This window comes from Vulpes lagopus, chromosome 21 (genome assembly GCF_018345385.1).
Source record: "Vulpes lagopus strain Blue_001 chromosome 21, ASM1834538v1, whole genome shotgun sequence".
Taxonomy (NCBI): Eukaryota; Metazoa; Chordata; class Mammalia; order Carnivora; family Canidae; genus Vulpes; species Vulpes lagopus.
This window is the reverse complement of record NC_054844.1, coordinates 18,607,477-18,679,565: the sequence shown is the minus strand read 5'-3', so window position 1 is coordinate 18,679,565 and position 72,089 is coordinate 18,607,477. Positions and strand designations below refer to the sequence as shown.

At 36.3% G+C, this 72,089-nt stretch overlaps 1 long non-coding RNA gene and 2 pseudogenes across 2 annotated transcripts; 1 reads left to right on the top strand and 2 right to left on the bottom strand.

The window, feature by feature from the left end:
- Positions 1 to 26,355: 26,355 nt before the first annotated feature.
- LOC121480192 lies at positions 26,356 to 41,912 on the bottom strand. 2 transcript variants are annotated; one of them, XR_005984905.1, is made up of 3 exons: positions 41,848 to 41,912; positions 27,878 to 28,001; positions 26,356 to 26,736 (listed from the first exon to the last, which is right to left on the bottom strand). It is a non-coding gene; the product is annotated as an uncharacterized LOC121480192 (long non-coding RNA). The 2 variants fall into 2 exon arrangements; XR_005984904.1 differs by lacking the exon at positions 41,848 to 41,912 and adding an exon at positions 37,146 to 37,266.
- Positions 41,913 to 43,714: 1,802 nt separating this feature from the next.
- LOC121480136 lies at positions 43,715 to 63,235 on the bottom strand (annotated as a pseudogene).
- A 4,292-nt stretch (positions 63,236 to 67,527) lies between these two features.
- Positions 67,528 to 68,485, top strand: LOC121480191 (annotated as a pseudogene).
- Positions 68,486 to 72,089: the final 3,604 nt, after the last annotated feature.

The window sequence follows — 72,089 nt, the reverse complement described above, 5'->3', positions numbered from 1 at the left end:
AAATCAAACCCACAATGAAATATCTCAACTATTAAAATGGGTATTATCAAAAGGACATAAATAAGTGTTGATGAGAATGTGGGGAAAAAGAAACCCTTATGCACTGTTGGTGGGAATGTAAATTGGTGCAGCCCACTATAAAAAACAGTGTGGAGTTTCTTCTGAAAATTAAAAATAGAACTACCATATGACCTAGCAATTCCACTTCTGGATATTTATCCAAAGCAAATGAAAATACTAACTCAAAAGATATATATGCACCCCCACATTCATTGCAACATTATTTACAATAGCCAAGCACAAGTGTCCATTGATGAATGAATGGGATAAAGGAATTACACACACACACACACACACACACACACACAATGGGATACTATTCAACCATTAAAAAAAGTAATCTTGCCAATTGCAAAATATGGATGGACCTTGAGGGCATTATGTTAAGTGAAATAAGTCAGAGAAAGACAAATACCACATGATCTCAATTATATGTGGAACCTAAAAGCAAAAATAAAACAAACTTCTAGATACAGAGAAAAAATTAGTGGTTACCAGAGGAAGTAGTGGGGGCCTGAAATGAGTGAAGGTGGTTAAAAGTTACAAGCTTCTAGCCATAAAATAAATAAATCCTGGGATGTAATGTACAGCACAGTGACTAGAGTTAATAGTACTGTGTTATATATTTGAAAGTCACTAGCAGAGATTTTAAATTCTCATGGCAAGAAAGAAAACATTTGTAACTATATGTGGTAATGTATGTTAACTAGACTTATTGTGGTGATCATTTTGCAATATATGCAAATATCAAATCATTATGTTGTACAATTGAAACTAATGTTTTAAAAAAGAAACTAACATAACATTATATGCCAATTATATCTCAGTAAAGACAAGAACAATAGAAGCCAGAGGGAAATGTATAATGTATCTCAATTATTGAAGATAATAATTGCCAACCTAGAAATCTACACTCAGCCAAACTATCTCTAAAATTGATCTTTTAAATCCTTAAAATTTGCAGACAAAGAAAAATTGACTGAATTTGTCCAGAGCAAAATGGCTCTAAGGAAAATACTAAACAGAGTACTTATGGGAGGCATATATAGGTATAGATCAATAGAACAGTTAATATACAGTGTATCTGAATAAATACTGTATAAAACATGAATGCCTTGTAGAATGCAAAATGCAGGTAGAATTACAAGAATAGTTTAAACATTTTTGAATGGGTAAGTACTTAAAGTCCTTGCATTTTCTGAAATTGCTTGAATATCGATAAAGGGAAGAATTCATGCTAGTAAGTCAAGAATTCATGCTTTGACAAGTTAACCAATAAAAGTAGAGTTCTTAAAAAATGCAAAACTAATAAACTAATAGGACAAAAGGAATAGAATTAGGAAAAAACTAAGTAATCTAAAACAGGCAAAAAAGGGGAAAAAAGGAACATAGGGAAGGTAGAATTAATAGAAAACAAATATAAAAGCTTAGATTTATGAGCATGAACTAAAGCTTCAATAAAGGGACACCTGGGTGGCTTAGTGGTTGAGCATCTGCCTTTGGCTCAGGCTGTGATACCAAGGTCCTGGGACTGAGTCCCTCCTCGGGCTCCCTGTGAAGAGCCTGCTTCTCTCTCTGCCTATGTCTCTGCCTCTCTCTCTCTGTGTCTCTCAGGAATAAATAAAATCTTTAGGGGGGAAAAAAAGCTTCAATTAAAAGACACAATTTTCAAATCTGAAAAAACCAAAACCTAATTACATGCTGCCTTCACAAGACACACTTTAATTATAACGACACACTGAACTTAAAAGAAACAAATTTTTAAAAAGATAAGCTAAGCAAACACTGCAAAGAGGCTGCCATAGCTACATTAACATCAGGTGAGGTAGAAAGAAGTAAGGCAAATGCATGCTTCGAGATAAAAAGAACCATTTCAATGATAAAATTTGTCAGTCAACAGGATACAACAATTCTTAATTATTATGCATTGAATAATACAGCCTAAAAATAAGCAAAATTTAACAGAATTAAAATCTGAAAGACAACCACAACCATAGTGGGAGATTTTAACATCATAACCTCATAAAAATATAAAACTAGCAAGCAGTAAGCTTGCTAAGATTTGAACGTGCTTAACAAATGACCTAGTTAACATACATAGAACACTGTAAAAAAAAAAGGAGAATATACATTCTTTTCTGGTTTATGTGAAACCTTAACCAAAAACAGATGTACACCTGGCCATAGTTAACACAAATTTCAAAAGAGTAATGTCATATAAAACACATCTTCTGATCACAGTGAAATGAAGTTGGAAACCCAGACAAAACAAAATCCACATATTTAAAAATTAAGCAAAACTCACCTAAATAGCCCGGTTAAAGGAGAAATTCCTATGAAAAACTAAAATTAAAAGGAGAAAATTAGAATAAACTGGTAACAGAAAATGACATCCCCAAGTTGTGGGATGTCGCTAAAGCTCAACTTAGAGTAGCAGCTCTCATATATCAGCATGCACCTGAATCACCTGGCAGTCTTCTTAAAACACAGGCTGCTGGACTCTGCTCTAAAACTTCTGATTCACTAACTTTGGTATCAGGTGAGAATTTGCGGTTCTAACAACGTTCCAGGTGATACTGATGCTGCTGGTCCAGGAAACACAACTTATCCTAAGATACTATGAACAACTTCAGGATGATAAATTTGATAAATAAATACATTTTTAGAAAAACAATTCACTGAAATTAGCACAAGAACAGATACAAAATCTGAATGGTTTCATATCTATTTCAAATTTTCAATCTCTAATTAAGAAAATTTACACAAAGCCAAACTTCACACACCAGGGAAAGTTCTCAACCACATAAGGAAAAGAAAATATACTAATCTTACGCAAAAGCTTTCAGAGAATAGGAAGAAACCCCCCTCTCAAAAAAAACCCCCAAACCAAGAAACCTCAATTTCTTTTATGAGGTCAACATATCATTAAATATTAAATCAAAATTTAGAATGGTATTAAAAGAAATGAGGAAAGTGCTGTTCAACCACCCTCATGCACATAGACCCCAAAATCTTAAAAATAAATATGAAAATAAACTGCATCCATCACTATATGAAAGAGAAGGTGAGTCCTGGATGACAGCGGTAACTACACCAGCTTTGGTTTGTCTGCCTGATACTTCTTGATAAGTAACAAAATTAAACACTTAGGTATGTAGCCAGTGTTAGGTTTGTTATTAATGCTATTAAATGATTTTTTATTGATATTACTCAATCGCCTACAAAGTCTCAATCTAAGCATATAACCACTAACTCCTCTATTTCCCATATCCCAATTCAACAATCATTCCTCCCAAGCCTGAATACAACCATTAACTTGGAAATTTCTTCACTGCCTACTCAGACCTCACTTCTCATTGCCTGTCACTATCATCATGTCCTTGTGTACAATGTCAACTCTTTGACATCCATCCTCCACTGCATTACCAGACAAACCTCCAAATCTAGTGAGGTTAATTAAATCATCTCTGCATACCTCACGATTGCACCTGAGTGGCTCATACAGTGACTACAAACCAGCTGGGTTGCTTACCCATCTCACTTTAAACCACTAACCATGCCCCTTCACAAAAGCCCAGAAAACTCACATTTTCTCATCAGTTGATTCTCCCCTTCTCCATGGTAATGGTTTCAAAGCTATTGCTCTATTTTCAAATATCCAGTACTTCTCCCTGCCCTCCATACTCTCAGAGGATGACCCCCTATTTTACTATGATCATAGAAGCCATAGAAGCTAACAGCCTCAGCTTCTCCCACCAACTTATCAACATTCTGTAGCTGCAAGTGCACTGGTTAAAACTGCATTATTGGGCACCTGAGTGGTTCAGTTGGTTGAGCCTCCCACTCTTGATCTTGGCTTAGGCCATGATCTCAGGTCCCAAGTAGGGCTCTATGCTCAGTGGAGAGCCTGCTCAAGATTCTCTCCGTCTCCCCCTACCTCTCTCCCACCCTCTCTCTCCAAAGCAAATAAATCTTTGGGAAAAAAAAAAAAAGCCTGCATCACCATATGAGAACACAGAGTCCTAGGTCAAAATCAATATCAGGAAGATACTTAGAAAACTTGCATTATGGCGGCATTCCTCAAAGTTTCATAAACAGACCCATAGCAGCAGCATCACCCGGGAACTTGCTACAAATGCCAATTCCCAGACTTGTTGAATTAGAATCTCCTGAAATTGGGACCCAGCACCCAAGGTTTATCAAGCCCTCCAGTAGCTGATTCTCATCTGCCCTGAGGTTTGAGAACCACTACTCTAGAACATGCTGATATAATTATGTTGTTTTACCTCCTACTCAAAACAGAGTCATGTACAATAGTTATTAAGGATGGAAAGAAGGAGTACATACATCTAAGCACGTACATTTTTCTGACTTTAAGAAGTCTCAGGAAACTTTAAATTGCCTCCAGTTTCTAACATTATTTTTCTAGGTAAAATCGAAGCCCAGTAATGTGCCCAAGTTCATATAGTAGCCTTGATTCTGCCTTTTAATAATGATGTCTAATGGGCAAATCAATGAACTTTCTCCCAAAATAGAGAGCTAATCTCTGCTGTTCTGCACTAATTTCCTAGGGCTGCCATAAAAAATTACCACAGACTAAGTGGCCTAAAACAACAGAACTTCATTCTCTCACAGTTATCAAGGCTAGAATCTAAAATCTAGGTTGTCAACAGGGTTGGTTACTGTGGGATATTCGGAAAGAGAACATTATCAGCCCTCTCTCCCAGCTTCTGGGGAGTACTGGCAAGTCTTGACTTTCCTTGGCTCATAGATGTATCATTCCAATCTCTGTCTCCATCTTCTGTGGCTTTCTCCCTCACTTGTCTATCTTTGCTTCCAAATTGTCCTCTTGAAATCTTGCCATTTGAGACAACATGGATGGACTTTAAGGACATTATACTAAGTGAAATAAGCCAGATAGAAAAACCAAATACTGTCTGATCTCACTTATATGTGGAATAATAATTAAAAAAAAAACTGAACTCATAAAAAGAGAGAGTAGAGTGGTAGTTACCAGGAGCTGAGGGGTATGTGAAATGGGGAGATGTTGGTTATAGGATACAGACTTCCAGGTATAAGATGAATAAATTATAAGGATCCCAATGTGAGATGCTTTACCTCATCCCATATCTCTCAGGCCTCCCTGTAAGGATACAGCCTAATTCTAAACCTAAAAAGGAAATAAAATGACATAAATTCATATTACGTCATTTTTTATGTACCAAAACTTCAGTAAGAGCAAAAAAATGTGGTATAAGTACATTAGTGTGACTAATGATCCTTATTTTACTTTATAATGTGACTAAGGATAGAAATGGTAGCAGCTCTTCCATTGTTTTCTCTGCTTGTTCTTGCATTATAGATTTTTTCAATCTATGGTGCGTTTTGTTTTATTTTTTACAGAAATCTGTTAGAACCATCTGTCAACTCAGAAGGTTAGTGCCATTAAGACTAGACACTATAATCCATAAAGCCACTTCCCCAGGTGCAGGTAAACTGTGAGACATTGTTAATGCCTTCTGTGTTGTGAAATTTCTCCTTTTTTTTTTTTTGTCAAGATGTATTGGGAAATGTACATTACATAGGATTGTCTTATGCATATTCAAGCGAAGAAGCTGGAATCAATCCATATATTTAATATTAGGAAAATAATATATTTTTGATAAATAAACTAGTGTTAGATTATCATTCTAACATTTTCTTCATATCTTTAATGGCTCATCCTACATACCTATTTTGAGAACACCATTTTAGGAGAAGCCAAATTCCTTGGAAAGAAGCACCAAATATCAGGCTCTTTCTATTCTTCAATGTTTTCCTCTTATCTCAGTGATCCTCCATTTGGTTTGTCATCATTAATGTTTCACATCTGACCTCAAGCTTTGGGCTTCTAGACTGCCTATTCAACTACTCTTTTTAACCTAATCTCCTGAGGCACCTGGGTGGCTCAGTTGGTTAAATGTCAACTCAAATCATGATCCCAGAGTCCTGGGATGAAGCCCCACATTGGGCCCCCTGCTCAGCAGGGAGCTTGCTTCTCCCTCTCCCTCTGCCCCTCCCTGTCGCTCATGCTCTCTCTCTCAAATAAAGTCTTTAAAAAAAATAATAAAGCCTAATCTTCTATTTCACAGAGACATCTAGTCTGACTCCTATATATCATCTCATTCACCTCCTTCTCAATATAATATAAGGGAGACAGCAAAGTTCATTGGTTAAACCTAGGACTAGAGTCAGACCAACTGGGTATGTGATGTCGTGAGCTGCTTTACCTCTCTGGACCTGTCTCTTCAACATGGAAAGTGGAGATAATACAGAAGCTGGCAGAGTCTTCCTGGAAACAGTAAATAAAATAAGGTATGCGAGGTGTCATCCAGAAGGTTTATGGTTCAAACAGGTCAGTCAACTCTATAAAATATGACTGAGTGGTCAAGATGGATGGAGTCTGAGAGTCTCCGGTGAATTAGCAGCATCAAGTAAATATGCCACAGTATTATCATCGTCATGATCATGCCTGTTAATTTCCTAGTTGTCTATTCATCCCTCTCTGGACTCTGTATCACCCTATTGTATCTGAATGTGGAAATATTCGCCAAATGCCTACAGTTTGCTACTGTTGCACTCTCCTTAACATCTTGTCATTCTATTATTGACCCTTAGAACTTCTCTAAATCTTGACTGTGTCTCTTCTCCTTTTCCCCACTGCTAACTCTCCCAGCTGTACAACCAAGACCTCAATTTGGACACTATCAACAGTGTTAAAGACACTGAGGCACAGAAGAGAAAAAAAGAAATGCAGAGAGGTAGAATGGCATTCTATGCATCCTAAAGTCTACCTCCAGGGCTGCCGCCATAACATATCAAAATTTGAATTTAGCATCCTTAAAGAATTTGGTCCAGAAAATAATGTTTGATGAAAAACTAAGGTGTGGGCTTAGAAATGTCTCTCTCCATTTTTACCTAAATCAGGTACTTACCACCTTGTTGCAACATGCTTTCTAGGTATCCCTCTTGGCATGTCTGTGATCTTGGGTCCGTGTCACCTATCTGTAGACAGCCACGCACTTTTTAAAGACAATGCTACATTTTCGAATTTTCGGTGCATTTCTTCACTTGAGGATTGACTTTGAGTGCACGGTCTTGCTGAAATAACTTAAGCACATGTGGCTTAAACTGTCACTTTGAGTGACACTTTCTCATATTTATGTCCCTGACATCTCCACAACTATAAACTGCAAAAGTGGAACGAATGGAGCAGAAATGGCCAAAAAATACAGGAAACTTTCTCCCTCGGCTACTCTCATTTCTCTAGTTTCCAGGCAGTCTTCCCCCCATTCATCCTGCCTAAGGCTGTTTCCCCTCATGAGTCAAACCTTCTAAGTCAAGAAGCATTTCCGTGAAACCAGTCATTCTTTCCAAAATTCCAGAGATGAGCTAAAACGAATGAAAACCAAACCTGTGCATAAAAGGCAATGAGTCTTATACCTCCCATACACAAAATGTCAATCTCTGAAGTTTATGAAACTTTATATTTTATACTACTAGAACCTAAAATAGAATCCTGAGGATTTAAATTGGGCTTCTAGGATTCTTTTAGAGGTTAATTATACTGGAAGTATCTAGGACATTTAATTTTATAAACTCTGAAGCTAGGAAAATATTCTTAGTATTTATAGTTTGGAGGAAAAATAAGGGGAAAAGTGGTAATAAAAAGGAAATACTCTGTTTATGCTTTCTTTTGGATTATGTATAGAATTACATTTTGATAGTCTGCCCAGAATTTCAAAACCTTGGACATATATATCAAAGGTACTCCATACATGCCTTCCTCTCTGCTTCTATTATTTCAGACATCCAAGTTCCCTGAAGCAGAGACTGAGCGCCAGAATTTCCTGTCTGCAGCATGCATACCAAGTCAGCATGGCCAGACCTGAATCAGGAATCGTCATGCTTTCTCAGCTCTTCAGATTTTCTCAAATGCCCAACAGACACAGCTCATTTGTGAGTCAGCTCCACTTTAGAAGACAATGGCTAAATGGAACCCATGTTGTTCTTGAAAAATGTAGAGATGAGGTGTAGAAGAACACTGAAATGGACACTTTCTGTCAGCCCACCCAGTATAGGCACCGTTTTTATTCAGCTCCTTACAAATTCTTACAAGCTCTCACCTTCTTCTTATATTTTAGACTCTAGGATTGTGTAGCACATCGTTTTAAAAGCCGCTTAGCTACTGCTGAACAAAGCAGGAATACTGTGCTTTGTGGACTGTTTATATACCAAGCATGTTTATGCATTCCAGCATTATGTTGGCTTTTAAAACATGCAACATATTTGATACATTCTAAATTTGTTCTCTTAAGTGAGTCAGAATGCCTTACATCCTGCAGTGGTATAAATCACAGCAAGAAGTACCTAAAAAAGAGGCAGAATGAACATGAATTTCACTAAGCAGCCCTTGTTTTCACAAACAAAAAAGGCCAACATGTTATTTTTTAGGTATTGCCAGTGATAAAAGAAATCTTTAAAAAAATGTTTTGATAGTAAATGTGAAATGCAAAGCTATAAAACTCCTAGAAGGTAGCATAGGAGAAAACCTAGATGACCCTGAGTATGACAATGACTTCTTAGATATAATACCAAAAGCATAATACATGAAGAAAAAAATTGGCAAGTTGTACTTCATTAAAGTTAAAAGCTTTGCTCTGTTAAAGGCAATGTAAAGAGAATTAGAAAACAAAGCACACACTGGAAGAAAATATTTACTAAAGACACAGTCGATAAAGGACTATTGTGCAAAATATTCAAAGAACTCAAAGTCAATGCTAAGAAAGGAAACAATCTGATTAAAATATGGGCCAAAGATTGTGACAGACATCTCACCAAAGAAAATATAGAGAGAGTAAATAATCACATAAAAAATATTCCACATCATAGGTCATCAGAAAAATGAAAATTAAAACAACAAGATGCCACTATATACCTATTAGAATGGCCAGGATCTGGAACACTGACAATGTGGTTATGTGAAGCAAGAGAACCTCTCATTCATTGCTGGTGGGAATGCAAAATAGTACAGCCACTTTGGAAGACAGTTTGGTGGTTTTTTTTTTTTTTTTTTTACCAAAATGAACATATTCTTACTACACAATCCAATGGTCATGCTCCTTAGTATTTATCCAAAGGAGCTGAAAATTCATATCTACACAAATACTTGCACATGGATGTTTGTATCAGCTTTATTCATAATTACCAAAACTTGGAAATAACCAACTTATCCATCAGTAGGTAAATAGATCAGCGAACTGTGCTACATATAGACAATGGAATATTATTCAGCACTAAAAAGTAGTGATCAACCTATGAAAAGACATAGAGGAATCTTAGTATTACTAAGTGAAAGAAGTCAATATGAAAAAGCTACAAGTGCATGACTCCAACTACATGTCATTCTGAAAATGGCAAAACCTTGGAAATATTAAAAAGATCAGTGGTTGCCAGGGGTGGGGAAAATGGGTGGGATGAATAGGCCAGAGCACAGAGGATTTTTAGGGCAGTGGAAATACTGAGTAATCCAACAATGATGGGTACATGTTATTATATATTTGTCCAGACCCATGGAATGTACAACACCAAGAGTGAATCCTAACATAAGCTGTGGACTTTGGTGATTATAACATGCCAATGTGGGTTCATAAGTCAGAGCAAATGTACCATTCTGATGGGGGATGTTGATAAAAGAGAAAGCTGTGCGTGTGTGGAGGCAGAAGGTAATGAAGAAAGCTCTGTACCATCCTCTCATTTTTACTGTGAATCTAAAACTGCTCTTAAAAAAAAAAACTAGTCTTTGAAAGTAGTAATGAAATAATTTTTTCAAAAAAGTAAAAAGAATCAGGGAGAAAATGTCCCAACGTAATTCCTAAAAAGTTCAAAGCAAGGAGTTTTTCTCCGATATCTTCAGTCTCCCTTCCTCTCATCAATAAAAGAAATACATATGAATTCTGATGCTAGTGGAGGGAGCAGACCTGGGATTATGCATTTCTCACAAACTCCTGATAATGCTGCTGCTACTGGTCTATGGACCATGTTTTGTATAGCAAGCCATACACCACCTCAAGGGTCGAGATGCGCTGGGTTTCTAAGGAATCACATTACAATCATGATGAATGGAGCACAGGAACTTGTTTGGGAATTCCTTCTTGGCAACTTGCTGCGGGGTGAGCTGAAGAAAAAAAATTACTAGAAGAAGGACCTGAGTTTAACTTGTGGATCTTCCCATTTGTGCTAGGATTAAAAAGAAAACCATAGGTAGAAACACAACGGGAATGAATGTAAACAGACCAGGATTATGTCTGCTGATTACCCAAATGATTTTGGTAAGCTACACAACTTTTGTAGAACTTCATTTATTTAGCTTTCAAATTAAGAGGTTGGACTTACGCAAGTCTTGGTCACAGAGCAAAAGAAAGCAAAATGGGGTGGGGGGTACAGGGTGTGGGGCAGTGAAGAGCTGAGGATGTGTCAGAATATGAAGGTACTAAGGAAGACTGGGTAAATGTGGAGAGCAGAGTATGGTCACAGTCAAAGCTTTAATATAAATGCTAAGTTTATTCAAAGTATAAGACAAAGGTAGAAGTAGGGTAGTAAAAAATGAAGTTTAAGAGCAGGATGCAGAGTAAGACAAGGTATCAGATATAAAAAATGAATCAAGGGAGACTATTAAAGATGTATCCTAATAAATCATGAATAGAGGCAGAGAGGCTATTCTATGCGAAGCCTATGGCAGTAGCACATCAGCTTGAAGGAGAGGGAGGTGTGACATTGAATGTGACTCATCTTTCTTTTTTTGTTTTATTTATTTATTTATTTATTTATTTATTTATTTATTTTTAATTTTTATTTATTTATGATAGTCACACAGGGAGAGAGAGAGAGAGGCAGAGACACAGGCAGAGGGAGAAGCAGGCTCCATGCACCGGAAGCCCGATGTGGGATTCGATCCCGGGTCTCCAGGATCGCGCCCTGGGCCAAAGGCAGGCGCCAAACCGCTGCGCCACCCAGGGATCCCTCTTTTTTTGTTTTAGATTTAATTTTTTTGTTGTTTGTTTATTTATTTATTTATTGGGAGGGGAGAAGCTGAGGGGGAGGGAGAGAGAGACAAGCAGACCCTGCACTGAACACCGAGCCCCAGGAGGGGCTGATCTCTTGACCCTGAGATCAGAACCTGAGCCAAAATCAATCTCAAGACCTTGAGATCATGAGCTGAGCTGAAATTAGGAGTCTGAAGTCTAACTGACTGAACTGTCCCCAGGCACCCTGTGACTAATCTATCGAATCCCTTCCAGATATAACATTTCACGATCATTGCTTCCCTTTTTCTTCATCCAGGCCTCTCCTTAGAATCATCTTGGACCATTTGCTCCGTGGCTTCCCACATTCCTAACCTCTCTGAAGAAACTTAGAAGGTTATCTCAAAAGTCTTTTTTTGTCTTTTACTAGAATAATTTCTTATATTTATTTTGTCTGTATTTCAACACACATTCCATGTTTCCCTGCAGCATATTGCATTAGGCCATATTCCATTTTCTTCTTTAACATTTATTTCACTATCACACCATGCTATTCCTTTGAATTTCCATTGGAAGCAATTTTAGTGGTATCCATAATATTCTTCAACACTCCTGTCTTGTTTTCTTTTCCATAATGAAAAAGGCACATCATAAGAGTTTTCTATGGATTTTTTTGTGTGTTGATTTTTTTTTTCTTACTTGAGCAATGTCATAATTTAGTAAATTGGAGTCCACAGCCTATTATTAGCTTGAGAACTCTTCTTTAATGATTAGTGTCCAGAAAGCTATGTGGTAACTTTATTTTTTTTAATATTTTTAAAGATTTTTATTTATTTATTCATGAGAGACACACAGAGAAAGGCAGAAACGTAGGCAGAGGGAGAAGCAGGCTCTGATGTAGGAATCGATCCCTGGACTCCGGGATCACGCCCTGAGCCAAAGGCAGACACTCAACCGCTGAGCCACCTAGTTGTCCCTATGCAGTAACTTTATATTTAGTTACTGTTTTCAACTTTCTAAGAAGCAGCATTTTTGTTTTATGAACAATAAGCAAGTAGTTAAAAAAATACTAAATATTTTCCTCAGGGAATCTTTAGTGACAATAGATATACCTTGTGAATACAGATAGATATAGAAGTGTCTCCATATTTATATATTAAAATGACATCTCCAAATGCTACCTCTGTGGGTAGATGTTTACATTACTTAGAATTTTATCTATTTCTGTATATTCTAACACTTGTCATTGACAAAACACCTCTAAAATCCCCCAACTAATCATTACTCCTAATGATAAGATCAAGGGAGACATTTCAAAATATAAACAATACTTTAAAAACAATCTGTTAGGATGAAAGAACATAAGCTTTACTTTCTTGTTATATATATTTTTTCTTTCAAAGAAATGTCCTCTTCCTATCAGCTCTCACAATATGAACAAACATTTTTATTCAGCTGCTTGCAATCCCTTTCTAGTTCCCTACTCCAATCCTCTGTCTCAAATTTTAGATTCTGAAGCTGTGTCACACAGGTTAAGAGCCAGATGAATAAAACAGGAATATTGTACTTTGTGGCTCTGGTTTCATCACATTCTCTCAAGGCCATGTGCTTCAGAATCTATTTGAAGCTTGTTAAGAATTAAAATACCTGTGCTCTCTTAGACCCACCAAACTAGAATTTCTGCTGATGGAACATAGAAATCCATTTCTTTTTACACCACTTCTGGTGATCCTTATAAGCACTAAAGGTCAGGATGTACTGTACTATAGTAACAAGTCCCAAAATAGCCATTTCCAAATATCTTCTCTGCTTTAAAAGACCTCTATTGTATCTTTGCTTTGCTAAACTATGAATGAGATTTGCTTAATGAGAAAAAAAAAATTACCTTCCAGTAAGTACCAAAGGCCATTTCCACTTTCTCTTACTTTTTTTTTTTTTTTTTATTAAGCTTAGGTAGGCTGATGTGTCTACCCAAAAATATGTTCCACATCAGAGCTCCAAGTTATAAGTGTATTACCTACATGGAGGATGTGTTTACTATCTAATATCTAACATCATCAGGTTATCTTAGAGTCATTTCTCCCAGACATTTTTCGTAAGTCTATATATTGGGCAGCAGGACTCCCATTAAGATAGATAGAAAAAGGACTTCTAGTTCAAACTTCCTTCTACTTTGTTTCTTCTGGGCTGCCTTACCTTACCTCTTTCTTTCCTCTGATCCTGAAGAACAGAAAAATAGCTATATTTGTCCATGCCTGCTTTTATTTCTCTTTATGCGTTTCTCCACAGCCATATCCACTGGAATATGCATGTTACAGACACCACACTCAAGAAACGCAATGAGTTCTGTTATTTCTTATTTCACACTGAGTTTTATCATGAAATTTTTTTACTTTTCAAGAGATGTTGAATGTTCCTAGGTCTTTGACCATCTATTAAGCATGCCAGTGCATACATGCACAAAAACTTAAGTTTGGAAAGCATTCACTCTCCTGTATATTGGAGTCCTTGGTGATTCTGAACTCTTTAAATTCTAAAGTATTACTGGATGTGCTACATTTGCTGGTAGCTGTGTCTGCTTCTATTTAATTTTTGCTCTTTCTTGAATCACTAAGTTTGTTTTTCAATCTTGGTATATTTCTATAATACAAGTTAAATTACTACAAAGTTCAAGTCTATGTTTATCTCTATTATGGACTCTTTTCCAGGCCCTGAAGAGCACATGATAAAAGTAAGAAAACTCTGGACTAAGCACCATAAAACCTAAATTTTAGTGACAAATCCAGGGCCACCACATTTAGCCAGGATGGCCAAGCACACTCAACATTATAGAGAGGCCCTGAGTTGTCAGTTCAGAGGATGGAGGAGTCTCCCTAACTCCACAACTTATGAACCATAATATATGACCACGCACCTACACTGTCCTAGGAGCAGCCAATGCTTCTCAATGCGGTTGCATTGTGAAAGCATTTCATAAATTAGATGCTCTGTACAAATGAATTAAGACTTTGCCTTTGATAAATCTAAAATACAAAGAGCTTACATTGGATATATATTATTTTTTCATTATATTTTTTTCCCTAAAACTGCCACTGTATTTCCTGACATTTAAATTCAATATCTAGGCTCAATCAATAGATATGAATGTGTTTTAAATCCCCGAGTCACCTAATACCTGAGTGCTCTGAACAGGTGTCTTCTAAGAAACATATAATCCATTTAGTGGAGACCTATAATACTCATTTTGTTTTCACAGATGGTGTTGGATTATTAAAGTGGAAATACACCAAGAAGTTTTTAGAGTACCTTTCCATTTAAGCTGGACTTTGCATTATTTAAAGCTATGATAATTTAACTTGGCTCTAATCCTCTCATAGTTCAGTCTGATCAAATCATTATTTTCTATATCTCCCATATTTCAGTTTTCCTGTTACTGACCACTCCCCTGTCCCCACTGCATCATATAAAAAGCCTAGGGGAGGAAAACATATGATTCAGCTTCAAAGTGTTTCATCTGCAGCCATATCCTTTTCTTTTCAGAGGGCAGGTAATGAAACAGAATCACGAAAAACAAATAATGGCAAATCTACTATTGATTATTTGCATGGGGAAGTCATTTAGCCTTTCTTTATCTCAGGTTGGTCCTCTGTTACATAAAGTAATAAATTATTCGAACTACTAAATTTTTTAAGGGCAATCAAGTGTCAAAGTGGTTCAGGATTGGTTTGTTTGTTGAGAAATACTATGAATCTAGAATCTTATCAGTTTATCTAATCATACACAATATCTACCATGGGTCTTAAAGCAGAAAGATTTGGAGTTAGTGAATTCAGCTCTTTTACTTATCTCTGTGACTTTGGGTAAATGACTCTTATGTTTCCTTGGCTGCTTAGAATCTGAAATACCCTTGTATATCTGGAGAATTCCCCATCATATGCATTTGTTGAACCATCTCCCACTATAGAACCTGAAAAGACCAAAAACCCACTTCTCTGTATATCTTCCATTCCCAGCACCTAGCATATTGGCTCAAAACCTAGGCTTCTCCAAATAGATGCTTCCATATGAAACTCTGAGCTTGGATTGAGTAACATAAACAGTGAGAGTTTATTCACTTTGTCAGTGGGAATTGAGGTGGTGCTACTATTTTGGTGGGGATGGAACTCCAGGAGTTTCTACCTGGCTATTCCTACTAAATGGTGCTTACTATATTGATCAAGACGTTGCTATGAGGATCCAGTTGGTTGTTAATGATATATGTCTCAAGTTTATATGGAGAAAATCCAGAGAATGGATTTAGGATATGATGTTTCATATCAGAATTCCATGTAAGACCTGATCTCTCAAAATCTCTCACTTAACAAGTAGACCTAGCAATGTTGGTTGCCAGCAATTAGTTTTAGCTCAGAGTTGGTGCTCATTAAGTACAAAAAGGTCTGTGTATTTTTTTAAGCTACCCTAGAATATGGGGCAGACTAGAGAACATGTTTACCCTATGGACTCGTAGCCATACTCTGCTGTCCACCATCAAGTCTATTAGCCTCCTCTTGGGTGACACCTGATCTGTGAAAAATGCAGTCAGTGAGTTAGAGTGATTTTCCTCTCAGTATTCTCCAGACAAACCATCCAACTAGCAGAAACAACTTGGAATGTACCCCTAAGTTAAAGATTCTAATGTGCTGAAACTTAACTGTCTAGAACAGATTAAAATCTCAAGTACATGCAAATACCAAGTATCACTTAATTAGAAAATGTTAAATCTGTCATTTTTATCACCAAAAAATTCACTTTCAGGTATAAGCTGCAACCAGGCCCATTTTATACCTGGAGAAACAAGTAGCAGCCAGTATCTTTAGTGAATGCTAACCTTGAATTTGAAATTTGTAGTTATTTAGTTTAAAATTTGCTAACTCTACAGATAAAATTTCAAATGTACCAATACTAAGAAGACATTTTTATTTCTTCCATATTAGAATATTTAATAGATGTCTGCTTTCAGAATTAATTCTGCTCCTTTCAAACATACATATTTTAAAAGTAAAATATTTAAAATGGATACCGTAGAGTTCAGAAGCCCCCAAACAGAACTACCTTAGTGTTGATATCTGGTATATTCAGAGGTGGGGGAAAAAGGAGCTGTTTAAAAAATACAGCTGGGAAAAAAGTTATACATTTGGGAAAAAGATCAAATTTGATCCCTACCTCATGTCATAAGTATCATTAATAAAACAATTCTAAATTAAATAAGGATTTAAAATGCAAAAACAAAAATATAAAACTTATAGAAGAAAATATAGATGAACATTTTAAGATGTTACCGTGAGGAAAGACTTCTTAATTTACAAAAACCAAAACAAAGAAAAGTAAACTTTACTGTATCAAAAGTAAGAAATTCTGTTCATCCAAAACACCTTAAGGAAGGGGGTGGGGTATCGATGGGGATGGTCTATAATGAAGGAGAAAACATTTGCACATTTGCAACAACAAAAGATTGCTACAAAGAATATTTTTTTTTGAAAACTCCTAAAAAATCAATAAGAAAAGCAGAAACTGTAGACATTTAACTGAAGATAAAATGCAACTGGACAATAAATATATGATAATCAGTATTATTAATGATCAGTGAAGGCAAATTAAGACCATAATGAGATATAATTTTACAGCTGTTAAATTTGCACAGCTTTAAAAATCCAACAATGTCCAGTGTCAGGAAAGATGTAGAGTCCCAAAATCTCTTATACATTACCATTATAAAGATATATCAGTGAAACCATTCTGGGGCACAGTTCGACATCGCTTCCAAAATTTGAACATTCACATGTGCCACAACCAGCATTTTTATTCCTAGGAGTATATGTGAGAAAAGCTTATGTGCCTGTACAACAGGGAACTTGTACAAAAATCTCTTTACAGCACTACTTATAATAGCAGAGGGCTGAAAACAACCAAGATGTCATCAATTTAAATGAACTGGTATATGTACACAGTGAAATATTATGCAGAAATCATAATATTACAATAATACAACAGTACAATTTGTGGCAGGCTGAAAAATGGTCCCCCAAAATATACTCACTTCCTTATCCCCAGAACTTGTGACAATTCCTTTATATGGCAATATGTGTGATTAAGTTAAGGTTCTTGAGAGGAGCTTACTTACCTTTATTAACCTGGTGGGTCCTAAATGGAATCACATGTCTGCTTATAAAAGTGAGGCAGGAGGAATTATTAGACAGACATACACAGAAGGGAAAACCGTGTGAAGACACAGCAGAGAGAGAGATTTGAAGATGCTGGTGATGTGGCCACAAATGAAGGAATGCTGGCAGCCACAGAAACTGAATGAGGCAAGGAACAGATTATTTTCCCCTAGAGGTCTCTTGAGGGAGGGCACTACCAACACCTTGACTAATGCCTAGTGAAACTAGTTTTGGACTTCTGACCTCTAGAATTGTGAGAAAATATGCCACCAAGTTTGTGGTAATTTGTTACAGCAGCCACAGGAAACAAATGTACAATTCAATGATATATCCATATATACGGCAAATGCATTTTTTAAAAAAATATTATTAGCTGAAATAGATAACTAAAATAAAAAGCCTAATTGTACAATGTGTTGATTTGTAAACCAAATTATGTTAATATAAAAGGATGTTAGGCAAAAATAATAAATCTAAACAAATGGGGGGAATCTTCCTTAAGACATCACTGTAGGGGGGCACCTAGGTGGCTCAGTTGGTTGTGTCCAACTCTTGGTTTCAACTCAGGTCATAATCTCATGGGTCCTGGGATCAAGTCCCACATTGGAGTCCACATTCAGTGGGGAGTCTGCTTAAGATTTTTCCCTCTGCCTCTCCTCCCCTCCCCTCTACTCATTTGCGTGGGCACACATGTGCACTCTCTCAAATAAATATTTAAAAAAAAAATCACTGTAGCAAGTACAAGGCTATTTCCTGGACTTTCATCATAGTGTCTGATGATCCATAGAGTATGAGGCACCATAATTATGGTAACTCAATACAAAATAAAGCGGAATGGTTATAGAGTGGCGAGAATGATATTAGTTCTTTAGAATGTAAATAAATGAGACCCAGGAATAAGATTGTTGAAACACAGACAGGAAGAATCAGCAATTTGAGAAACAGGAATGACTGGAGTTTCAGACAGCTTCCAGAAAGGATTCTGATTTAATTTGCATTTAGCAAGCAGCTCATGACCTAGCCTCATCCACTGTTCCACTGTCATATACCCAAGACAGTCGTTCTCAAACTTAGGTGGAATCAGAATCACCTGGGAAGTTGGTATAAACCCAGAGGCTCAGGCGTAGTCTCTTCAGTGAGCCTGTTCTTCTGTGTTCTGAGTTCAACAGGTATCCTGATATGCATCAACACTGAGAACCACTGATTGAGGAAAACAGATGGAGAGAAAAATTATAATGTCCCTGAAAACAGTCCCCAAAGAATGAGACAGAAAATTTTATTCTCTTCCCTCATTGCTCATTCAAATCTGTTCTCTGATAGTAATTCTCTGTGTCCCTGTGAAATCTAAGCAGATTCCATGACTTTTCTGATTGCTCTCAGAAAATAAAAAGTCCTCTGGTCATTTTTGTCACAAAACATTTAATTTGGGTATTTAAATGATCATTCTCAAGTAATGCTCAAGACTCTAAACTGCATTTAAAACTTCCTCTAAGTTTTGGCAAGGATGTGGAGAAAAAGAAAACTTGTGCACTGTTGGTGGGAATGTAAATTGATGTGGCCACTGTGGAAAACAGTATGAAAGTTCCTCAAAAAAGAAACACCATATGACCCACTGATTCCCCTACTGGGTATTTACCCCCCCCCCACCAAGTACTAATTCAAAAAGGTATATGAATCTCTATGTTTATTGCAGCATTATTGCCAAGAGCCAAGGTATGGAAGCAACCAAAGTGTCCATCAATAGATGAACGGATAGAGAAAACATACACACAGGAATATTATTCAGCCATTAAAAAGAAGGAGATCTTGCCATTTGTGACAACATGGATGGACTTAGACGATATTATGCTGAGTGAAATAAGTCAGAGAAAGACAAATATCATATGATTTCACTTACATGTGGAATCCAAAAAATAAATTAATAAACAAACAAAAAGCAAAACAAATCCATAATACAGAGAATTGACAACTGCCAGAGAGGAGAGGTGGGGGGATGGGAAAAACGGATGAAGGGGAGTGGGAAATATAGGTTTCCAGTTACACAATGAGTAAGTCGTGGGCATGAAAGGTAGACTACAGGGAATATAATCAATGGTATTTTAATAGCATTCATTGTATGAAGATAGATGGTAACTACACTTGGGGTGAATATAGCATAAGGTATAGACTTGTCCAATCACTGTGTTGTCCACCTGAAACCATGACATTGTATGTTAACTACATATGTCAATCATATATATGTATATATATGTATATATCTGCTAAACAAAACCCACAGTAATTGTTATTAAAAACAACAACAACAACAGGGGTTCCTGGGTGGTTCAGTCAGTTAAGGGTCTGCCTTCAGCTCAGGTCATGATCCTGGAGTCCCACATCAGGCTCCCTACTCAGCAAGGAGTCTGCTTCTCCCTCTCCCTCTGTCCCCCTCCCCCTGCTCATGCTCTCTCTCTCTCTCTCTCACTCTCTATCTCTCTCAAATAAATAATAAAGTCTTTTTAAAAAAAGAAAGAACAAAAGATAAAGGATAGGTTAGAAGCCTACAGTGCTGGGAGGGCTCCAGTTACCTCCTTTATTACACTGCTTCTCCACTCCATGGACAGGCTGGCTCCAGATCTTCTAGATTTCACAGAGGTGTTAGAGAGCTGTAAAGCCCAAGAAAGTTCTCATTGACAGGCACCAATATAATCTGGCATTGGTTTCCTCTGAGCTTGGCAGGGATTTAAAGCTGAATCTTTCTTGTGGAGTGTATTTATAATTTCTATGGAACTGGCAACAGGATCTCCCATTGTTGTACTCCTAACACAAATGAGGTCTCCTCTGCCTAGACATTCAGGAGTTCACCCTGATTTCCTGAGGCCCATTCCATTCTCTCAAGAGCCACCCTTGCAAGGTGGCTCCAGGCATGTCTCTCTCTTCTATCTGGCCCTCAGGAGTCCCAGAAACCCTGCATTAATTCTGGCAATGGAGGTTGTGCCTAGGGCAGCAAGCTTTTTAGCTTTTCTAGAAGCAAACTCTGTGCCCCAGATCCTAGCACACAAGGCAACTTCTTTAAGGGGCTTCCTTGAACCCCCTCAAATTCCACATGAGGGGAAGTAGAAGGGACATTTCACAGCACTCAAAATCAAATGATCATTACTTAAAGAGACGGAGCTAAAACAAACCAGCATGGAAAGGTAAAACATAAAACAATGGATGGCAGTAAATTAACATCAAGAAAAATGAGACAAATAAACATATTAATTTGGATAAAGTAGAATAGAAAGTAAACTTTTTAACATGGATTAAAGAGGTCCATTAAAATAATAATAGATAAAACTTAGAAAATGTGTCAAATACATAAAGAAAAATTCTTGGCATTGAATAATAATTTGGCATAGGTACAACTAAATACACATTTCTTAGCCCTTAATCAATTGTATAAAAATATATATGTAATGAAAAATAATAAATTCAGAATTTTATATATATCAAATTTTGTAAATCTTTAATCAGAGTTACCTAGTACACATGACCCTTAAAATAAATCTCTCTCTCTATATATATATATTTTGCCAAAAAACATACATAAATTCCAAGTGCCCAAGATTACTCAGCCATTAGAAATGATGAATACCCACCATTTGCTTCGACATGGATGGAACTGGAGGGTATTATGCTAAGTGAGGTAAGTAATCAGAGAAGGACAATCATTATATGGTTTCACCCATATGGGGAATATAAGAAATAGTGAAAGAGATTATAGGAGAAAGGAGGGAAAATGAGTGGGAAAAATTAGAGAGGGTGACAAAACATGAGAGACTCCTAACTCTGGGAAATGAACAAGGGGTAGTGGAAGGGGAGGTGGGCAGGGGGATGGGGTGACTAGGTGACGGGCACTGAGGGGAGAACTTGACAAGATAAGCACTGAGTATTATACTATATGTTGGCAAATCAAACTTCAATTAAAAAAATTTTTTAAAGCTATTTTTATTTTGCAAAAGACTAAAACTAGATATTTACAGAAGAATTATTAAAGAAGGATATCAATCATTTAACAATTCAAAAAGTCTTAAATATTAGACTAAAAATAGAAATCTATAATTATAAACTATTCAAGTGTTAATGATGATGACTAAAATATATCCAAAATTTATAGGAGATAGACAAAGTAATGCTCAAAGATCATTTAAAATTTTTAGTTATAATTTTAAATAGCTTAAAAAGAACTATTGTTTATTACATAAATGTAAATGCAAATATTTGGAAAAATTCATAGAAATCTAGAAAAATCAGAAAGAAAATAGTAATAATTTTGAGTCCTTAGTATGTGATGCTGAATAAGTTAAAATACCTACCTTTTTACAGACTGAGTATGTGATGCTGAATAAGTTAAAATACCTACCTTTTTACTTAATTCATGCTCAGCACTTTGTATACAGAAAATAGTGAACAAATTGCAAGATAAAATAAAAGAGTGAACAAGTCACAGGTCTTGTCCTGAAGAACTTTAAAAGTCAGTAGGGAGTAACATAAATAGGTAATCAAAATATAGGGGGTCAGTTGTCCTCTGACAGTACAAAGGGCCAGGGAAGCGTTAGCACATTGTGCTAATACTATGAAGTGGAGGTATCCCCAAGGGACAGGATGCATAATTTGAGTCCTGACAGTAAATGGCATCAGAGAGGTACGTGAAAGCATGTGAAAGGAGAGAGAACAGAATACAGTTTGGAGAACTGAAAACATTTCAATATCACTAGAGATTAAATGATGAAATGTGGTCTTGGAGAGGTGAGCCTGGCTCTATGATGGAAAGTCTCACAGGAAATGTTAAGGAATTTCAACGTCATCCTGGGAGGTATCAAAGGATGGTTAGAAAGAGTACAACATGGGAAGATGTGCATTTTAGAACTGTGACCGGATGGAGTGCGACATGTTATTCCCTCCTGTCTAGGGTGAAACCTGTGCCACACTAGGACAAGAAGGGGCTCATGATTCATAGATAGTAGGGTCACACGCATACACGGGAAATGAAACCAAGTAAGGAAATGAATACTCCAAATCCAAAAATGGTGTACAGGGAGTCAGAATCGAATACCAACAAATACTGACCACTTAAAGCACAGAAGATCCAAAAGTGAGGTATAAAAAGTAAAACAGCCAGACTAACAGACTCAAGGGAAGAACACAAAACACAAGAGAAGAATGGAGTTTCAATACTATAAAATTAACAGAGGCGTTATAAATTACTAGAACTGAGGGAAATTGGCAAAACATCCACCAGTAAATGTAAGAAAAACATCAGTGAAGAGTGGTACCATCATCCTCTTGGGTTTCCTTTAAGGTCTACTGGTAAGCTACTTTTTAGAATATGGTCATTTGGTACCATTATATAATTTTAACTCCCCAATCAATTAAAGACAAGGATGATATTTCTACTCCTAAGATGCCTAATGGGATGAATTACTTATAATTCAGTTTGGTCTATGAAGTGGATGTGATTCCCTGGAACTGGTAGGGTAGTTACTCTATATAAGGACTCTGAACAAAACAAAATGAAAGCTATGGGAAACTTGAGAGCGATCTTCCAAGTGGATCATTAAATTTAATAATATTAGAAGCTTTTAATAAAATAATATTAATTTCCCTAGTGCCATTCCTATCAATGATATGGATGTCACATTAAATCATAACCAAAACAGTGTTTGTCAGAAGTGACAACATAATGGGGCACCTGGGTGGCTCAGTCAGTTAAGCATGGGACTCTTGATTTCAGTCAGGTCATGATCTCAGGGTCATGAAATCAAGCTCTGAGCTGGGCTCTGAGCTGCTTAAAATTTTCTCTCTCCCTCTACCCCTCCCTCCCACTGTGTGTGCTCTCTTTCTCTCTCTCTCTCTCTAAAAAAAAAAAAAAGAAAAAAAAAAAGAAAGAAAGAAAGAAAGAAAGAAAAAGAAAGAGGCTAAAATCCAAAACTGTGAATAATGAGATTATATAAAATTGCAGTAATGAGTTTTAGAGTTGTGATTAGTTAAGCATCACTTTCTCTCTGTTGATGTAGCAAATAAATCTCTTCCCAGTGCCACTGAGCACTTCTGACTCCCATCAATTTTATTACCAATTATTTCCTGATATTTATCAATGCCAGCCACTAGTATTATTTTTCTCCAATTAGTCTCCATAGTTTTTGTTTGTTTTTTGTTTTGTTTTGTTTTGTTTTGTTGTTTTTTTTTAGAGTAGGACAGAGAGAGAGCGAGAGCGAAGCAGGGGTGGGGTAGAGAGAAAGATAATTCTATGCAGGCTCCATACCCAATGTGGAGCCCACTGTAGGGTGATCTCATAACCCTGAGATCATGACCTGAGCCAACATCAAAGAGTCAGTCACCTAACCAACTGAGCCACCTAGGCACCCCTCTCCATGGTATTTTTAATGTAATTTTGAGGAAAAAATGGAATGGAAACAAATCATGTGCTCTTGCTGTAGCAATTGGCCAACTCAAAATATTGTCAGCTTTGAGCAAGCATTATTATGAATACCACATTAAATATATCCAGTGTCAAAACAGATTATGTTGATATAATCATAGATGAATTTGGGATTTGCAGAATTTCAGTAAAATTAGAGTTCTAGGATTACATATGCATATAATTAGCCATTCAATTTTTTATTTATTTTTTCAATCAATCACACAAATTATTTATCAAGCACCTACTATGTTCTATGTCCTGTTTCAGGTGCAAGAAGTAGAGTGAACAAAATAGACAAAATCTTGCTCTCAGTGAACATTCTTGTTTTGCTTTATGTAAGAGTTCATTCCATGAAATAAGAAAAATTCATTAATGCATGACCTTTTGCCTCTTTTTAAGAGAAGGCGTGGGTACTTTGAAAGCTTCAGAGATGAGTTTGTGATATATTTTTATATTTTTTTTACTTCTTTCCAAAAGTATTTAAAATATTTATCATCTCTCTGACAAAAAAATAAAGAAATAATGCTTATTTTAAAAAGCCAAGATAAAAGGTCTATAATATAACCTACTTTATTGTTCATGAGAAAGAATTCTAATAACAGCACAGGATGTTTTTTTAAAACCATTTTAAAGAAATTATAATTTCAAATTTGGAATCTGTCAGCCAAACACTTGATTCACCAGTCACCTGCATATTTGAAGATTAATTAATCTCCAGATGTGTATTAATTACACCAATAATGTAAGATCAAGTACACATCAAGCTATGTTTTTCAACTTTCATAGCTCACTTCTAATGCCTTTGCTCTGCTTACACATTTTGAAGAATTGTTTATCTTTTTGCATATTCATGAGTGGCATCATATAAAGCCATGATAGAATTAAGAGTTTTTCACTTTTCTACTTATTCATAAAACATTATAACTTATAAATTCAAACAGGCATAATGATAAATGGATAAACTTCTGTGTTTTCTTCTGCAAATTCCACAGGTACTTCATTAAATTTCCCACAATTTTCATTTTTTTTGCAGGTTAAGCCATATATTTTATTGTGACTTACTGCAAAATAGTCTCTTATACCCATTGTAAGTTGTGCCAGGTTATTTTTCCTACTTTGATGAAATGTAGCAGTTTCTTTTCAACAAGAATATATTTTAACATTTTCAATGGGTCCGACCTACATTTAAGTTGTTCTATCCATGCAGTTTTCTCATACTGTATTATTGAGTAAACTGGGGAAAAAAACTCATTGACTATGTTGGTGATTTTCTTGTGCTGTTTTCACTTAGTATTGAAGGTGTTCCCTTTTGTAAGAACCTACTTAGAATCCATATATTGAAATATACATATGAAATTATATAGCAGGCTCATCTTCATTTTCCAACCAAGGCCTTGTACATTAAAAATCAGATCCAGCATGTGTCACTGATTGTTTATATGACACTGATTGTTTTTCCAAATTCCAAGGATTTACAATGGCTGCTTTATTGCCTGAGAGCATTTTAATTCAAGGTAGTTAATGTTATTTGAATTTTTAATTGGTAATACTATAGGTTTACAAGCAAAAGCAAGCCTTGCGCTAGAGACGTCAAGTCTACAAAATGATAAGTAAAGAGAACCAAACCATCAAGTTTTAAAAGTTGATGTTAGAAATGCCTCATTTAGTTCAAATACGCTGCTATGAAATAATTTTTTAAATGTGTGAATAAAGAGCCAACCACCTAAGAGTGAAAATAACATCTAACTGAGAGATAGTTTATATTCCGTCAGATGATGGGATTAAATAACATGAAGACTGAAAATATATCTACATACATAAAAAGTTTGGTTCCCAAAATAATTATGAAATATTTACGCCATCTCTAAGGGAATGGCTGGAACATAAACAAAGTACCCTATTAGAAAGAGCTTCAAAAAATAAAAATTAAAAAAAAAGCTTCAAAGAGCACTTTTATTGTTGCAATTAATTCACTTTCTGAAACTCTGAAGAAAGTACAAATCTATTGTAGAAATCTGTGGTCCTTCACGAATCAAAGTCAGAAATTATATTACTTTTCATAATTATCAATAGTAACAAAACCATGTGAGACATTAAAATAGACATGCTTTTAGTTTGGATACAACTGAAAAAAGTGCAACTCACAGAAGTTGTACTTTTCTTAAGCAAGACAGCATAGAAGTTCAAGTTAAATACTAAATTTCCATTTCTAATAAAAATATTAGGAGATTTTAATAGATGGTGAAACCAGCATGGCAAGTGTTATAATATGATATCACTTCCAATAACACTATGATCAGAAACTCATTTATTCTATATGAAAACTATTAAAATTTTACTGACTTTCTTTCTTTCTTTCTTTCTTTCTTTCTTTCTTTCTTTCTTTATAGCGCAGCTGTGTGCATAGGCAGTACAAAAAGGCAGTATAGTATTATAGTTAAGGGTGGTTAGTCAGCTGTCCTGAGTTCAAATCCAGGTTCTGTGCCATCTGAATAACCTTGAGCAAACTGGCTCCTCTCTATTTGCAGCTGTTTTTAAAATGAGAAGAACAATACTTACTTCATAAGATAAATAGTTTGAAGGAATAGTTTGAAAGGCTCATAGTTTCAAAGGAGAAGTGGGCACAAACATCCAATTCTGGTCTCATTTATTCTCATTTATCTACTCTTTTTTTGTCTTTGAGCAGCAGCCCAAGGAAGAAAAAAATCAGAACACACATTTCTGGCTGAATTTCAACTTCTTCCTCTCTTCATCCACTAGTGTTCTTGATCCACTGAAAGGAAACTTGAGGAATTTGAAAAATCTTATTTTCCATGTCAGAAGTTATTACATCATCCTCCTTACAATAACATGTCTTAATCTTCTCCAGGTTTGATGAATTCTTGTTCCAACTAGAATAAATGTCATATACTTGAAGAGCCAGAAAAGAATGTGTATTTAAATTTTCAAAGCATCACCTCCTTCACAACTGTATAAAAAAGAAAAGAAAAGGAAAAGCTGAGTGATTGTGCCAAAAGGACAGGAGGGAACATTTCTATGCTTTTGAAAGGATACCCAGCAAGCAATGGTTAAAAAATGATGTTATCTGGACCAAAGCCCTTGCCAAGCTAATCTTGACAGACACAGTAAATCTGTCCATATTAGATGTGTCAGTCTCAGTTGCACACCTTGGTTTAATAGTTAGGGTGCCTCAGTCCTCCTCTAGCCACAATAGAGGAAGTGCTGAGTAATCATCGATAGAGAGGTGATTTAACAGTTAATGAGGTTCCTTGGGATGTGCCCATAAGGATCTCCTTCAATTCTTCACGGTTTCCTCTCATATCCTGGAGAAATGTCTATAACTAAGTCACTTTTTAAAAGATTTTAAAATTAAATTCCACATTAGGTTATGTATTACAATGAGCTTTACTACTGTTCATGGAAAAATGACATCCAGTTACAAAACAACAGCCTCATTGATTTAACCTCATATGGCCTTAGATGATGGATAGAAGATTCATTTATACCAATACTTCCTTATTCTGTTTGAGGATTATCAAAGATTTTTGAATTTGGTTTAGAAAATGTTGATCTCTAACTGCACTTTTTAAACACCTTCTAAAAACCAATTACCTCATTTTCAATTAATTAAACCAATTACACCATTCAAAACTGTTCATCTTAGTCATATATCAGTAGTTATCATACTTCAAGGAGCTAATTTTTGCCTATTGTATGTCTTCTGTTATATGCAGAACATTAAGCTTTGCTGTGTTGTTCTGTATATTAATTTTCATATTTAAAGGTAGAAGTATATGCATTATATTTTTAAATGTATTTTAAAATTTAAATTGTGAAGTCAAGCCCTTAAAAATTTGATATTACATCACAGTACAATGTTTATTTTGCCAATAGAGCAGTCCCACTATGACACTAAAAGCATTTAGCTTTTTGGCAAACCAAATCTTGTAAAGAATGCTAATATTGTCTCCAAGCTTCTTGGAATGCATAGGGTTTTTGCCTCTTTTCAGATGCAAGCAATAGCTTGTTAGGTATTATTCTTAGAAGAATGGTTCCTCCTGGTTTATTTTTTTAATCCCAGTTTTGGAGAGATAAAGGAGTATACTTACCCTCACATGCACTGAGTTATACCTTCACCAGATCACAATGTCTAGGTAAGATCTGCATATCTGCAATTGTGTTATGATTCACCTGGAGAACCAGATACCACCTCCTCAACCCTCTGCACTTCTTCTGTGGGGATAAAAGTAAAGTGAGATGGTAAAAGTGGCCAATGCTGAACACTTTAGTTGATCAAGTAACCCTGAACAGGTTAGAGTAGCAGAACAGAATACTGGATTAGCAGTGAAAGGAGCTATAAACCTTAATTATCTCAACAACAACATTTATTTCCTAGCTATGTGACTCAGTCTCAATTTATTCTTATATCAGGTAAGAAAGCAAAATCATCACAGGTGACATACTGGAGCCAGCAGAGGGTACAATGTGAACACGTAGGAGGGCAATGATTCATCCAAGTAGAGGGATAGCCTTTAAAGTCTTTCTCAGAGGAGTTGACACTATGAAAGGCATGAGACTGAGCCGGATGGTGAAGATGTTGCATCTCAGAAGATGCAAGGCTATTGTGAGGATTAAGAAGACACTCAAAACACCCTCAGTGCTTGGTGTGTTATGCTAATTCTTGTTCTCCTTGTTTGACAAGGCAGAGTTTGCCTTTAATCAATGAGCTGCCAACCCCTTCTTAGCACTCAAAAAAAGAGCCCCATAGAATCATGGGAGAGCATGGTCAGGACCAGCTTCATGGGCATATAACCTGTGCAGTTGCATACAACCTGTGCAGTTGCACATAGCCCCCACACAGAAGGGGCCTCAGTTTGGCCTCTCCTGTCATTGCCTTGAAATTCTCAGTACTTTTGAGCAAGGTACCCCACATTTTTATTTTGTACCAGGCCCCACAAATTATGTAGCCAGTTCTGACTATGGTAACAGAAAATCCAAATTTGTGTTGATTAGACTGATTCACATCCTGGTTTTCTTCCTAGCTTCATGAATTTCTTGAGTTTCTTTTTCTATAGCTTTAAAAATGGCAATATCACCAAAATCTATTCATTTGGGAGGATCAAATGAATTATGATTGTAAAACCAATGTTTATTTTGTAAGTTATAGAAACAGGGAGGATAGTCGCTCAGCTACTGAGACCCTTGTCCCTTGTATTTAAAGAGGTTACTATTTGTAATTATTTTAAAAATCTGGAAATTAGTACATACATACCCCTGCTCTTTCTTCTCTTCTTTTCTTTTTCTTTTTCTTTTTTTTTTAATTTTATTTATTCATTCATGAGAGACACACACAGAGAGAGAGGCAGAGACACAGGCAGAAGGAGAAGCAGGGTCCATGCAGGGAGCCTGATGTGGGATTCGATCCTGGGACTCCGGGATCACACCCTGAGCCGAAGGCAGACGCCCAACCGCTGAGTCACCCAGGGGCCCCTCTTCTCTTCTTTTATGTTTGTCCCTTCTTTCCTTTGCAATTGATCTCATACTATGTGTCCAATATGGGACTTAATGCTACAAATGCAGGTTCAAGAAGATAGAAGTTAATTTGGAAGAAAGGAGCATTCTAGAAAAAAGAGATAACTGATGAGAAGTGTGAATTTATATTGACAGTGAAGAAAGGGTGAGAGACCGAACCAGGATAGTGACTGCAGAAATGGAAAATAAAAAGAAAAGCCAGATTTACAAAATGTCTAGGAAGTATTGGCAGAAATTAGTTATTAGTTGTGCAGTGGTGGAGGGGTACTACACATACACTTCTGACACAAAATACAGAGCTAGGGTTCCTACACCAAGCAATTATCCAACTCTGAACCACTAACTTGGTGCCATATAATTTAATTCTAATAATTTAATTCAACAACCTAGTGTTAGTGCAGATCCCACGGGTTAAGGGCTCAGTCCTACAAGAATGCCTCCCACTTCAGACATCAGTCACAAGACCGACCAAGTATCCTTAACTTCTGACTAGCTATAAATCAGGGGTTCCCATGAACCCCTCCCCATGTTAGATAATTTGCTAGGAAAGCCCAAAGAACCCAGGAAGACAGTTTACTTACTATTACCAGTTTATTAAAAATGATACAACTCAGAAACAGCCAAATGGAAGAGATGCACAGGTAAGTTTGGGGAGAAGGACACAGAGCTTCTAGACCTTTCCTGAATACTTCCACTTTTACAGCACCAAGATGTGTTCACCAGACCAGAGCTCTCTGAACCCCATTGTTTAGGGTATTTATGGAAGTTTCATCACCTAGGCATGATTGATTAGATCAACAGCCATTCGTGATTAACTCCATCTACAGGTCCTCTCCCCTCATGGAGGTGGGCAGGGTAGAGATGAAAGCCCCAACCCTCCAATCATCTGGTTGGTTCCTCTGTCAACCTGCCCCCATGCTGAAGCTACCTAGAAGCCCACCAAGAGTCCACCTCACTAGCATACAAGGGGTGGATGAAATGGGTTTGTTATGAATAACAGATTCTCCTCTCACCTTTATGATTCAGGGAATTCCAAGAGTATTGGGAGCTTTATATTAGGAACCAGAGAAGATGACCAAATATGCATTTCTTATTACTTTGCAGTCCCATGGTGGTGGGGGCGGAAGGAGAATATTTCTGTTCCATCTTACCTCTTTCACTCCTTAGTGCCAATAAACAAAATAGACTTTCCCAAACTATTCAGTTTAGCTAAGTTACTTTTCCTCCTCGGGTTGTACTTAAGAAAGTCTATGCTGTATCATCTATAATTACTGCAAATTTATATATCTATAGTCACATTACTGTTTGATTTCAAAACAGATATACTGAAATCCCAAATCCCACCATAATTTTTGCTGTTCACAGACAGCTGTAGACATGATGGTGGTCAGATCAATTTCAAGGCTTCCACGTGAAATCACAGAAATTCAGGGTTGTAAAGCACCTTAATGGTTACAGAACCGGAATACTTGAGACACTCTGTGGCTTAGGTTTTATCTACATGTTTCATAAGATCAAGAAACTAGAGAGCAAGGACCACCTGCTTTGATAAGTTTAACTCCTGGTTCTGAGAAAAAAATTTTTTTTTGAGAAGCTGGGAACAATAATATATGACTACTATTTCAAGGCCCCATGAACTTTCAAATTCACTTTCCTATTTTGTCAAACAACTGTCAGATCAAGGTTGATTTTTTTTCCCTCCTCATTTAAATGTCTCTCATGCTTTCTGATATAAGAATTGTGCTTAAATGAAATTAGGTCACTGTTTGCTTTTATTTTGCCTAGGCTTTTGACAGAAAAGAATAATGTAGCCTAAAAGGAATATAAACTGGTGTGAATGAGGGAAGTGAGGGACACATGAGTCATAGGGAATAAGGCTGTCCTATCAGAAACAATGAGAATGATTGCTATATATTTGACAGATGAGAAACTTACACATTATCTCATTAAATTTCATTTTCAATATTGAGCACATTCAGGGCAAGGATGATAAAATATTTTAAAGCTCTAACTTCAGCTGTACAATCACTGTAGTTAAAAATTATTCAATAAACCATAATTCATCAATTATGTACAGGACACAAAGCCCTCATTTTGCATCCTGAAAATGATTGCTTAGAATGTTCCTTAAGAGCCCAAAGGAATATTACAATATAGAGAGTTATATGAACTTGCTCAACCTAGAAAACACACACACACACACAGACAAACACACACACATTTCACTCATACACATCCACTCTACCAAATTTATAGTTTTTACCATTTGGGAAGGGAAAAGGCTTCACAGTGAAACAAAAGGAAAATGACAAGTCATTTTGGTATTTCATAAGCTCATCATACATTTCTGACGTAAGTACATGATTATAAATGCAAAGTGTCTTTCTAATATGTCATACCAGATATGCTGTAAGTTCTGAAACAAGATCAAATGACGCCTAATGGCTGCATAAAAATCATGACCAAATAAATGGGACAACAGCCAAAGAGCAGACTCCTGTGAATAAAAAATAGTTAAATGCCACCTATTTAGCTTAATGTACTACTACATTTTACTTGTTTTCCAAAATATTGCATCATTCAATGAATACGTGAAGTCCTACTACGTGCCGAATGGTTTATTCCGTTGGTAGCAACTTATTGGTCACAAAGAGGTGCTGAAATCAAATCTCCCTCTAAGATTTTTTCTCATTCACTGCTGATCTTGGGCTCCTTGTTGTTGTTGTTGAAACTGATCAATGTTCACCACATTCAGTAATATTTTCCAGACTTGCAGACAAATTAATTCATAGCATATGCATTCACTTCCCCTTGAAAACACAATTTTTACAGTTTTTGTTTCCAGAGAATACAGAGCAAGTTTATTTTTCAGAAGAATTAATGAAATAAGAAAACAGTTGCTTCATTGAGTAGTCTAGCCTCAAAGCCACGGATAATCTAGAGGACAACTTCAGTGACGTACTTCATTTTCCACAGGGGCCTGTTCCAATTAAAAGGAATCTAGTCTTCCATAAAGCTCTCTTTTTTCCAGTTACCACACACTTAATGAGAACTCCACTACCTGCTCTTGCCTGATCAAATAGGCTTTTAGGACAAATTCCTCCGTCTTGCTATTTCAAATGTTGACTTTGTAATGATTTTTTGTATAAATATTTCAAGACAATCGTCTATTTCTTTGTATCTATTCTACTATCACTTACTGGAAAAGGAGGAAATTATTGTAAGAATAGAATTTTCTAATTTCCATTTATTGTTCTCTGCAAGAATCTGGAGTTTTGTTGTTATGTTTGTCCATCTATCTGCCTGGTCTTCACTTGAGGGCAAAGGGTGATATTTATAGTTTTATATTGCACTACAACTAAAATATATTTTCAAATCACAATTCATTTGTTTACTACTCTTCTAGAGATTACACAGATTTGTTTAGCAGTGTTATATTACACCAGTCTACCAATATTAACATAGACAGTAGTGATTTTATAATATGTCAAATAGCTAATTGACAAGGGTTTCATAAGACTGACACTGTAAAATTGGATTTCTTTAAATATTAGTCTACAGAGATAGCTAGTGAAAATAGACTGGACATATACTACCTAGTGTTAAAGGCTCAGTAAAAGGATCTTATTAACTTTATTTCTTCCTCAATTATTCAATGTTTTATCAAGTAACTTGATTACAGTACCTATTTCTAAAGGAAAGCAATTAATATCTGCCTCAATTTGACTTGATTTCTTCAACAACTACTCACCCAAGTTTCCACAGTCAACAACAACCTGAAGTGCACTCAGATCTGTTTAATTCCAGAGCTTGGACTTTTCACATCCAGCAGAATTATATCAATGCCTCGTTCCCCCCCTCCACCCACACCTGCTTCTTTTGTATTTTATTCATAAGTGAGTAATAACCTGACCTACCAAGGTGATCAAGTCAGAAATCCAGAAGTCATCTGAGATTGCTTCCTCTTTCTCAGAAACCATTTATAATTAGTCCTTAAGATCACTAGAATTTACCTTTTTAACATTCCTGATACCTGAATTTTCATTTCCTTTTCTACTTCACCTGTCTTAAATTCCTTATCTTTCTCCCAGTTAAAGTTTTCTCACCTACCCTCCATCTTCAAATCTCCATGTCTTAGACACATTTTCTATAAGGAAAAACTAACTTCACACACACTACCACCACCTCTCCCACACCATAAAATTTTTGAGTGACATCTGACGAGATAAAGTTCAAATTCATTAGTATGCTATATATCATTCTCTGTGACCCTACCTGTCTCCCTCTTGCCCTTCCTGACATACCATTCCCTATAATTTATCCACTAGTCAAATGAAGCCACCCACTCTGCCCTAACTATGTTAAAGATTTTTATGTTTCTGCAAGTTTGTTCAACTTCTCCATGCTACTTTATATGGCTTCAGGATGGGGTGTGACACAACTATAGTCAAATTTAGTACTTCTATTACTTTACAAGATTAACATCTTTTACAAAGTTTTAACTTCTTAATAGCAATAAGTTTAGCACATTCATATTTGTAGTGGTCTTATATGTAATTCTTAGACAGTAGGCACAGTCATATGCATAACTGTTTATATGGTAGGCCCCATTTAGTAAACAGAACCAGATTTGTATTTGTCATATAATAGACTGTACTGCAGGAGACACAATCATAGTTGCAACTGTCATCTACTAGGCACTTAAATGCAGACATAGTAAATTGAATTTTTAAAAGCCGTATTTATATATTAATTCATATAAAGATATAAGTTAAATTTTAATGTTTTCCAGCATAATGCACTTTCATCAACTAATATCATAATTGGTGTTTTCTCTTAGTGATTTTATCCAATATTTTCAGATTCTTGACAGTGTTTGCGATAAACTTATCATTTTTCAGACAACCCTGTCGTTAAAAAGATCTCCATTATACGCCATTATACTGTTTATTGCTTTCATGAGATTCTATACCTAATTCAGATTTTGTCATGTTTGCTTTAGTGTATTTTTTACAGCTTTATTGAGGTATAATAGGTATATTTTTAAATGCATGCATATTTATATATTTAATATATATAATTTGATGAGTTTAGACATAAACATACACCCAAGGTATCAATGTATCCACCACCTCCCAAAGTTACTTTGTGTTCCTTTGTTTTTGTTTTGCTTTGTTTTGTTTTGTTTTTGTGTGGTAACAACACTCAACATGGGAACTGAACATGAGGGTACACTTAATAAATTTTCAAGTGCACAATATTGTATTATTAACTATAGGCACCATGTTGAACAGCGACCTCTAGAACTTATACTTATAGTATAAGTTACTTATGTAACTATAACTTTATACCCAATGGATAAGAACTCCCCATTTTCCTCTCCCTTCATATCCTGGCAACCTTCATTCAATGTTCTGCTTTTAGAAGTTTGACTATTTTAAACATTTCATATTAGCAGACTCATGCAGTATTTGTTCTTCTGTAACTGACATGTCTCTTACTGTAATGCTAAATTGGAACCCTGTACACTGTTGTTGGGAATGCAAAATGGTGCAGCCACTACAGAAAATAGTATGGAGGGTCCTCAAAAATTAAAACTAGAACTACTATATCATATAGCAATTCTACTTCTGAGCAAATATTCAAAAAAAATGAAATTGTGATCTCAAAGGGGTATCCGCATGTCCATGTTCATTGCAGCATTATTAATAGAGGCCAAGTTATGAAAAAAACCCAAATATCCATTGAGAGATAAATGGATAAAAAAAGTGTGATACATACATACAATAAAATATTATTCAGCCTTAAAAAAAAAAGGAATCTTGCCATTTGCAACAACATTGATGAACTTGGTAGACATTATGTTTCAGTGTATTTTTAAAATCGGCAGATTTGACACTATGTTGCCCATTGCAATCATATTGAATTCTAGGTACTGAAGAACTACTTGGCACAGTGGTATTGCTCTAAACACTCATGCATTCAAACAATAGTTTTGAACACCCTCTATTTACTTGCCAAACATCATGGGGGCAGATGATATTTTGGTTCTCAAATTTCTTACAGTATATAATAAGTTAAGGAAGAAATAGAACAGTTTGGCATTAGTGAAACCCCATAAATGTGGGAGGTTGATATACCAAGATTTAAACCTTGGTTTTCACTTTCTAACCCCCAGACCTTGAACAAGTTATAGCATGTCAGTGAAAATCTCCGTCTCTCCATCTGTAATCTGGGGTAAATTGTAAAGTTATTGTAAGAGCATATGTCTGTGAAAGCATTTTGCATTGTGCCTGGCTTTCAGTAAGGAATCAGTAAGAGGTAACATTACAATGCAAGTACCTACAAGTAGTCACGTGGTCAAGGGAGGGAAAAGAAGGCTTTAGGGAAGAAGTGTCATAGGAGGTTAGATTTGGAATATTAATGGAGTTTTCTAAGCAGACAAGGGAAAAAGAACACTCAAGTGGAACAAAGCAATGTGAGCAGAAGCCTAGACACTCACATGAGTGGGGAGCAAATAACAGTTTGGTATGGCCAGCATCTCTGTCAGCAAACTGGCTAAGCTGTAGCACCTTATTGTTGGCCATTTATATGTGTCACTTAATGAAAAGTAGATACAGTTTATGAATAATTCAGGAAGTTGACAGTAATCTTTGTGTAATCCCCAAACCTCAAACACATATCCATGCACTGCTATCATTTTAAGACATGCCACCTGGTATGGTGCTCTGTGTCATTTTAGCCAATAAATCTTTTAGAGTTCTAACTTGCTTATTTTTCTATTTCTTTCTCAGAGTCTCTAGTGTTATCCTCTCAAAAAAGTTCTCCACCGCAACCAGAGAGGCCCAAAAATCTAAATCGCAAACCCTGAAATGTTGACCACACTATTTAAAACCCTTTAATGGTTTCCTATGACTTCAAAAAACTAAAATTCAAACTTCTTAGTATGGAAAAAATGTCCTCCATTGTATATTCTTCACATCCCTCTCTGATCGTAATACTTTTAACCTGCTCCTGCTTTTGCACTTCGCCATAAAGAAATACCAAACTGCTTAAGATTCCCTGTAAGGGGGGCTTGGGGGGTTGAGTCAGTTAAGTGTCTGCCTTTGTCTCAGATCGTGATCCTGGATTCCCAGGACCCAGCCTGACATTAGAATCCCCACTCAGTGGGGAGTCTACTTCTCCCTCTCCCCTTCCTCCTGCTCATGCTTTCTCTCAAATAAATAAAATCTTCTTTAAAAAAAATATTCCCCATATACATCAGGCTCTTTCAAACTGTTCATTTTCTCTTCCTTCCCATGTGCTTTGAATACCCTTTTCCCCTTCATTGTCAGCCTTCATTCTCCAAGACATGTTCAGATGTCTTTTCCTTCTCTGATTGATCTGGATTGAGCTCACCAACTTTGTGCTGCCTTAGAACTTGTGTCCAAGTTACTCGTTTTCTTATCTGTCCCACTAGAACACAACTTTCCTGAAAGATTGTGTGTCTTAATCATTTATTAATAATCCCAGCACAGTTACTGCTATATGGTACCTAATCATTATGCCTGTTCAATGAAAGGTAATTTGGAATGTAAACAATCATTCCAGCATAGTAGTCCCCAGATGGTCATGTTATTACTGATTTATAGCCTTTTAACATATACATTAAAGCTGCTTCCAGGTCTCTGGCTCTGTCCTATTCAAGCTGACATGGGATAGGATAATTGGACCTACTTGTTGGTTTGGATTTTATTGATTACAGTTAATGGAAGGTGTAGAAAAACATTAATTTGTTTATAATTAGTCATACCATTATGAAACATTTCAACAACTAACATTTTTCACACACATTAACATGCTTACCATATGCCAGACCTAGAAGCCTTCGGGAACTTCCTGAGGTAAAGAGCCATGCCTGGTAACTGATATTGTGCTTTTCTTCTGATGATATCATTTATTTTGAAGAGACATAATATGGTTAGTTCTAAGGTCTCCCCTTTGCATTTGCACCTCATTATCTGCTGAGAAGGCAAGAGCCCAGTGCTCCTATCACAACTTGGCCTGTGATCCCAAAGTCAAGCTAGGAATCTGTTGATAGATATGGACAGTTGCCCATCCAGAAACTATAAGCTTGGCACCAAATATTACACAAAGAAGCCAACAGTTTTGCCTCATCATCAGTTTTGCCTTTAGGGCTCTAGCAACTCTATTTTTACCTCCATTTTTACTCCATTTGTGTAAGTGATGAGCTGCTGCCACCAAATCAATCCAATATAATTCATACCACTCTTTCTCATCATGGTCAGAGTTGTTCCTCATTTCTGCCCAACCACTTTCCAGGGAACAGCATGCTTAGAGTTCAAGTGTATTGAGTCTCTTTGGATTTCAAATAATCTTCTGAAAATTACCTGAATTTTTCTTTTCTTGCTGTCTTAGCACTTCCGTGTGCGTGCGTGTGTGTGTATGTGTGTGTGTGTGTGGAGTGTGTGTGAAGATACTGTATATTTCTGAGCATATTTTTTTAAGATTTTATTTTATTTATTCATGAGTGACACACAGAAAGAGGCAGAGACATAGGCAGAGGGAGAAGCAGGCTCCATGCAGGGAGCCTTTTGCGGACTGCATCCCAGGATTCCAGGATCAAGACCTGGGCCAAAGGCAGATGCTCAACCACTGAGCCACCCAAGCGTCCTTATTTCTGAGCATAATTAAGACCACTACTAGTGTGTTTCCTATGAGCATCTCTTCGCTGAGAAAATAGTATTATCAGAAATGGCATCTATTCCAGAAAGCAGAGGGTCCTTATCTTCTGAATTTAAGTGTAGGCCAATATACCCTCTTGGTTTGTTTTTTTCTCCTTAAGATAGAGGAAGATATGGGAATAGTATCCCTACAGGAATCTCCTGATAATTCTTTCATCTTCAAATGAATGGTCCCTCAACGTACCAGCTGGGGATTTCCTCAGATTGGCCAATAGTCAGATTCTACCTCTAGATACAGATTTATTCAGATAGCTTCCCCTGGAGGTATTCAATATTATAAACATTATGTCATTTATAATCAAAATAACCTTAACTTTTCTTTGTAATAATTTGCAAGAGAATGCTTGCTTTGAAATAAAAACAAACAAACTCAGTTTAAATCCCAGATCTGCACTGATATTTATTAACATGGAAATAATATTACTAACATCAAATTCCCTCAAGAATTAATGACAAATGTTTCAAATAGTACCAGGAACATAGAAATATATTTCACAGTTGTCTATAAAATGTTTTTCCTCGGTGCCTCGGTGAGTCAGTTGGTTATGTATCTGACTCTTGATTTTAGCTTAGGTCATGATCTCAGGGTCGTGAGTTTGAGCCCTGCTTCTCCCTTTCCCTCTGCCTCTCTCACCCTTAAAAAAGGTGGGGTTTTTTTTTCTGGAAAATGGAACATGAAGGGAATCTTTATTTTTTAAAGTCAGAAAGCGTAAAAGCAAATGAGATTTAGTTCACTAAGTCCAAAAGGATCTCCAAATCTTAAATATCCTAGAGATTCTAAGCAATTTAAGATCCTGCAAGTCACCCTATGTGGTCTCCCAGTCCCAGAGACTAGGTGCATATGTTGTCAGGAGTCTGATGCAAGTGGTGGAGGAACAGACTCTGGAGCTAAGTCACCACTGACAGCCATTTGATCTTGCTCAAAGAACTTCACCTTCACCTTTAGTTTCCTTATCTCTAAAATAGTTTCTGCCTCATGGTTTGTTAAGAAGATTTAAAGAGTTGATACATGGGGCACCTGGGTGAGTCAGTGGTTGAGGATCTGCCTTCTGCTCAGGTCATGATCCCAGGGTCCTGGGATTGAGTCCTGCATCCGGCTCCCCATAGGGAGCCTGCTCCTCCCTCTGCCTGTGTCTCTGCCTCTCTCTCTCTGTGTCTCTCATGAATAGGTAAATAAAATCTAAAAAAAAAAAAAAAAAGAATTGATACATTAAAGCATGCCTGGAACATGGAAAGCTCTTAATACAATGTTAAATACTATGGTTATAGTCAAATTAGACCAGTAAGGCAGAATGAGGAACAGGGAAGTAAAAAAATAGAAATGTCATACCAATCCACTCTCTCTAGCCCTGAAAGAGTTTACTCTGGCCTGAGCATCAATCTTTAATTTTATGTGATTCTTAAGAATGGTTATGCATTTTCTACATGCTGAAAGTTCACTAGCTCATACATCATGTAACCTCTCTTCCCAAGTGGTTTCTCTTGTTCAGCCCCTCTTCCCAGCTGTTTTTCATGCATAAGGCACACATCTTTCACTGGAAATCTCTAGCACATGCATATTCAATCCTAACTGGGCTCAGAATTTAACTCTTTATTCCCTTGGTATTTTCCCCTTGCTTAATGTTTAATCATGCTGACTTAAATATAAAAACCTACAGGGATATTTGTAGTCTGTTTTCACATTTGCCTTTTGATATATTTTAGATGCTTTATTTCAAACATTTTTGATGAACAAAAATTCCAAGAGTTTAGATATTCTATTACACCCCATTCAAATCATCCCTAAATCCAAAAGATGTGCAATTCTTTTTTTTTTTTAAGATTGTATTTATTTATTCATGAGAGACACAGAGAGAGGCAGAGACACAAGCAGAGGGAGAAGCCGGCTCCCTGTGGAGAGCCTGATGAGGGATTCAATCCCTGGACCCCACAATCACACCCTGAGCAGAAGGCAGACACTCCACCACTAAGCCACCCAGGTGCCCCAAAAAAGATGTGTGATTCTTAAACCATCATTCTAAAAGAAAGGAAAACAGAGATAAGTACAAAGAAAAAAGTCAGAAACAAATATTGGTGCAAGTGCTTATTTTAAATAAATTCTGCTTACATTCCTTGTAAAATTATGGTTATCAGGAACCAGCAGATTTTGACTGATGGCTTTTATTCTATTTAAGTCCAAAAGGGCCTACTAAGTGTCACAAAAGTGCAGTTTTTTTCTTACTAAGTCAAGACATGATGTATTTGGAACAAATGTATCCTTATAATATAAGCAGCTGACTTCAGTTTTATTTAAGGGAATCAATAGGCAAAATTTAAAAGAGCTGACCAGTACCAAGCAAGAAAATCTCAAAGACTAAATGCTCTCAAGAGCCCACTGCAGAGTAAGATTTGTTTTAAATGAATGTCGTGTCTTGGTTCAGATTTCTCAGTTTGGGGTTCTATGACAGCTGATGATACTACTTCATCCTTTTTAAGTCCTCATTATATTTTTTAATCATCTCTCACACATTTTATTTTGACAAGTAAACTCTAGGTCCCCTGTGTCTTTTCGGAGAAGGTACTCTCAAGAAGGTTATGAGAAGGCTGGTTGGGAGGGCAAAACACTTCCTGATAAAAACTGTTTTTAAGAGATATAAATAGAAGCTTTTCCAGGACTGTAGTCTGATGCTATATTGGGAATCATGTAACATTTACAATATGCTTCCATGTGAGACAACCTTGTGCTAAAATGTTACTAAAAGAGACAGTACCTTTGGAGTTTACCATATGTGATATTCAAAAGCAGTGGTAAATCCAATCTCCTACCTTAATCCCCACTTGTTATTATAGTAAGTAGCCTCCCAGTTTTCTGCTGTGTCCAGGTAGCATGGTATTTTGCCCATTAGAAGTAGATAGTGGAAATTCCTCTCAAAATTCCATTTACTTCATCTGTAGCTACTAATAAAAATTTAAATTTTTAAAAATAGAGGATAAAATGTTACATTTGAGCTTTTTGAGTGGATGGATTACATTTAATTAAAAAAAGAGAAAGAGAATTCATTGAATATAACCATGCAATGATCTAAAAACATTCATGAAGAGCTAATAAGAATGCCTAAAATTCCAAATGTGAACACTAATAATTACACATGACAGTTTAATAAACTATATGATAGTTTACTCACTGCTTTCCTAAGGAAACTTTACATTTCAGTATCTTAGGGGTTTTTTGGCATTTTAAATTATGATTGACATTTTGGCAATTCCTAGGAGGAAATCTTATAATTCTTATGAAAAACAGATATGCATGATTAAAACGTTTGTGAAGGGACCCCTGGGTGGCTCAGCGGTTGAGTATCTGCCTTAGGCTCAAGGCATGATCCAGGGGTCCTGGGATCAAGTTCCACATCAGGCTCCCCATAGGAAGCTTGCTTCTCCCTCTGCCTATGCCTCTGTCTCTATCTCTGTGTCTCTCATGAATAAATAAATAAAATCTTTAAAATAAAATAAAATGTTTGTGAAACTTTGTAATTAAAATAGTCTTATGAGCTAGGATATTGATGTCACTTTGGCCATATTTCCCTAACACTCAATTTTATCATATGTTTTGGAATTACAGGTGTCCTTCTTAATTTGAAGATGAAGAAAAAAGTAGGAAAATGATGCCACATGTAATTCAGGGTATCAATGATAAACATAGGATTATAGACAAGATTCTTCTCAAAGACATCAAAGAGGTTACAAGATACCCCAGAATTTGTTGGAATAAGATCTAGAAGAAAACAAGTCGGACATATAAGCAAAGGCACTCAAAGCATACTTACCCTACGAGTATAGTGGCCATTCCAGTTGAAAGGTTAAGCAGTGCTTTTGGTGGTCTTGTGGAACTGGGGAAACAGAAGTCAAAATCAAGAACTTTTTAAGAGAGGGGACATTAATAATTTACCCACTACAAAGAACTGTATCTATAAAATAATCTGGAAGTAAACAAGCCCTCTCTTGAACATGCACCTAAACACTGCACCATCTGTTGGAGGGTCAAGGAGCTCAACACTTAAACTTCATTTAAAGTGGTTCTGGACTGGTAGGTAAAAAAGCAAAGGGAAATCCTCTATGAAAAATGATACCATATGAAAAGCATCAGAAAATTTTTCTGAACAATTTTTCTTACACTGTTTTCTTGTAAAAAGGACGTTCAAAACCCAGGCACTTAGCTACTTTCAAATATACAACACAGTATTAATAAGTATAGTCACTTCACTGTACATCCCGTGACTTACTCATTTTATAATTGGGAATTTGTATGTTTGGACCCATTTTACCCACCTTACCTATTCCCTCACATCCCCCTTCAGGCAACTACAAATCTGTCCTGTATATCGATAAGCTCATTTCTTTATTTTTTTTTAGACTCTACATATAAGTAGAGTCATACAGTATTTATCTTATTCTGACATTTCATTTAGCATATAGTCCTCAAGTCCTAAGTTGTCCAAATAGCAAGATATTATTTTTATGGCTGAATAATATTCTATTATATAAAAATATTAGCTTCTTTATCCATTCACTCATCAATGTACATTTGTTATTTCCATGTCTTGGCCATTGTAAATAATGCATAATAAACCTGGGGGTGCATATGTCTTTTTAAATTAAAAAAAGAAGCAAAACACAAAAAAGAAGCAAAACAAACAACATAACTTAATGGAATCCTCAAACTCAAATGATAAAACAATTGTATTTAAAATGCCCACAAAAGTGAACACCAAGTTTAACATTTTGGGTAGGGGAGTAGAAAATATAAAACATGACATGGCAGAGAGCACCTGGATGACTTAGTTCATTAAGCGTCCAGCTCTTGATTTCAGCTCAGATCATGATCTCAGGGTCACAAGATCGAGCCCCACACTGAGGTGGGGGGGAGTCCATGCTCAGCATGGAGCCTGCTTAAGATTCTCTCTCTCCCTTTCCCTCTGACCTTCCCTCCCCTGCTCACATGCATGTGCTCTCTCTCTCTCTCTCTCAAAAAAAAAAAAAAGTGACATGGCAGATATGAGACAAAACTGAATAAAAATTCATTAACTGAAAAATGTAACATGAAATTATGAATTGGTAATAGGAATTAGCTATGATTGAAAAAGAATTAGTGAACTAAAGGCAGTCTTGCCTTTAGTGAATTAGGCAGTGAATTAGTGAATTAGTGAATTAGGCAGTCTTGCCTAACCAGGAAGCCCAGCCAAAGAACCCAGGCAACCATGGAGCCCATTGTACAGCCATACTTGGGCAGAGAACCAAACTAGCAGTCCTGTCCAACTACTAAGTATAGCCCCTGGCCCTACATAACCAAAGAGCCTGAACGATGACCCTGGGTAATGCAGAACCTAGTCTATGGCCCTGACTTATTGCTAAACATAGCCTGTGGTCTCACCAAGGCAGGGAGCTCAACCAGTAACCTTGCCCAACTGCAGAACATAGCCACTGACAAGGAAACATGGAAAGCAACTCTATCTGACCACAGAGCACTGTCTCTCTCTCCACTCAACCATGAGTCACAGCTGGAGCCCCCTTTTGACCAGAGAGCCCAGCCAGCAACCTTGCCTTACAGTGGAGTCTTGCTAGTGGCTTACTGGATGGCAAAGTTCAACTTATAGCCCTGCCTAACTTCAGGGCATAGCCTATGGCCCTGCCTGATCACAGGGAGGCTTCATCCAACTGTGAAGCTCTGCCTGAAGCCCTGAGTGTCCAGTCAGTAGCACCATCTTGGTAGGGAAGCACAGCATGAAAACCCATCTGACCAGGAGCAATTGTTAAGCGTGGCCCGTAAACCTGTCCAGTTGTGGAGTCCAACCAGTGGTACCACTCTGCCAGGGAACACAGGCTGTGACCTTACCTGATCAGAAGTAATTGCAGAGTCCACCTAGTGGCCCCACTTGATTGCAGAGAATAGATAGCAGCCTTGACCAGTAGGGGAGCCCACCCACTGGCACTGCTTGAACACAGAGTCCAGTCAGTTGCACCTCCATCCCAACCTCAGATCACGGGCAGTCGCCTTACCCAAATAAAAACCCCAATAGCAAGCCCTACCTGCCCAAGGATAGTACCAGCTAACCTGTTCAGTAATCAAGCTGAGCTCACTGGCGAAGGTTTTCCCCTGCCAACGTGAACTTGTCAAGTCTGGAAGAAGAGACAACTTACTCAAACATGCAGATACCAAAGCACAGAATCAAGGATCACAAAGAATCAAATAAACATGACACCACCGAAGAAAAGTAATAAAACTCCAATAATAGACCCTAAAAAATGCAGATCTATGAAATGTCTAAGACTTTAGAACAATCCTCCTAAAGAAGTTCAGTGAACACAGAGACAACTAAACAAAATTAGGAGACAAAAATGCATGAACAAAATAAGAAGCTCAACAAAGAAACAGGAGCCACGAAACAAACAATAAAATCTTAGAGCCAAAGAATACAAATGCTGAACTACAGAATTCAAAAGATAGTTTCATCAGCAGAATCAACCAAATAGAAGAACAAACAAATAATGAACAAGAAAATAGGTCATTTAAAATTATCCAGAGAGGGTATCCCTGGGTGGCTTGGAGGCTTGGCACCTGCCTTTGGTCCAGGGCATGGTCTTGGGGTCCCTGGATCGAGTTCCACTTCGAGCTCCCTGTGTGGAGCCTGCTTCTCCCTCTGCCTGTGTCTCTGCCTCTCTCTCTCTCTCCCTCTCTCTCTCTGTGTCTTTCATGAATAAATAAATCAAATATTTTAAAAAAATTATCCAGAGACAAGAAAAAAAAAAGAGTGAAGAAAGCCTACAATACCCCTTTGGGATACCATTTTAAAAAGCACTATATGCATTATGTGACTTCCAGAAGGAGAAAAGGAAGAGAAAGGGACAAAATGTATATTTAAAGGAATAATAGCTGAAAACTTCCCAAACTTGGGGAGAGAGAGAGACGGACATCCAGATTCATGAGGCCCAAAGGATTCCAAAAGAAACTCCAAAAGGGCTATACCAAGGCACATTATGATTAAATTGTCAAAACTGAAAGACTATGCCAATAAAGATATATACACATCATACACAAAAAAGAAAGCTCTCGAATAAATGACCTAATTTTACATCTCAAGAAACTAGAGAAAGAAGAACAAAGTACAAAATTAGCAGAAAGAAGAAAATAATAAAATTAGAACAGAGATTATTGAAATAGAGGATAGGAAAACAATAAAAAAGACTAACAAAACTAAGAATTGGTTCTTTGAAAAGAGAAATCAAATTGAAAAACCTTTAGCTAGACTAGTCAAGAAAGAGACAAAACTCAAATAAAATTATAAATGAAAGGGGAGATGTTATAACTGATACCACAGAAATACAATGAATCATAAGAGGCTACTATGAACAACTATGTACACCAACAAAGTGTACAACCTAGAAGAAATAGACAAATTCCTAGAAATAGGAATTTGATAAAACCTATCAATGAATCAGAAAGAAACAGAAAATCTGAACAGGTCAATAGTGTACAAGAAGATTAAATAAGTAATCAAAGCCTTCCCAATTAAAAAAAAATCAGATGGTTTCACTGGTGAATTTAGCCAAACATTTAAGGAAGAATTAATGCCAATTCTTCTCAAATTCTTCCAAAATGTTGAGGTGCAGGGAACATTCCCAAACTAATTTTATGATTCAACACTAATACCCTGATTCCAAACCATATAAGAACACTATAAGAAAACTATAGACCAATATTGTTAGTGAATATTGATGCAAAAATTCTCAAAAAAATCCCAAACTATCAAATCACATTCAACAGCACGTTAAAAAGATCATATGCCATGATCAAGTGGGATTCATACCTGGAATAGAAGGATGGTTTAACATATGCAAATCAATAAATGTGATACATCACAGTAACAGAATGAATAATAAAAATCACATAATTATCTCAAATGATGTAGGGAAAGCAATTGACAAAATTCAATATCCATTCATGACAAATATCTTAACAAATTGGGTATAGAAGGAACAAATTTTAATAAAATAAAAGTCCTATATGATAAGCCCATTGCTAACATCACACTCAGTGATGAAAGGTTGAAAGTTTTCCCTCTAATATCAGGAATGAGACAAGGTGCCTACTTCCACCACTCCTATTCACTGTAGAACTAGAAGTCCTAGCCAGAGCAATTAGACAAAGCAAAGAAATAAATGGCACCAAAATTGAAAGAAAAAAAATCAAAAGCATCTTATTGCAGATGACATCATCATATATATGAGAATATAGAGAGAATTATATAATTTTCAATATGTATACAAACAGAAAGAGATAGAGATAATTCTAAAGACTCCACCAAAAAACTGTATCATTGCAGAACTCAAAATCAAAAATCAGTTCTGTCTATACACTAACAATAAACTACTGAAAAAGAAAGAAAAAAATCCCATTTACAATAGCATCTAAACAATAAAATACATAGAAATAAATGTAAGCAGGGAAGTGAAAGATCTGTACACTGAAAACTATAAAACTTTGATGAAAGAGATTGAGGAAGACACAAATAGAACAAAATAAATCTTTGTTAAAATATATACTGTTAAAACATCCATACGAACCAAAGCCATGTATAGATTCAATGCTATCTCCATTATGGTTTCAATGGCATATTTTCACATAAAGAAAAAACACAGTTCTAAAATTCACATGGAACCACATGAAGCTCAGAATAGCCGAAGCAATCCTGAGAAAGAGGAACAATACTGGAAGCAACACACTTCCTGATTTCAAACTATATTACAAAGCTATAGTAAATCAAAACAGTATGTTATCAGCACAAAAATGGACATATAGACCAGTGGAAGAGCCCAGAAAAAAAACCCATGTATATATATATATAGTCAACTAATATTTGACAAGAGAGCCAAGAATACACAATGGAGAAAAGATAATTTCAATAAATGGTGGGGGAAAAACTAGATATTCACATGCTAAAGAATGAGACTGAACCCCTATCTTACACTGCTCACAAAAATTAACTTTAATGGAATAAAAACTTATATGTAAGACATGAAATCACAAAACTCATAGGAGAAAACATAGAAGAAAGTTCCTTGACATTGGCCTTACCAATAATTTTTTGGACATGACACCAAAAGCACAAGCAACAAAAGAAAATAAGCAAGTGGGGCTGCATCAAACTAAAAGTTTCTGCAAAGCGAAAGAAATGATCAATAAAACGAAAAGGCAACCTAAGAAATGGGAGAAAAATATTCATAAACTATACATCCAAAAAGGGGTTAATATCCAAATATATAAAGGATTCAACTCAATAGCAAAAATATAAAAACAAATAACTTAAAAATGGGCAAAGGGCTTGAACAATTTTCCAAAGAAGATATTTAAATGCCCAACAGGCACTTGAAAATATGCTTAACATGACTAATCATTACAGAAATGCAAATCAAAACCATGCAATATCCTCTCACCCCTGTTAAAATGGCTCTTGTCAACAGATAAGACATAAGTGCTGGCAAGGATATGGAAAAAAAGTGCACTGCTGATGGGAATGTAAACTGGCATAGCCACTGTGGAAAACAGAATGGAAGTTCCTAAAAAAAAAGAAAAAAGAAAAAAAATAGAACTACCATATGATCCAGCAATCCCATTCTGGGTATATATCTGAAGGAAGCATTTTTGCTGTTTTGAAAAGATACCTGCACCCCATGCCCATCACAGCATTATTTACAATAGCCAAGATGTAAGAATCACCTAAGTGCTCATCAGCACATGAATAAATAAAGAAAATGTGGTGTGAGTGTGTATGTATGGGATATTACTCAGCCATAAAAAGGAAGGAAATCCTGCCATTTCCAATACTATGGATATACCTTGAGGGCATTATGCTACATTAAATAACTCAGACCAAGACAAATACTGTATGATCTCACTTCTTTATGGAATAAAACACTGAAACAACAGAACTGTGGCTGCCCAAAGTAGGCTTGGAGGAGTGGAGTAAGGAGAAATGGGTCAAGGTGGCCACAGGGTACAAACTTCCAGTTACAAGATGAATAAGTTCTGGGGATGTAATGAACAGCATGGTAACTATAGTTAACATTCCTACATTGTATAATTGAAATTTGCTGAAAGAGATCTTAGAGGTTCTGAACACACACAAGCACAGTCACAGACACACAAATGGTAACTATAGGAGGTGATGGATGTGTTAACTAACCTTACTGTGGTAATCATTTCACAATATATACATTTACAAAATCATCATGTGGTACACCTCAAACATCCAAAATGTCATATGTCAATTAAATCTTCATGAAACTGGAAAAAATATCACAGAGATATTTTACATTCTTTCTAAGTCTGTGAAATCCCGTGTGTATTTTTTTAAAAGGTTTACTTATTTATTTGTGAGAGAGATAGATCACACAAGAGAGCACAAGTGAGGGGAAGGGCTGAGGGAGAGAATCTCAAGCAGATTCCCCACAGAGTGGGAGCCTGAGGCAAGGCTCGATCCCACATAAGATCATCACCTGAGCCGAAATCAAGAATCAGTCGCTCAACTGATTGAAGCACCTAGGTGCCCCTTCTGTGTGTATTTTAAACAATAGCACATCTCAGTTTGTACCCACCACATTTTAATTGTTCAATAGCCACATATGGCATATGCCCAATGCGTTGCATAGCACAGGTCTCAACATTCCAAAGAGATGAGCAGATTTTGCATATCAAATAATGTAAATAATTGTAGCTAGAATGTGGACTGTGGTAGATTAAATATGACCACAAATACTTTGCAGTTCCTCCCATTAAATAGTGGAACATATTTTCCACTCCTTGAAGCTAAGCTCTCACCTTTTGACTTGCCTTGACTCATAAAATGTAATAGAAGTGGTGTTGTATGAGTTCCAGGGCCTAATTCTCAAGAAGGCTTTTAGCGTTTCCTTCACACTCTCGGAAAATAACCCTGCCTTTTGAGGCAACCTGGAAGCAACTACTGAAAGATGAGAGATTTCACTGATCATTGATCATGGGCAATGGCCAACACTAAGTCTCCAGACATGTGATCGAGGTGACCTTAGACACCCTCTCCTCCCCAATCAAGCCACCTGATGACTGGTGTTGCAGAGCTAACCCCAGGTGAGATCAGAACTGCCTCCCTTACCCAGCTATCTTTAGTCCACCCTGCCATTGAGATTCTCCAAACAGCCCTCTTCACTATTATTGGCATTTACATGGCAAAGACACATCTGTGATGATACTACTTCCCAATGTGCCACTAGACAGAGGCATTCAACCTCTCTACTCTCAGATTTACATTCCTAAGTTTAATAAGATATATCATAATAGTCCTTTTGTCAATTTTTTCTAAGACCTCCGGTTCTCCTTTCCTCACCAATTCTCTCCTCCTGCGTAGTTTAGCAATCTTAGCTTGTACGGTGGTAGGGTAGACAGCTGTGTCTGCACAATCACTTCTCCCAATATTTTACCATCTTACAGCTCCTCAGTGAGAGCCTCTTTTTGGACAGTGTCTATCTAGCTAGAATGAGGTGCATCACAGGTCCAAAGTATACAAATGAGAAGGAGAAGAATGGGAAATATATCATTTATTTGCACATCATCCTATCACATTTATCTGTCCAAATAAATAGCAAAATATGGTCAGTAAATTAGCTTATAATTCTTACATACACTGTGATACTTGGCACAGAGTTAAATGTATAATAGATACCAAATTGGTCATTGAAATTGTTGACTGAGACAGTAAGTCCATCCAGATAGAGCTTACCCCGTTTACATGTTTGGTGTTTCTCTCCTCCAGAGGAAGGTTTTACCTCTGATCCTTTTGAAGTCAATAGGCATCTTTCTCTAAACAGCTACATAGATGACTAGTGCCCACTAGATAATTTTCTGCTTGGAGATAAATGGAGAAGAGGATAAGGGAGAGGGAGAGAGTGAGTTCTTGTGCACTTCACATCTGTAAAAGCATATTCTTAGTTTCATTCTGACTGGAAATAGAGAATCGGGCCTAGCAGTTCTTAATCTATAAATTTTTGGCACTTTGGTTAATTCAGTGGCATGATAAACATAGTTCACAGTGTGCTTCAATTAAGTAGATTTATTTAAAGATGTATTTATTTTAGAGAGAGAGTGAGTTGGGGGAGGGGCAAAGGAAGAGGGAGAGAATCCTCAAGCAGACTCCCAGCTAAGCACAGAGCCCCACATGGGGCCCAATCCCAGAACCTTGAGATCATGACCTGAGCTGAAATCAAGAATTAGATGTTTAACTGACTGAGGTACCAAGGTGCCTCTCAATCAAATAGATTTTATAGCTTGCTGGTTTTCTAAAATGTCCTTATAAATGATTCTTTTATTGTTATTATTATAAGACAGTGTGATTATATTGATATTGATATGATATATGTGGGAATCAGTGTAAGATTCTGGAGTTTTGATCTAGCATGAAACATAAATCAGATATCATCCATTACGTGAATGAATAAAATAGGAATTCTCCACTCACTCTCCAAGTTATCAGTGTAATTAGCAAATGTCAAAAAGTCAAAGAGCAGCATTTTGTTTTCAAAATCCAAATCATAAACTATTTATCTCTTTCAGATGTTTAATTTAAACTTCAAGTAATAAAAATACATTTGGAAAGAGAATAAAATAAATATATAATATATTGTCTATACATGTGTATGTCAAAGTTTACAAAGTAAGGAAAACCCGTTATGCAACTCTTGAGAGACAAAAAGTAGAACAGCATTGGTAAATATGGGAGACATTTAGAAGTTTCAAAAAAATTTTTTGACTAAACCTTTGTGCTTTTGGAGTGCTAATTTCAAAGTCTGATTAACTATTTTACACTATTAGCTTCACCTAATAAGTTACTATTTCCCAAAAACCAACACTTGAAGTACATGAGCATCTAATAACCAGCTATTCAATGCAAATGACACTATTGCATTGTGTTGCTTCTTAGAAACTAACTCTCTAGTTAGTTTCTAAGAAAAAGTTTGTTCCTTTTTAAAAATATTTCTAATCCAAAAAGGACATGAAAAGAAAATGATCCTTAGTGTGAGTTTTGTCCTTCCTGCTCAGTTATTTTCTTTCTGAATCTAGATATTTCATTTCAGCAAACCAGGTAGTTTCATCATTATACTAGATTTTGATGTTAAATAAAACTGGATTTCATGGAACCAGTGACTATGAACAGGCACAATAAAGCTCTTGCAAATAATAAAATATAAATCATGAACACAGTTATCCTGTCTTTAAATAGTGAATCATTTACTAAATCTATATTTTTATTTCAAATATTCTGATTCAAAATTTATTATATTAGTAATTTTGTTGAAAAAATGTATTGAGCCAAGTCTTCCTTGGTGCCAAAGTCACTCTCCAATAGTAAACATAACGGTTCCAGAAAGCAGAGTTCCAGTAGCTTGAGAGAGTTAACGCTTCTCTTGAAGGATTAACTTAAATCCAAAGAAAATACAAGCCCATAAATGTAGAGATTTTCATTAAATGGAAATTAAGAGGAGCACTTTGGAGGACTGGTACTGAGGAAACTAGGCTAAGAAATATCTTTTCAGTTGGAAAGAATAATAACCATGTAAAAACTACTAAAGTCTATTTAAACACAAATATTTTACGATGTCTGTTTGGCCATAGTATTTGGAAAGTTTAAGAACACTGAAGATTGTTAAAACACACAATATGCAAACTTTTAAATACACATATGTATGTTTTCCCTCAGACACTAGAAGCAAACAGAATTTCCCCCCTAGGTCCAGGTATCTATGCCCATACAAAATACCTTCAAGCCAACTTTCCTTCTTGGCTCAGAATCTCATGTATGGTTTGCATGATGTTAACAAAATTATTTACTCAACCTGCGATCAGGATGCCAACCAACCTCATGTCCTCAGGGACCTTGTTTTATCTGTTACAGACTCTTTCTCCAGTATCAACATCTTTATTTACCCAGTCAGATTGGCACCCTTAATTGTTCCCTCTCTGCAGTGCGACAGAAGCTCTACAAGAGTGGCGGCTATGTTCCCAATGCCTAGGCAATTTCTCCAGGATCTACTTCCTACAGCTTGCTTCAGTGCTTTTCATGACTGCTTTATTTACTCTGTTTTTATCTTACTGCCTTAAACCAGGAGTCTCCTTTAGATTCATTAAAGTTGAAAAATCTGCCTGCATTTGATTTTCTCTCGTCTCAGAGGACTCTTTCCTCTGTTCTGCAGCCCAGAGGCCAGCCCTACCCATCCCTCACCCTACTGGCTGCTTCCTAGTTCTTGCACTCACCTCATGGCCTGGCCTTAGCTGGCCTCTATTTATCCACATATGGACTTAGCCCAAAATGAATCTCTTTTTACAGCTTTTAAACACATGCAGATCGGCCCTATCTAAAAAACCCTTTCATTACCTATCCCAAATCCTTCTAGAGCCCTAATTCTTCTCTCTCCTTCCCTTTTCTTGGTCAAGCTCCTTGTAAACATAACCTACCCTCAGCTTCTACTTCCTGACCTCACAATCATTGGGATACTGGCGTCTCTTCCCAGCAGCATATTGAATTCTCTCCTGCTGAGAATGTCATTGACCTAATTACTAGCTCCAATGGATACTCTTCTGAATTTCAGTTCCGCGTTTTGTGGCCTAAGACTCAACATACCATTCCTTTTTTTCTTGGAATTCTCTCCTACGATATGTATGGTACTTCTTTCTTCTGGCTTCCTGTGGGGGAACAATGGCATTAGGTACTAAGGAAACTGATCTCAAACATGCATAAAAGCATGCAATATGCATTTCCCTATGACTTATAACAGCTGACTTCTCAGTAGTAGCACATATTGGTACAAGGCTTCACAAAATTGCCTACCCATGCTGCCTCTTGGTCATTAATATCTATTCGTTCAATGAGGGTGTCAGGAATTCTCTCAATTTAGTTCTAATTTTTGAGGACCAAGAAGCTGGCCTGGGGTCTAAGTTAGACTAATAGCCCTTAGCAGACAAGTCATATCAGAGCCTAATGCTTCTCGACCTAGGAGGTCACCTATTTAGAACTGGGATTCTTCTGCACTTGAGGCATACATGGTTCCCTAAACTTTCCTGATGGAAAAAGAAACAAAAAAATAGAATGAGAGGTGAAAAGTGGGACAGAGTCAATTCTTTGCTTCCACTGAAATTCTCAGAGTGGTTGCTGAGACTAAGGGCTAAAAGCTGGCTAGAGGGTAAGGAGATGGTTCGAAAAACATAGTGGTGCCCCTATAACAATATAGTGGCAGGGTAAGTGTGGGCCTGCTTTACCCTGCTGCAGAAGTTTCTTACAGTTCAGCAAATAGTTATTGGGTGTCCATTATGTCCCAGGTTTTCTTTGGGGCAATGGCAACACAAGGATGAGGAAACACAGCTTTTATTCTCAAGGAGCTGCAATTTAGCAGACACTTCCATTAGGTGGGCATGAAAAATATGGTAAAACACCAGGAATCCTTCTCTCATCTAGAGTATTCTCTCCCTCTTCCTCTGCTATATTCCCCAACCAATGAAGATGGAATTTCAAATTTTACCCCCAGTCCCGTTATAGTCCTATTCATACCTACACTTCTGAGCTCCCATAATGACACCTTGGATGAAGAATTTATTACTATCTTCCATTTGTCAAAGGAATTTCATTACCAGTAAATTTATTCTAGGAGATATCAATATACCTCCTACATTACTCTCTAAGATATGCTGCTTCTGTTGGATGAAACATTGGCAAGATCTTTTGGCTCATCGCATGTTATCCACATTTCTGTTCTTTCCTAAGTATTCCTACTGCTTTGGGATTTCAGTCATTAAGAGGACAATCAAATTGAATCAAAACAATTATGCAATAATATGCATGCCAAGGTTTCCTGGCACCTCTTACCAGAAACTCTACAGTGTGAGAGTGCATTCCCCAAATATTTTATTTACATTCAACTTGTCCCAAGGTATTGCACTAAGAATAGGAATGAATATATAGCCTGTTTGTTCAAAGAAGTAAGCCACATAGCCAAATTTGTACTGGTTAATGTTGTCTCCCTCATGAATAGAGAATATGGAATTGAAAAATGACTAGCATGGAGGACAGAATGACTCAGAAATCTAAGAATAGCCAAATCATGTGAAAAGACGCAAAAGCTGCTTCAAAATGAACTGCATCTGCCTGACTCACAAACCCAGCAAATTACAATATTTAAATCTATGCAGAATAGCCCTCCACCCGCATTTTAACAGCATATTTAACTTTGCGTTGGTATGGCTTTGCCTTCTCACTGTGAGATAGTTTTTAGTTCAAAGGTGTATTCTGGCTCAAAAAAAAATATCAATCCAGTTTGTTCTGTTTCTTTGAGATTATAAATTAATAAATTAGGCTGCTTAGAATCATTTTAAGAATAAATTTGAAACTGCATTTTGAATAAACCGCATGCTCTTCAGAAGTCGAGGAGACACCAACCACCAAAGCCCTGAGAAAGGAAGATAAGATGAGAGCCTAAGACCCCATGGGAGGTCCCATGTTGCCTTAGGTAAGCTCCTTATCTAGGATTCGGGGACTAATCAGACCCCCTAAATACAGTGTTTCCTCTGCATTAGTATTATAAGTCACTTTCTTGGGATTTAATTAGGAACAGAACTGAGAGTAGTCTGAGAGGGCATGTTCTTTGCTGTTCTCATCACCATACTCATCCCTAATAAACTGTCAAGGAAGAAATTCAGGACGAAGGAATTCAATGGACTGAGTATCATCCTGCATTAGATACCTTGGTCAGGCATCATTACCAACACACTGTGCCCTCTGAAGGTCCCATGCTTTGATCAGTAAACAGACCTATATCCTGAATCCTTTCCATGAAAGCCTTTGCATCCCCTTGCTTTAATTAAAATCTGGGTCTCATCCTAGGCTCAGCCTTCCCTGCAGCCCTTTCAAGTGGTGGTTGCTCTCCCACTGCCATTTCCACACTGTCCCTTCACCAGGGAACCCCTGTTTCTTCTAGTTTCATGTCATCTGGAGAGAATACCCAATCCCCTTCATTCCTGCTGTGATGACCTGTGTTTTGTTTAATGCTCTGCCCTTGGGAGTGTTGACATTTCAAATAATTTTTGATCAAACACCTCCCATTTTCATTTTGCACTGGGTCTCACAAATGATGTAGCTTGTCCTATTCCTATACGTAGTCTTGCCCTTTCAAATTAACTCTACACTAACAACTGAAACCATTTTTTAAGATAATATTTATTTATTCATAAGAGACACAGAGAGAGAGGCAGAGACATAGGCAGAGGGAGAAGGCTCCCTGCAGGAGCCCAAAGCAGACTCGATCCCAGGACCTCAGGATCACGATCTAAGCCAAAGGCAGACGTTCGACCACTGAACCAACCAGGCACTCCCAAACTATTTATTTTATTTTTTTATTTTATTTTATTTTATTTTATTTTATTTTATTTTATTTTATTTTATTTTATTTTATTTTATTTTATTTTATTTTATATTTGAGAGACAGACAAAGACCACATAAGCACCTGCAAGGAGAGGAAGGAGGAGGGAGGGCAAGCAGACTCCCTGTTTAGCAGGGAGCCTGACTTAGAACTAGATCCTAGGACCCTCATATCACAACTGGAGCTGAGACCAAGAATTGGAGGCTAAACAGACTAAGCCATCCAGGTACCCCCAGGCTATTATTTTTATTAGGTGACTCAGGATGCTCCCTTGGTTGAAACACACTGATGGCTTTTCATTGCATTGAGAATCAAATTGTCCCTCATATCATGGTCTACAAAGCCCTGCCTGGTTGGGCTACAAGACTCCCTCCCCCAGTTCAATAACCCCGTTCACTGAAGTTGTAGGCACACTGGCATCTTTCAGATAGTTGTACATACTTGCTTCTCTTACTCAGACACTTTACGCATGTAGTTTCCCTCCTCTGCAGTACTCTTTCCCACACTACAACCTTCTCATACCTCAAGATTTAGCTTGCTGGGGGATCCCTGGGTGGCTCAGCGGTTTAGTGCCTGCCTTTGGCCCAGGGCGCGATCCTGGAGTCCCAGGATCGAGTCCCACATCAGGCTCCCGGCATGGAGTTTGCTTCTCCCTCCTCCTGTGTCTCTGCCCACCCCGCCCTGTCTATCATAAATAAATAAATAAATCTTAAAAAAAAAAAAAAGATTCAGTTTGCTGTGCTTATTGCCAGAACAACCCCCAAATCTCAGTGGCTTATTAAAAAAAGTTTTACTCCTCCATCATAACACAGTCTGATCAGCTGGTTTCCACAGCCAGACTTCCTAATGAGGATTCAGGGGCCCTTTTCAATAGGGTGGCTTCATCACTTTCCAAGTCCTTAGATTCCTTTGCTGGATTGGCTCTGCCCAGCAGGAGGATGAAGGAGGCATGTATGGAGCATCACAGCAGAGGTTTATCACCAGGTCTCAAAGAGGAGTTTGCCAATCTTGCCCATATACCAGTGACTCCATGAATTTATAAAAGAGCCTGGGAAATATTGTTTAAGTCTATGCCCAGAAAGGAAAGGAAATGGGTCTGAGTGCATGTTAGTATCTTGGCCACTGTCTTCTACTCAGAGAGTCTCTGATTCTTAATCACAAACAGCTCACCTCTATTTTACTCTACTCTTGTAATCAAATTTTCTTACCTCAATTTGTTGGTTTATTTATTTACTTTTTAATTTTTTAAAAGATTTTATTTATGTATTCATGAAAGACACACAGAGAGAGGCAGAGACATAGGCAGAGTGAGAAGCAGGCTTCCCACAGGGAACCCCATGCAGGACTTGATCCCTGGACCTGGGGATCGCACCCTGAGCCGAAGGCAGATGCTCAACCACTGAGCCACCCAGGCATCCCGGTTGATTTATTTTTTGCCTTTTATTTGTTTAGACTTTCTTATCTACTAGAATGCAAATGCCTTGTGGGCAGAGATCTTACCAATCTTTTTCACTGTCGTATCCTCAGGGCTTAGAGCAGTACCAAGGATATGGTAAATACTTAATTAAAAAAAAAAATTCTGTTGACTCATTTAATGAGTACAAGAAAAATATGTCTTGTTCCCTCTTGCTGGTAATATTGGTAACTATTTTTGTCTGTCATGCAGGAATGATAGAATGGCAAGGTTCCCTACTCCTGCAGAGATTACCGGTGCTTTTAAAGACAGGACATGTTTAGAAATGTTCTGGAATCAGATTCCCTCAGTTCAAACCCCAAGGTTACTGCTTATTAGCTATGTAATCTTGAGTGACCTACTCAATCTCTCTAAGCCCTGATTTCCTCTTCTGTTAAAAAAATATAATAGCAAAATTTATATATATATAATATCCACATCCCAGGATTATTGTAAGATAAATGAGATAATATATGTAAAGTACTTAGTAGCACGCTATGGTTAATGGCTCAGTAAAAGTAAGTATGATTATTATTATTTAGCACTACATACCAAATGGCTGGTCCAATACATTGCACAAGCAAGCACTCAATATATATTGGTTGAATAAATGAACAAATGAATAAAGTAAAACCTTCTCTCATAGCTATTGACTCCAGTAAAAACAAGAGTGATCTTTACTGGACCTTTAGTCCATGAAAGCCCTTAGTTGCTAATGTTCAGCTCTTGGAAGGTGCTTTTATGCATAACAATAGTGTACGAGCCCTAGGAAACACCCAATGTTTAAAAAACTATCTGGCAATGTGTGGAAACTTGAACAAGAGCAGCAGATCTCATTCTCTTCCCTCACAATTTTTTTAAGTTTAATTTTTTCCAGTTTTGAGATATAATTGACATACCTCACTGCATAAGTTTAAGCTACACACCATACTGGTTTGATTTACATATATTATGAAATGATTACTACAGTTATTTAGTTAGCATTTATCATCTCATGCAAATACAATAAAAAGAGAAAGCAAAAAAAATTTTTTTTTCCTTGTGATGAGAACTCAGAATTTACTCTTTGTAGCTTTCACATACATATGTCATAAACCTGTTAACCATAGTCATCATGCTATACATTTCAACCTGAGCACTTACTTCTCTTAACTGGAAGTTTATACCTTTTGACCACCTTCCTCCAATTCCCCTCCTCTTACCCCCTGCCTCTGGTAAACACAAATCTGATCTCTTTTTCTAGGAGTTGTTTTTTTGTTTTTTGTTTGCTTGCTTTTGGATCACACATGTAAATAAGATCATATGATATTTGTCTTTCTCTTTCTGACCTATTTCATTTTAGCATAATGCCCTCCATGTCCATTCATGTTGCCTCAAATGGCAGAATTTTTCATTTTTTATGGCTGAATTTTGTACACACACATGCACAGACACACACAGAAACACCACAACTTCTTTATCCATTCATCTGTGAATGGACACTTAGGTTGTTTCCATTTCTTGGCTACCGCAAATAACACTGCTATAAACATGGGAGTACAGATATCTTTTCAAGTTACTGTTTTCTTTTTCTTTTTTTTTTTTTTAATTTTTATTTATTTATTTATGATAGTCACAGAGAGAAAGAGAGAGAGAGAGAGAGAGAGGCAGAGACACAGGCAGAGGGAGAAGCAGGCTCCATGCACCGGGAGCCCGACGTGGGACTCGATTCCAGGTCTCTAGGATCGCGCCCTGGGCCAGAGGCAGGCGCCAAACCGCTGCGCCACCCAGGGATCCCTCAAGTTACTGTTTTCATTTCCTTTGGACATATGCCCATAAGTAGAATTACCAGATCATATGATAGCCTTATTTCTAATTTTTTGAGGATCCTCCATTCTGTTTTTCATAGTAGCTGCACCAGTTTACAATCGCATCAACGATGCAAAAATGTTTCCTTTTCTCCACATCCTTGCCAGCATTTACTTGTCTTTTTCATAGTGACCAACAGGCATAAGGTAATATCTTGTGGTTTTGATTTGCATTTCCTTAATAACCAGAGATGTTGAGCATCTTTCCTGGTACCTGTTTGCCTTTCTTATGTCTTCTTTGGAGAAATGTCTATGCAGGTCTTTTGCCCATTTTTAAACTGAATGATTTGATTTTTCTATTGGGTTGTAGAAGTTCTTTATATGTTTTGGATATTAACCCCTTATCAGATATACAGTTTGCAAATATTTTTGGCATCCCATTGTCTATGCACTTTGATGATGATTTTTTTGGGGGGAGGGGCAGCACAGAAACTTTTTATTTTGACAGAATTTCACTTGTTTATTTTTTATTTTGTTACTTATGCTATAGGTGTTATATCCAAAAAAATAATTGCCAAGACTTATGTCGAGGAGCTTTTCCTGTTTTCTAGGAGTTTCATGGTTTTAGGTCTTATATTTAAGTCTTTAATCCGTAATTTTAAATATATCTCTCTATTCACATCATCCGACTTTTTAATTTTTAAATCCAACTTCTTTCACATATATAAGTTTCTTCCTAGTGAAAGAATAATGATGAAGGAAACAAATGATCAATTAATATTAGAGCAAATTTAAATCTTAGCATTGCCATATAATTTTAAGATCATTTGAAAAAATTAATCAAAATAAGTACGTTCATAAAAAATTTCAAATGATATAGAGGAATACAGAGTAAGAAGAACATATTCCTCCACTGTTGAATATCAGTTCCATCTCCAGAAGCAAACATTGTTAACGATTTCTTGTTTGTTTCTAGAAATTATCTATGTATGAATAAGCGTAGGTTTGCTTGTTCTGTCATTAAAAAAAAAAACACAACAGTAAACACCTTTATTATCTGAGTGAAGATAGGAGGGAGGAGGATTTGTTTACCCTTCCTGGCTTTGATTTTCCTCAGCTAGAACTCCAGCTCCTTGCCTTCTAGCACATGGCCATCTGCCCTGCCATGCTGGCCTGGTCTTCTTGTGATGCACTGGGCTGGAACTTCTCCTCCAGAAGATACTGATTTGGACATTCTTTGCCCTTTCATCATATTTTTTCTTCATTTCTTCGATCATTTTTGTTTAAAATCTTTTCCCTCTTCAGGACTCAGCTTGGCCCAGGGGCAGTGCATAGTGGGACTCTTCCACTGTTGGGGTGGTATGCTGTCAATGAGCATGACATAGATATTCACAAGGCCTTGGTGAAGCAGTTCATTGATGGATGCTTTGTAGACAACAACAACGAGCCTTGTTTTGCACACACAACCCTTGGAACTCCAGAAGAAGTTCCCCACATGCAGCCTTTAGGCATAGTAGCTCTTGTTCCCTCCCCAAACTCAGACTGCGGGTGTGGGGTATTCGTATTCCAACCTCTGCTTCTTATGGTAAGACTTCCTTTTGTCCTCAGACTTGTTTGTGCCAGTTGTCCCAGGAGATGTTCACTCATAGCTGGCTGAAAACAAAGCTACCGCCATGTGTTTCCCATGCCTTTTATTGCCTGTATGATATTCCAACTGGAGAGAGAGTGTGTGTGTGTGAGAGAGAGAGAGCAAAGAAAGGGGGGGAGAGACAGAGAATTGCAAGCCAACTCCTTGCTGAGCACAGAGCCTGACAAAGGGCTCAATATCTCTATTCTGAGATCATGACCTGACCTGAAACCAAGAGTCAGCCACATAATCTACTGATCCACCCAGGCTTCCCTTAAACAGGCTTTTATTGGTAGATACTAAATTGCTTCTTTTTTTGTTAGCTGTTGTATACCGCCTTGTAAATGAAGTCTTGGTACACTATATCTTTTCAAAATTATGGGAATATTTCTGAAAGATAAATTCTTAGAAGGGAAGTTTCTGGGTCAAATAATATGTGCCTTTAAGTTTGAGTGATTTTTCTAAACTACCTCTAAAAAGGTGGGTCATTTTATGTATTTTTTTAAAGATTTTATTTATTTACTTATTAGAGAGAGAGCACAAGAAGAGGAGAGGGAGAAGCAGAGGGGAGCCAGACTTGGGGCTCACTCCCAGGACTCTGGGATCATGACCTAAGCCTAAGGCAGATGCTTAACCAAATGTGCCACCCAGGCACCTCTGGGTAATTTTATGTAATTTTTAAATGTACATCACACTATCTTCTTAATTAACATTTTAAAATCAGGAATGAAAAGAATCTTTTCATGTGTTTGCTGGAAGTTAGTGCTTTTTTTTTTAATGAAATAGCTACAGAGGCACTTTACCCATTTTATATATGATTTTTTTTTCAGTTCTGTGTGAAAGTAAGAAAAACTAGCTTTTGTTTGCCATACATGTTGAAAATAATTTTTCTAATTTTTTCATTTTTCTTTAACTTTGTTTATGGTGATTCTTGCAACACAAAAGTTTAAAATTTATAACTAGTCATGCATCATCCATCCTTTCCTTCCCTGATTATTTCACCATACACAGAGAAGACTTCTATGCTCATAAAAAAACTTCCTATGCTTTCTTTGGATGATTTCTGAATTTCATCTAAATCTCAGATCTATCTGAAATTTTTTTTGGTACAGAAATGAGGTAAGTCACTAAGTACCTTTTTAAACTGTAAGTTGTTAGAAATTATTTTCCCCTTTATTGAGTTTCCTCACTGATCTAAATGCTATCATCATCAACTACTAAATATCTACATGAATCTAGATCTATATCTTGTTTCTTGAAGCTAATCACAATTCTCCATTTCTTTACCAGTCTCTTATCCTTTAGATTATGATAGCTTAACTTCAAATTTAATATCTGATAAAACTTGTTCTAGCTCACTACTCTTTTTCTTTCCAGAATATTTCTTGTTATTCTCAACCGGCTATTTGTCAGTAAAAAAAAATTAAAAACTTTGTTCATTTACTCCAAAATGCACCTACTGGCAGTTTAATTACCCACAATAATAAGGAAAGTGGACTTCTTCACAACGTTGATTCTGTTTATCCTAGAGTAAGGTATATTTCTCCACTCTTTCAAGTCCTTATGTCCATCAGTAGAGTCCTACATATTAATAGTTAGATAGTTAAAAAACAAATTTAGCTATTTTTGTCTTTTTTCTGATTACTATATTAACTTTGAACCAACTACCTCGCCAAATTCTGTTTGCCAAAGCTTTTCAGTGGATTTTCTGGATGCTTTCCTGTTATTAATTAGATCTTTCACTGATTTATTCAATAAATAGTTATTAAGCACTAATATGTGCCAAGCATTAATCTAAATACTAGGCAAAAAGCAGTGATCAAAACTAACAAATTTCTTTCTCTTCTGGAACTTACATGTTAGTAAGAAGAACAGGATAATACTTAAATATATATTATGTTAGGTGATTATAAATATTAAAGAAAAAACAAATTAGGTAAGAGAATAGAGAATTACAGAGGTAGAAATTAGTTACTATTTTAAGTTGGGGAGTCAGTAAACTCTGGCCTGAATGAAAAAGAAGGGAATGAGTTACTTCAACAATACTCAGAGTCAGGACAGAAAAAGGAAAAGCAAGCAGAAAGGAATTGAATGAGAAATATGCTCAAAAGACCAATTGGCTAAAGGTCATGAGTAGGAGAGAGTGTAGCCAAAAGGATCATGTAGCATCTTATGGGTTTTGCATTTTAATCTGTGAGACAGGAAAAGCCAAAGTTGAGATCTGTGAGTGAAAATGGCATGATTTAACCATTATTTTAAGTAGTATCTGGGTGGCTCAGTGGTTAAGTGTCTGCCTTTGGCTCAGGTCATGATGCTGGGGTCCTGGGATTGAGTCCTGCACCAGGCTTCCTGTATGGAGCTTGCTTCTCCCTCTGCCTATGTCTCTGCCTCTCTCTGATAAAATAAAATCTTAAAAAAAAATTCTTCTGGCTGTGAAGAAAGGATCAAGAAGCAGAGCATTCAAGGTCGGCTGCCTAGGGAAGTGGTAGAGGTGAGATGGTGAAAGCTGAAAAGAAGCACCAAGAAAGTGGGGAGAAGTGATCAGAAGATCTAGGATATAATTTTTTTTTAAAGATTTTATTTATTTATTCATGAGAGACACAGTGAGAGAAGAGGCAGAGACACAGGCAGAGGGAGAAGCAGGCTCCATGCAGGGAGCCCGATGTGGGACTCGATCCCGGGTCTCCAGGACCAGGCCCTGGGCCGAAGGCAGGCGCTAAACCGCTGAGCCACCCAGGGATCCCTCTAGGATGTATTTACACGGTTGAACAGGTAAACTGATGCATTGCAAAACAGTGAGTAAGAGAAACAGAGAAGTACGAGAATATAGTATCTTCAGCAAAGTATTTGCCATTCTTGTTATTTATTATTATAGCCTCTTCATTTCTAATTTTTTGGGGGGGTGTTGCTTTTTTTTAATAAAGATTTTATTTATTTATTCATGAGAGACACACAGAAAAAGGCAGAGACATAGGAAGAGGGAGAAGCAGGCTTCACGCAGGGAGCCCGATGTGGAACTCGATCCGGGGACTCTGGGATCACGCCCTGAGCCAAAGACAGACGCTCAACTGCTGAGCCCCTCAGGCATTCCTAATTTTATGTTGTTGTTCTTTCTCCAGTTTTCTTTGAGAGTTAGGCTAATAGGTTTTTACTTTATTGTCATAGTTTCTCAAAAAAAAACAAAAACAGTTATAAAATGTATTTATTATTTCTAATGTTTTTCTTTTATTTCATTAATTTATGTGACCTTTCTTATTTCTTCCTTCTTTTAAATTAAGTTTTGCTATTTTTAAAAAATATTCACCTGAATAGCTAATATTTTTCATTTAATTTATCCTTTCAGAGCAAATCAAAGATTTAGGGCTATCATATTTTTTTATCTAGCCACAGCTTTTCATATACCATATGTTTTTGGATCTGAAGTCTTTTTATTTTTATTTTCCAGCTATGAAATTTTGGCCTAGATTTCTTCATAGAGTTAAAAAAAAAAAGGAATTTAGAACTTTGAATTTAATCAAAGTAATTTTACTTTGATTTTCGTTATAAATTTCTACTTATTACAAGATAGTCCAAGAATATTGCTTATAATGTTACTACTGTTTAAGATTTATTGAGATTCTCCTTGCACTCATGTAGACAATTTTGGGAAACAACCCACGGAGACTTGAAAAGAAACATTTTCTGTAACTATTAAATAGAATTCAATGTAAATCTGTTAGTTCTATTTAATTCTGTTATTTAGATTCCTCATATCCTCTCTCTTTTTTTTTTTTTCATTTTGCCTCTCACGTGAAGTGAGTTATAAATCTCCTACTATTATTGCTCCCACATCTTGCTTCTTGGAAGTGCTGAATTGCTGTTTGTGGTTTTAATGCTGTTTTACCTGAAATATGAAGATTCCTAATGGGGTGTTATGGAGCATCTTGAAAGAGATAAAGCCTCTTTTGAAGACATTAGAAAAACTGAACAAAAGAATAAGTCTGGCAAGCAGGGTATGAAAGTACAAGGTGCTCAGAGGAGGGAAATAGCTCCAGAGGCAAGTGGACATGTGTTTGTTTTCTTTGGTGCATTGGCCAGTTCTTTTTTTTTTTTTTTTTTTTTTATTTGCCAGTTCTGAGCATGAAGCAGGAGGCTGGGGGTCCAAGAAAAAGGCCAAGCAGATGTCCTTGCTTAAGAGTAGAAAACCCAGCAGAACTTCTGACCATCCCATTGATGCTGGAGAGGCATAAATTAGAGACATGAAGAGCTAGGATTCCAGAAAGAAGGAAGAGAAAACAACACCCATGAGGGAGAATCTCATGACATTGACTTCTGCAGCTATGTGGGCAAAAAGAGCCTAAGAAGCCAAGAAGGATGTCTTTGAAGAGCAAAGAGAGGATTTGGCTGTCTAACAGTTGTACTAGAAGACAGGCATTCAAGTTTTGGTCACACAAGAAGAGAGAGGCATAGGTGAGCATCCTGGGCTCTCAACAGAAATTCCTTGGGAACTATACCTGGAACAGAAGTGAGAGAAATCTAGAAAGAAGTCTTAGAAAAGGTGCAATCCAGTCTGGAATTTAATTTCTGATTCGATTAAAGGGACCAACCTCCACTCCTTCTGGTCTTTGAGAAAGGCAATATGAAGAAGTCTCTTCAGTTTTCCATATGCAATGTCAGACATTAAATTAAAAAAAAAAAAAACAGGTATACTGAAAAACAGGATTACATAACCTAACACCAAGAGAAAAAATAGTCAGTAAAAAGAGATCCATAGGTTACCCAGATAGTGGAATTATTGAATAAGGACATTAAAATATCATGACTAATACATTCAAGAAAATAGAGAGAAAGATAAAGAGTTAAAATATGAAAAATTTCACCAGAGTTAAATCTTGAAAAGAAAGTCAAATGAAATTTCTAGATGCAAACAGAACAATTAAAATTATAAACTTGATAAAGGGACATATGGCAGATTAGACAGAGAACAGTAGCAATTTGGTGAACTGAAATACAGAACAATAAAAAATTTCGTACTGAGGCACAGAAGGGTAAAAAGATTAAAAATCCAGAAATGTATATAAGAAAAATAATTTACATGCCAGACATGTTACTGGAGTTCTGGAAGATAAGAGAAAGGGAATCAAGAAAAAGCAGTATTTGCAGAGAAAATGGTTGATGAAGCCACAGATTCATGAAGCCTTTTGCACACTCCTAGTATGAATATGAGGAACATGAAGCCTAGACACATCATTGTCAAATGGCTGGAAGTAAAAAAATCAAGGGAACTTTTGGTACTTCCAAAAGAAATGATTAGGGGATTGGAGAGCACTGGGGGAGACACATTTTTAAAAAGAGAAACAATAAAACAAACAAGTAAATTTTTAACAGACATAAAGAAAGCCAGAAAGCAACAATATGACACCTTTAAAGTATCCAGAGTAAATATCTGCCCACCTAGAATGTTATAGACAGTGGAGGAAAATATCAATCCAAAATGAAAGCAAAATAAAGACTTTTTCAGAAAAATAAAACTCCAAAAAAAAAAAAAGTATTGCCAGAGACCTGCCCTCCAAGAAAATACTAAAGGGATTTCTTCGGCAAAAGAAAAATGACTCCAGAGGAGTTAAAATGACCTCAGAGTGAGAAATAAAGAACAACGGAAAGAGTAAGTAATATAGTAAATATAAATTAATGCTGACTGAGCAAAATAATCATTTCTGTTAGGTTCAAACATGTATGTAGAATTGAAATTATGACAATAATATATAAAAATAGAAAAGGGGGCAGCCTGAGTGGCTCAGCGGTTTAGCACCACCTTCGGCCCAGGGCCTTATCCTGGGGTTCTGGGATCTAGTCCCATGTTGGGCTCCCTGCATGGAGCCTGCTTCTCCCTCTGCCTGCCTGTGTCTCTGCCTCTCTCTCTCTCTCTGTCTCTCATGAATAAATAAATAAATAACATCTTTAAAAAAAATAGAAAAAGTAAAATGAAATTTTAAATGTTTAAATTCTTAGCATGACTAGGGAATGGTAAAAGTTATATTTTTAACTAGATTATATTAACATATGCATATTGTAATCTCAACATAAACAGTAAAACCATAGTAATGCAATGTAAAACTAACAAGAGGTAGAGAAGGAAAAATAAAAAAAAAATTTATCAATCAAAAAGAAGAAAATAAAAGGAAGGAAAAAAGAACTTAGATGGAATGAATTTAAAAAAAATAGATGGTAAATGTAAACTCAAATATATCAGTGATTAAATAAAAATAAATGAAATATTCCCATTATATGAAAAATGAAAAAGCAAAACCAAATACAAGTGCATGTCCTTATAAGATATAGGACACTGAAAGGCTAAAACAAAAGGCCAGTAAAAGATATGCTATACAAATATCAACTAAGAAAAGATGGTGTAGTCATGTTAATATAAATTTTAAGACAAAAACATGATTAAATAATGGGTACTATTCTTAATACTAAAGATATCACTCCAGTGATTAAATAAATAAATAAATAAATAAATAAATAAATAAATAAATCTAATAAGAAAGGGTGAAAAGATATGGACAAAAGAGACAGAATGAAAAGGAGAAACAAAATCATGATCTGTTTGGTAGGGTTTCCTTTGCTGTGATAGAATAAGCAAAGAAAATCAGTATGGAACACAGAAGACCTGAAGCTAATCTTTAGTCACAGAGCCACTTTATGATACATTCCATAGAGATTGTGCTAACTATTCTATTGCATTTCAAAGGGTTGTGTATTTGGTAACTTTTAAGGGCAGTATTTGGTGGGGGGTGGGGGGTTGGGGGTGGTTGTGGCACAGAGGGAGAGAGAGAGCGAATCTTAAGCAGGCTCCACACCTAGCATAAGCCCCATGTAGGACTCCATTTCACCACCCCAAGATCATGCCCTGAGTCAAAATCAGGAGTCCGTGGCTTAACTGCCTGAGCCACCCAGGTGGTGCAAAGGGCAGTATTTTTTATCTATCAGTTAGGTTATATAGAAAACACTGCACTCCTTTTTTAGAGCTATCTGCTGCCAGTGCTGCCTCCTGCTGTTCCTGCCCCACCCTGATTCACTGCCTGCCCAGCTCCCCCTGCCTGCCACACGCCCCCTCCAAACTGGCTTGCCATGCTAGCCACTGATATTTGGAGTTCTTACAACATGGCAGATATGGACAATCTGCCTAGGGTAGTTAAAAGACGAGTGAATGCTCTCAAAAATCTTCAAGTTAAATGTGCACAGATAGAAGCCAAATTCTATGAGGAAGTTCATGATCTTGAAAGAAAATATGCTGTTCTCTATCTGATAAGTGATTTGAGATCACTAATGCAATTTATGAACCTATGGAAGAAGAATGTGAATGGAAACCAGATGAGGAGGACAAAATTTCAGAGGAGCTAAAAGAAAAAAGCCAAGCTTGAAGATGAGAAAAGGGATGAAGAAAAAGAAGACCCGCAAGGGAATTCCTGAATTTTGGTTGACTGTTTTTAAGAACGTTGACTTGCTCAGTGATATGGTACAGGAACATGAGGAACCTATTCTGAAGAACTTGAAAGATATTAAAGTGAAGTTCTCAGATGCTGCCCAGCCTATAAGTTTTGTCTTAGAATTTCACTTTGAATCCAATGAATATTTCACAAATGAAGTGTTGACAAAGACATATAGGATGAGGTCAGAACCAGATGATTTTGGTCCCTTTTCTTTTAATGGACCAGAAATTATGGGTTGTATAGGGTGCCAGATAGATTGGAAAAAAAGGAAAGAATGCCACTTTGAAAACCATTAAGAAACAGAAACATGAGGAACATGGGACAGTTTGTACTGTGACCAAAACAGTTTCCAATGATGCTTTCTTTAATTTTTTTGCCCCTCCTGACTTTCCTGAGATTGGAGATTTGGATGCTGCTGCTGAAGCTATCCTGGTTGCAGACTTTGAAATTGGTCACTTTTTACATGATCAGTATTTTACTTTACTGGAAAAGCCACTGGAGATGATGATGATGATTATGATGAAGAGGGTAAAGAAGCAGATGAGGAAGGAGAAGAAGGAGATGAGGAAAATGATCCAGATTATGATTTAAAGAAGGATCAAAACCCAGGAGTGTGCAAGCAGCAGTGAAGCAGGATGTATGTGGCCTTGAGTATAACCTGCACTGTAATAGCTGACGCACAACTCTTATTTACTTACAGCCTTATGTTTTTGTATTTTCTTGGTAGACTCAGTATTTTTTTAGAGGAAAGGAATTGATAATTTTAGACCAATTTGTTCTACTTAGCATTTTCACTCTAGTTTTTCTCCAGATCTATTGATTGCACAAGTTCTTTCATGTATGTTCATTCATCACTACATGGTTTAGTTCTGTAGTAATCTGTATCATGTAACAAAGATTTTAGATTACAGTTATGAAAGTGAACAGACTTGTTAAACAGTTTTTTTGTGTTGCTAATTTTTTTCCTGAAGAACCAAAGTATTTTTTTAAGCTGGTAGTTCAATTGGATTTATGTTTGCTTACACTAGCTGTACCTTTCATTATTTTGTTATAGAAATGCAGTGACATAGACTAATACAATTCATCACTTAAAAAACAAAAGCAGAACTTTTTGAGATAAATATATGGTTAAGAATTTCCAGAAAGACCACAAGTGATAATTTAGATTATTAATGGATTTTTGTATTTTAGCTGATGTAGTTAAAAACCCAGTAAGGAAACAATAGTAAAGAAACCTAACTCATAGTGTGATTATTGGTTATTTTAGGGAGGTGAATAAAACCTATTTTCAGAAGTTAAGCCTCATTATTGTAACTGTACTTTTAAGTTTAACTTCCATTAACTAAGCATCTTTTCCTTATGGTAGTGTCTACCTTCTACTTCCCTGTAAGGGATGAATTTACATCATTTGAGAAGCCTATTTCAAGTTTTTTGTTGTTATTGTTGCTTGCTTGCTTTTGTTTTTTTCAGCCTAAGATAAAAAATGTCAAATATAATTTTAGTTCTCACAAGATAATGGCTTAATTTTCTACTAATTCAGGTAGAAGCAGAGGCCTAGCTTGAATTAAGCTTTGTACCCAGTTTACCATACTACGGAAGAAAAGAATGTCAACTTTGGGAGACGTATTAATCTGTTAATCAAGAAAGTATAAGAAAGAAAGACCAAATCTTAAATGATGTATTTTTTTTAAAGAAAAATTTTAAAGTTTAAAATTTTTTCCTTTGATTAGGCTAGAAAGAAGGACCGAAGCCTCTATGTTTCATTCTATTCTTATTGCTTTTAAAGTATGAGTATGTCATTTACCCATGCTTTTGTTTACTACGTATTAAAATGGGTAGTATTGTTTACCTAACTACCTCACAGATATGTTAAGGCATATTAAGTTAAATTTTATGAAATGTCTATCTCATTAAAACCTCAAAAATTTGGATATATCTGTACCACAAAAAAAAAAAAGAAAGAAAACACTGCATTCAAAAATTGCCAAAATTTACTATACAATGAGCCATAAAGTTAGTTTTGACACTTTTTTTTACAAATTAACTTTATTGAGGTATAATTTACATATATATATATATGATATATCCATTATATATATATACATATATATATAAGATATATCCATTTTACATGTACAGTTTGATGAGTTTTGACATTTACACTCATGTTGCTTGCTATGGACACAATTAAGGTACTGTATATTTCCACTATACCAAACACTATACCAAACAACTGACTCCTTCATTCTACTTTGTAGTCAATCCTCTTCCCAATCCCAGGCTATTTTATTTAACCGCTAATAGACTTTCTGTTTGTTATATCATGTGGTGTCAAACATAAAAGGAAGTCTCTGGAGCCAGACTGCCTTGGTGAGAACTAGTTTTGTGACTGCCTATAAATCATTAAAAATTTCTATCCCTCAGTTTTGTCATCTGTAAAAATGGAGATTACAATTATAGTAATTTCTTGTTAGGATTGTTATAAGGATTAGGTTAATGAATATAAAGTGCTTATAAATATGCCTAGAACATATCTTGTGTCTTTTAAGTATTAGCTGAGTTCCTAAAGACCCATCATTGCTCATGGGAATTTTGTTTAGAGACCTATTATATGAAGAAGGCATAATGATGGCATGAATCACTATTTTCTCTGTATATTATTTGCTATTCAGAATTTTAACAGAAAATCTATTTATGAAAGCAACTTCAATTGCTGAGCATATTAGAAAATTCAGCTGAAGACATAATGTTGCATTCTATTTCCTTTACAAAGGCAAAAATGTCTATTTTTTGAAGAATCAGGGTAATTTAAGAGAATATGTTTAATCAGAACAGAGAAAAATAGCTTGCATTATTTAACGCATTCTGTAACAAACAAAATCTCTATTTGTCTAAATAAATTAGGTGCCCATTAAGCAATAATAAGAGTAATATTATCTACTTCCAATTCTCACTCTTCATGCTCATTAGCAAATAAGAAGGCATCATTAATAGAGGGTACTCTTAAATCCCATCTTCAACACTCCAGTTTCCCTTGAGATCGTATAAATCTCTTACCTTTTAAATCCCATGCATAATTCATGCCCTGGATAAGTGAATTAAGTATTTCAAGGAGGAAAAAGAATTCCAACTCCTTCTTTGTGAGTAGAAACTATTCACTCAAAAGTCTTTTTAAAATCAAATGCATATCTAAAACAAAACCAAGTATAAACAATGAATTTTTTTATAAAAGTAAATAAAATAATTAGTGGGTTATTTAGTTTTAACTGATTTCTAACAACTGCAGCCCCAGTTACAATTAACTAAATAAATTATGTCTAACTGATGTACATAAATATCTTCTGACAGCTTTATTTTCTATCTCCATGGTTCAGAGAAAGAATCTTAATTCATAATCAAGATAAACCATGAACCAAATTAAAGATCTTGATAAAAGTAGAAAATGTATAATTAGTATGGCCTATAAAGTATCAACAACAGCAGATCATGGTTTTAGTTGAGTATTTTAACCTGAAGGTTATTTTTTAAAAGATATCTATCAAGACATTAAATATATCAACATGTAAATTTATATTTATCATTTATTCCTATGTGTGCAGAATAAGAAAAGATTTGAACAGAAAGGGAAATAAATAAGTAAACCAGAATTTTTTAAGCAAATGATCCTTAGGCTCAGATATCATAAAATTGACCATTCTACTTACTGTTTCACTTGGTATTACTAAGATAGAATATCAATTAAAAACCATATTTCCCTTTAACTGTTTAAGAGTAAGGTAAAGGTCACTATGTAAGAAAATATATCTATGACCATCTTTATGCCAGAAAACATAAGGAAACTAAAAAGAAATGTTAGCACACCACAATATATGGGCTTTATTTGGTCCTTTTTCAAATAGACAAACTGGGGGGTGGGATGGGAGGAAGAAATGTGAATTAGATGTTTGACAATCCTAGCAAATTACTATTTTTATAGTGTGATAATATAATCATTAGAGAAATGAAATATTTACAGAAGAAACAATGTAATATCAGGGATCCAACCCAGCAGAGGTGGAGAGAAGATGAGTAGCTGACAGAAGAAATGATCAGTCACATATTGACAAGCGGTCAGGCTGACCAGAGTATATTGGGTTCATTATATATAATTCTCTCCTTTTGTATATGTCTGAAGTTTTCCATAATAAGAACCTTTTTAAGAAGATCTTCTAATGTCTGTCTTAAAGAAAATTG